General features: G+C 43.8%; 1 protein-coding gene and 1 pseudogene across 2 annotated transcripts; one reads left to right on the top strand and one right to left on the bottom strand.

Annotated features, from left to right (window-relative positions):
• Positions 1-32,098: 32,098 nt before the first annotated feature.
• LOC311131007 (spindle assembly abnormal protein 6 homolog) lies at positions 32,099-47,319 on the top strand (annotated as a pseudogene). Its single transcript has 17 exons — positions 32,099-32,163; positions 32,484-32,544; positions 33,039-33,118; positions 33,208-33,312; positions 33,404-33,577; positions 34,942-35,019; positions 35,124-35,238; positions 36,584-36,775; positions 36,998-37,199; positions 37,311-37,390; positions 37,643-37,814; positions 38,031-38,112; positions 38,276-38,437; positions 41,309-41,436; positions 41,782-41,876; positions 42,134-42,228; positions 47,252-47,319. The product of its transcript is annotated as a spindle assembly abnormal protein 6 homolog (transcript).
• Positions 47,320-49,769: 2,450 nt separating this feature from the next.
• Positions 49,770-60,697, bottom strand: LOC311130580 (hippocampus abundant transcript 1 protein). Its single transcript, XM_084163350.1, has 12 exons — positions 60,435-60,697; positions 59,633-59,728; positions 59,444-59,506; positions 59,221-59,348; positions 59,001-59,115; positions 58,518-58,736; positions 54,802-54,915; positions 54,369-54,440; positions 52,160-52,272; positions 51,960-52,057; positions 51,513-51,679; positions 49,770-51,165 (listed from the first exon to the last, which is right to left on the bottom strand). The coding sequence occupies exons 1-12, from the start codon at positions 60,513-60,515 to the stop codon at positions 50,959-50,961; spliced, it is 1,473 nt and encodes a 490-aa protein (XP_084019476.1). The 5' UTR covers positions 60,516-60,697; the 3' UTR covers positions 49,770-50,958.
• Positions 60,698-60,948: the final 251 nt, after the last annotated feature.

Consider the following 60,948-nt stretch of genomic DNA (forward strand, 5'->3'; position numbering starts at 1 on the left):
GGAATTTTCAACTCAATTTCAACATATACATAGTTCTGATGATTATGTTGAAATTAGATTGATGTAACAACCTGTTAGTCAGGTTAAGTTAATGTGTTTAGGTTTTACCCTAATTTCAATGTTTACAAAGCTGGTTGAAATTAGATGAGAACAGTCCGGGTTGATGATTTTTTTTTTCAAATATATTTCCACAATATGTTGACAAATTACGTTGAAACAACGTTGATTCAACCAGTGTGTGCCCAGCGGGATGTTACCACTGGACATATGGAGCTGAACAGATAACCTTTTTGATTTGCAGTAGGGGGAATTGCATTGAATCAAATGATTAATGTACAATTATTTAACACCAGTAAGAGAGGGGTTCCCCTAGTGATGTTGATGATGTCAATTATGCCACCACATCAGATGTGGGGTATCACCTTTGGGGTCTGAATTCAGTGGAACAATATTCAATCAAAACGGCGAGATGAGAATTCTTTGATTAGAACTTAGATGTCAACATACAATTCAAATTCTCATCATATAGATGTCACAAAGGTTACATGATTTGGAATGTTTACCGTTACCATGCAAACCTGTTTGTTAGTTCCAATTTTACATTTTTTAATGTAAAATTCTCATTATCAAAATGAAGAAAGCAGGTAAAACATGGTTTCGAGCTTGGTGTTCTTTTTTCTTTGTATGCTGCTTTAGCACCACCGAGACCAGAACTAGAAATGGAAGAAAACAGCGAAAGATCAAAGAGACTGAATTTATCGAATTGACTGACCTTGGGAAAAACACTTCATTCAATGGATCATGCAACACAGCTGACCATTGGCCATACTTCCCTCCAAACCTCCGGCCCTCACCACCCCTGGAGCAAAACACAACCATGACAGAGGAGATCTTTGGTGATCTCGCCCTGCTCAAGCCTGGTCAGTCCATGGGAGATGCCTGGAACACTTCAGACATTAGGTAAACATCATTACAGCGAATACTGCATTATGGTACTTGTATGATCTTTTAATTTAATGACCCAATAGAATTCAATAGTTATGATTTCCCTTGAAGACTATGAAAAAGGTAGTCTGGTCCCATACTGTACGATGATAGTTGTCTACAGCACATCCAGTACAGTATGGAACCAGACCAGGAACAAGGTGTTACGTCAGGCTGTGTGTATCCCATAGAGCGGAAGAACCTTGTCGTCTTGAGGTTATGAAGAACCAGACAGGCCTGTGGGGCAGCAGTGTGCAACGCCAGCCTCAGCAGACTTCACCAGGCAATCACCTCAGCCACACCCTGGGCCAGTATCTGGACTCCACCACCATACCGATGACCTCTGACCTCCAGAAACTGGGCCTGACCTCTGATTTCATGAAGGTGCCTGAGGAGACGCTGTTTATAGAGGTGTGGGACCTCGGGGAGGGCGCAGGGGACCATCGCTATAAGGCCAAGTGGGCAATTACCGAGGAGCACGGCATTGTGCTAGACCAGGGCACCTGGCTGCAGAATGATGACAACTGGTGAAACCACACATGAAAGATGTTGGTGAACAATTATCTTCACCTCACGATTCATAAGTGTGAAAACATTAAAATACTTTATTCCGGCATTCCTTTTATTCTTTAATCCCTCCAACTTTGTATCCAGTACTAGAATACTCCTGCAGCTGCATTACTACATGGATGAGTGAAAACTGTAGTTCTGGTAAACAGATGAGATGGAGAAAGAGAAATTAGTGACAGGTGCAGGGATAGGATGAATATATCTGAGCTACACTCTAACTCTGTGCCGACATGCTGTTAGCGTATGAGATTAACCACATTTTCCATTGAGCCCAGAATAGGCCATTCCCCCCACAACATTAGCTTTAACCAGGAGCCTAGTTCTAGCACAGATAAGCAACATTTCACAATTGAAATCTCTAGTACTTCTCTCAATTTCTTCTATATATGCCTGTTGTGACATGGCAATTTTTTGAAGAGCGGTGAGGAGAGGTTAACAGTGTCTGTCGGAGGGGTGTGAAAATACTGCAGGGATTGAAGGCTGAAGGCTGAAGGCTGGGTTGGGGTGGGCATTGGGGGACTGCAGAGGGCTAACTAAATAGAACACAAATGTACATTCACAAAACAACCTTCTGTGGAAAACGTAAATGAATCAGGTACATATTTATTGAGGCAATCTTAAATAGAAAGTTCAAGTTGGAAATGAGAAATAATGCTCGAGGCATTTCATGTAAACACACACAAGAAAAACAATGCAGCATGAAAGAAACTTAAATATTTACAACATTAAAAACTGAGAAGTACAACAATTTGGCATGAATGTAGTCTGTTTCACCATGTAATCAGACTTTAAAAAATCCCAACATTGACTATAAATAGGTGCACATCAATTACCAGGAGATTGGTATAGTTGTTATCAATAAACGGCCAAACTGTAAATTAAATAGCTTTTACAACGGTTCAGACAATTGGCATCCATGGCATGTTGAAAATCAAAAGCATTTAAAATAAAAATAGATAAAAAGAACCTAGCTGCCACCATTGAAAAGAGCTACATCATGACACTACTACACCCTGCTCCAAGTGGTAGTAGTAGAAAGAGGAGAATCATTTTGCTCACAGACAAAAGAGCACTGTGGTGATTTGGTAACAGTCACTGTCAATCAGCGGTCACACACATGTATACATTACAATGAGCACCATGAAGATTAAAATAAAGAGGCATAATTGTTTTTATTGTAAAAAAAAATGTATGGAAGCATTTAAAAAGGTAGTCTGGTCGTGAAAAAAATCTCTGCATACGCAGCATTCCACATACATTCTCTTTGTACATCCCAATCAACGCGAAATTGAGCGCACATGCACGAGCACCACACCACACCCTGTCTCCTCCCTCAATTAAATCAATTTAAATATGGTAATTAGTCCAATTTGGCAAAAGAAACCTGCAAGAACATGGCTAAAGCAAGCAAGAAACGAAATTTCACTGAAAACGAATTAGAGGTGCTACTATCAGAGGTAGAAACAAGAAAAAATATTTTATTTGGAAATCTGTCCTCTGGAATTAATAACAAAAGAAAGAAAAAAGAGTGGGCGAGTTTGTCTGATGCCGTCAACGCGGTGGGATCTGAGAGTCGCACAGTAAATGAACTGAAGAAGAAATGGTCAGACATAAAGGTGGAAGTTAAGCGGAGAACTGCTGCGCACCGACAAAGTGTGGGCAGAACAGGCGGTGGTACAGGGACCGATGAACTTGCACCCTTTGATCAGAGAGTTGCCTCTATTGTAGGAGACACGTTAATCTCTGGAATCGTATCCGCTGATATAGGAGACTCGGATATACTACAGGACTGCCAGCAAGGTGACTCAGATTTATTTCCTTAACTTTGATATACATAGCCAGCCACCGTTTAATTTTAAAATGCATGCAATATAGCAAAAGGTACACCAGAGATTTCACGTATCCACTGCTTTTATTGCAAATGCGTGTACCCATTAATAAGGAACAGACTCAAATTACTGTTAAGATGTGCCTGTGTTTAATTGGACTTAGGAACCGCAGGAACGTCCACTGGCACGCACTCAGAGTCCGCACCACCTGAGCAGCCAGAGCCCATTCAGTCCAGCGTCTCCCGTGTCTCTAATGTTCCCCCCAGTGCTGAAGCCCGTCCATCTGGCCGTGTCTTGACGCATGCTGTTCTGGAGTCACAACAACAAATTGTTAGGGCCATTGAAGAAATGAACAGTCACCTTAAAAATGTCACTGACGCACTCACAGAAATAAGCCATTCATTAAAAGAATTGGTAAAAAAATGAACTTTGTGTCTGAGTACCATTTATATTGTCGCAATTACACGTTGACGGGCCTGAATGGCTTGTTGATTGTGCTTCACATATACTGGTCCTGGGTCAGGGTCATCTGGCGGTGCCCCCACCTCACCAAGGGGTATGCCATGCCTGTGCGCTACATTGTGCAGCACTCCACAGGCCAGTATGATGCGGCAAACCTTGTCAGGGCGGTATAACAGCATCCCCCCGGTACTGTCAAGGCAGCGCCACCGACATTTCAGCTGCCCAATCGCCCGCTCCACAACTGACCGAGTGCGGGAATGGGCATCATTGTATCTGCGCTCTCGGTCAGTTTGTGGGTTGGTGAGAGGGGTTAACAGCCACGTCTTTAGTGGATAACCACTGTCTCCTGATGGGCAGTAATAATAATTACAGACACCATACATTTAAATGCATAACTTACCAAGTAGCCACCCATCGCGCACCCTGCCAGCTTGGAGTCTCATCCCAACCATGCTGTTTGTAAGGATATATGAATCATGGGTTGACCCAGGCCACCTTGCCACAATATTTGTTAGGCGCATTTGTGCATCACATATAATCTGCACATTTATTGAATGGAAATGTTTCCGATTCACATATGCAAATTCGTCTTCAGATGGCGCCTTTATAGCAATATGTGTGCAGTCGATCGCTCCGATTACATTAGGAAAACCGGCTATCGCTGCAAATTGCGCTTTAATGTTTGGCTGGTCACCTGCATCGTATGGGAACGTTATATACCTGGTAGACAAGCGGATGATGCCGTCCCATACAGGTGGCATTGCACGGCTCAAACACGACTGGCTTATTCCTGAGCGGTCTGCCAGTTCTCTTTGGAAAGAACCGGTTGCTAGGAAACCAAGTGTAGTAAGCACCTGTAAAGGAACGGGTAATGCGTGGCTCCTCACTGTCTCTCTTTCCAAATTCGGACCCAACTCAGCGCAGAGCTCCAAGAGTATAGCCCTTGGAAATCTGAAACGGCTGATGAGCCAGTCATAGTCGTGGGCCAGAAAATCACCGTGGTCCCTAAAAACTCGTTCTCTCCGGATTTGTCCATTGAAAATGTATTCTAATAAAGCCAAAGCTGCCATTGCTAGACGGGTTGTATCAATTTTCACATCCTTTATATATGTTCTTACTTAATTGCATAATTAATAGAATATTCTAATAAGACTCGTGTGACAATAATATGGCAAATCATTTATCAATTACAAATTATAAGCAATATCTGGCAGGTGCGATAGAACAGTTCGTAGTGTAATGTTTGCCACTTCACTTTATTGCCTCTATGAGTCGCCAACGGACAAACATCACAAAAATGTACGTACGCCAGGCCTGAAGTTTACGTGGAAGAACGCACATTCTTACGTTAATTTCACTGTTAGTACATCTGACCGTGAACGTGAAAGCTGGCATACGCCGTGTTTTCGTGCGTACACAAGATTGATACATGAGGCCCCTGATGTGTACCAAATTCACTAAAAGTGGCAGTAATAAAGCCTCTCTAGAAAAAGCCAAACCTTGACCCGGAAAATGTAAAATGTAAAAAACTAAAATCGGTCTATATCAAATCTCCCATTCCCCTCAAACATTTTTGAAAAAGCTGTTGGCAGCAACTCACTGCCTTCCTGAAGACAAATAATGTATACAAAACGCTTCAGTCTGGTTTTAGACCCCATCATTGTACTGAGACTGTACTCGTGAAGGTGGTCAATTACCTTTTAATGGCGTCAGAGACCAAGGCTCTGCATCTGTCCTCGTGCTCCTAGACCTTAGTGCCACTTTTGACACCATCGATCACCACATTCTTTTGGAAAGATTGGAAACCCTAATTGGTCTACACTGACAAGTTTTTGCCTGGTTTAGATCTTATCTGTCGGAAAGATATCAGTTCGTCTCTGTGGACGATTTGTCCTCTGACAAATCAATTGTAAGTTTCAGTGTTCCTCAAGGTTCCGTTTTAGGACCACTATTGTTTTCACTATATATTCTACCTCTTGGTATTCTACACAATGTCAACTTTCACTGCTATGCAGATGACACAGCTGTGTATTTCGATGAAACATGGTGAATCCCCAAAATGGCCTACCTGGAAGCCTGTGTTTCAGACATAAGGAAGTGGATGGCGGCAAATGTTTTACTTTTAAACTCAGACAAAACAGAGATGCTAGTTCTAGGTCCCAAGAAACAAAGAGATCTGCTGTTTGATCGGACAATTAATTTTAATGGTTGTACAGTCATCTCAAATAATATTGTGAAGGACCTCGATGTTACTCTGAACCCTGATCTCTCTTTTGACGAACATATCAAGAATATTTAAAAGGGCAGCTTTTTTCCATCTTCGTAACATTGCAAAAATCAGAAACTCTTTGTAAAAAAAAATATGCAGAAAGCTAATCCATGCTTTTGTCACTTCTAGATTAGACTACTGCAATGCTCTACTCTCCGGGTACCCGGATAAAGCACTAAATAAACTTCAGTTAGTGCTAAATACGGCTGCTAGAATCTTGACTAGAATCAGAAAATGTGATCATATAACTCCAGTGCTAGCCTCTACACTGGCTTCCCGTTTAGGGCTGATTTCAAGGTTTTTCTGCTAACCTACATATTAGTCATTTAGCAGACGCTCTTATCCAGAGCGACTTACAGTTAGTGCATACATTATTTTAAAATGTTTCATACTGGCCCCCCGTGGGAATCGAACCCACAACCCTGGCGTTGCAAACACCATGCTCTACCAACTGAACTACATCCCTGCCGGCCATTCCCTCCCCTACCCTTGACGACGCTGGGCCAATTGTGCGCCGCCCCATGGGTCTCCTGGTCGCGGCAGGCTACGACAGAGCTTGGATTCGAACCAGGATCTCTAGTGGCACAGCTAGCACTGCGATGCAGTGCCTTAGACCACTGCGCCACTCGGGAGACAAGGTAGGACTTGCTCCTACCTATCTTTACAATTTGGTCCTGCCATACATACCTACACGTAAACTACAGTCACAAGAGGCAGGCCTCCTTGTTATCCCTAGAATTTCGAAGCAAACAGCTGGAGGCAGGGCTTTCTCCTATAGAGCCCCATTTATATGGAATGGTCTGCCTATCCATGTGAGAGACGCATACTCGGTCTTGACCTTTAAGTCTTTATTGAAGACTCATCTCTTCAGTAGGTCCCATGATTGAGGGTAGTCTGGCCCAGGGGTGCGAAGGTGAACAGTAAGGCACTGGAATGACGAACCGCCCTTGCTGTCGCTGCCTGGCCAGCTCCCCTCTCTCCACTGGGATTCTCTGCCTCTGACCCTATTACGGGGGCTGAGTCACTGGCTTACTAGTGCTCTTCCATGCCATCCCTAGGAGGGGTGCTTCACGTTGTGCCAGGCATTTTTGCACTATACTCAACTTGAGTGGGTTGAGTAACTGACGTGATCTTCCTGTCTGGTCTTGCGCCTCCCTCGGGCAGTGGAGGAGATCTTCGTGGGCTATACTCAGCCTTGTCTCAGGGTAGTAAGTTGGTAGTCTGTTGATATCCCTCTAGTGGTGTGGGGGCTGTGCTTTGGCAAAATGGGTGGGGTTATATCCTGCCTGGTTGGCCCTGTCTGTGGGTATCGTTGGACGGGGCCACAGTGTCCCCCTACCCCCGTCTCAGCCTCCAGTTCTATGCTGCAATAGTCTATATGCTGGGGGGCTATGGTCAGTCTGTTTTATCTGGTGTAATTCTCCTGTCTTATCTGGTGTCCTGTGTGAATTTAAGTATGCTCCCTCTAATTCTCTCTCTCTCCCTCCCCTCCCAGAAGACCTGAGCCCTAGGATCATGCCTCAGGACTACCTGGCTTGATGACTCCTGGCTGTCCCCAGTCCACCTGGTCATGCTGCTGCTCCAGTTTCAACTGTTCTGCCTGTGGCTATGGAACCCTGACGTGCTACCTTGTCCTGGACCTGCTGTTTTCAACTCTCTCTCTCTCTCTGCATGCTGGGAGTGTTTGGTGCGTGCTGGGAATTGTTTGAGTGAGTGCTAAGTGCGAGTGTTGTGTAGAGTTAGATATCCTGGGTTTTCCTTTTCTTGGTGATATCCTTTTTTCTTCTATGCATGATTAAGGTTATTATTTCTATTTTTTTGTTGTGGTAGAATTAAGTATATTGTTTTTCGTGTCGAAATTACCCTGATTTTGGTGGGGATGGCGGCCCGAATCGGGACGCCGTCCCTGTCACTTCGGCACGGCTTTAGGTGTGTTACTGAAGCTACTGTCACGGTGGAAGAGGTTCTGGTCGCCGTAGGAGAGAAGGTAGGATATGAGAATGTTGCTTATGCGTCACGGATGAATAAAGCGGTGGTGCTATTTCTTAAAGAAGAGCGCCTTGTTGATCGTATGGTTGAGCATGGCATACTTCTTAAAGGAATGTTTATTCAAGTTACGCCGCTTTTTTCTCCGTCAACAAGGGTAACGATTTCAAATGTACCGCCGTTCATTCCAAATGAGCTATTTGCTAAGTTTGCAAGTTCAATTAAGGTTGTCCCATTGGGTTGCAAACACCCGGCGTTGAAACAGGTAATGTCGTTTCGGCGACAGGTGTTTATGTTTTTGGACTCACCGGAGCAGACTTTGGAGTTATCGTTTAAAGTCAAGTATGACAATAGACTGTATATGGCTTATGCTAGTACGGGTAGTCAACGGTGTTTTGAGTGTGGGGATGTTGGTCATAAGCGACATGCTTGCCCGAAAAGGGAGAAGGCAGAGGGAGGGGCGCAGGTGGTCCTCGTAATGCCTGGGCCCACTGATGTAGGAAGAGGTGGGCTGACAGTGGTAGAGCAGCCACACGCATCTGTTGCTGAGGAACAAGTTGTCCGTGTTGAGGGCACAGAGGTGCAACTTGTACCAGAGGGAAATGTTATGCAGCAGGAAAACATTGTTGTAGAAGGTAAGGATGGATCTGAAGGGCCATTTCCTCAGACTGGTGAGGAGGTGCCCAGTACGAGTGCTGTGGTACAGGAGGGGGTACATGTGGAGCTAATCTCCCAGGTAGTGGAGGAGATGCCCACTACAAATAATGGGTTACAGGAGAGGGTTCATGTGGAGCTCATCTCCCAGGTAGTGGAGGAGATGCCCACTATGAGTGCTGGGGTACAGGGGGGGCTAGTCTCCCAGGTAGTGGAGGAGATGCCCACTACGAGTAATGGGGTTCAGGTGGGGCTAGTCTCCCAGGTAGTGGAGGAGATGCCCACTACGAGTAATGGGGTTCAGGTGGGGCTAGTCTCCCAGGTAGTGGAGGAGATGCCCACTACGAGTAATGGGGTTCAGGTGGGGCTAGTCTCCCAGGTAGTGGAGGAGATGCCTGGTACGAGTGATGGGGTGCAAGTGGGGAGTGTTGAAAGGGATGTGGTAGAGGGGAGTCAGTGGTCTGTGGCCTCAGTTGAGGAGGATCAGGAGAAGGATATGGATATCTCTCTTGATACGATATCAGCTGGTGAGGACTCAATTTACGATCTAGAGGAGGTAAATGGGTTTCTGGATCAGACTTTTGGGAAATCTGTCAAATTGGCAGATTATTTTGATGTTGATAAGTTTGTGAGGTCAGCTGTGATGTTACAGAAGACGGTGGGGTTAGACCAGTTGAGTGAGAAGAAGCGGTTTCGCTTGAGGAAATGTGTTACTGCTGTTGCAGCAGCAAAAGGTGGGGGGAAACGTGGTCAGGTTAAGAGAACATTTAAATAATGATGATTATGCCTCATAGGGTGTTCTATTCTCTTTGTCTGGTTTCTCTGTGGTATCTTCTGCTTTTCCTTTTTCTTTTCTATATGGAGGTACTAAGGGTAGGTTCTCTCAATATTAATGGAGGGAGGGACAGGAATAAGAGGGCTTGGGTATTAGAAGTAATAAAACAGAAAAGGCTTAATGTAGTTTTCCTACAGGAGACACATAGTGATGAGGAAAATGAGGCTGACTGGGGTATGTGGTGGGAGGGGCAGCATATACTCAGTCATGGTACTAATTTCAGTGCTGGGGTGGCAATCTTGTTTTCTTCAGGCTTAGGGGTGACTGTGGTATCTACAACAGAGATTGTCAAGGGTCGGGTTTTATTGGTCAAGGTGAATGTTATGGGGTTTTTGTTAGTTTTTTTGAATGTTTATGCTCCTAATGAGGGTACAGAGCGTATTGTTGGTTTTGATAAAATAAAGGAAACCTTAAGACAGTGTGACCAAGAGGGGTGTATGGTTTTAGGGGAGGACTGGAACTGTACAGTGGATTTTACTGTTGATCGCACCGCTGAAGAACCTCACCTGCGGTCAGCAATTTGTCTGTCTGGTCTATTAACTGAGTTTGAGCTTTCTGATGTGTGGAGAGTAAGGAATGCAAAAGTTAGGCAGTACACATGGCTAAAAGTTAATGAAGGTCGTGTCAGTGCAGCAAGGTTAGACAGGTTGTATGTATCTGAGCAATACTGTAGTAGGGTTGGAAGGTGTGACATTACTCCTGTGGGTTTCTCTGATCACCATATTGTCACTGTTGATATTCACTTGTCCTGTCCACGAAGGTCATCATCTTATTGGTATTTTAATGTTAAATTGTTACATGATGTCATGTTTTGTGAAAGGTTTTTGTTTCCAAAAGGGAATTTTGAGTCCTTGAGACAATGGTGGGAGGTTGGGAAGGCCCAAATACGATTATTTTGTCAACAGTATACTGCTCTGTCTCGAATTGAAGTTAAAGAGACTATCAGGGCCCTTGAACAGAACATTAAATCTATTGAATTGAAGTTGCTCACTCAGAATGACCCCGGACTAGTCATGAACTTACAGGACAAGAAACATGAATTGAGGTCGTTTCTGCATGAAAGAGTGAAGGGTGCCTTGATTAGGTCTCGTTTCGCTTCCCTCAAGGATATGGATGCTCCTAGTGCTTTTTTTTTTTTTTACCTAGGACAGTCGACATTGCAACGTAAACAGATGGTCTGCCTTCGTCTCCCTGATGGGAAGGTGACCACGGATGACAGTGAAATGCGTCAACATGCCGTGGATTTCTATTCTGCCCTCTATAAGGCGGAGGATTGTGGCTCTCTGTGTACTGAACAGTTGTTACACGGTCTTCCTCAATTGGGACCTGAGCAAAGAGTCGCATTGGACTCTGACATTACACTGCAAGAGCTGTCCACAGCAGTTATGCAGCTCTCAACAGGCCGAGCCCCTGGCATTGGTGGTTTACCATCTGAGTTTTATAAGCACTTTTGGGGGTCTATTGGGGAGGATTTTTATGAAGTGGTGTGTGAATCTTTTCATGAGGGCTCTCTTCCTGTATCTTGTCAACGTGCGGTACTTTCACTGTTGCCAAAAAAGGGGGATTTGGCTCTCATAAAAAATTGGAGACCTGTTGCTTTGCTGTGTGCAGAATATAAAATTGTTTCTAAATGTCTCTCAAACAGGTTGAAAGAGTATCTGGGATTGTTGGTCCACAAGGACCAGTCCTACTGTGTACCTGATCGCTCTATTGTTGACAACTTGTTTCTAATAAGAGATGTTTTGGACATTTGTAAACTGTCTGATGTAAATGTGGGTTTACTTTCTTTGGATCAGGAGAAGGCTTTTGATCGTGTGGACCACCAGTACTTGTTTAAAACAATGAAAGCCTTTGGGTTTGGGGATGTTTTTTTGTCTTGGATGAATTTATTGTATGCTGGGGCCTCGTGTATGGTGAAGGTGGGGGGTGGTTTGAGTTGTCCCATCCCTGTCCAAAGGGGCATCAGGCAGGGATGCCCAATTTCAGGGCAGTTATACAGTCTGGCGATTGAACCAATGCTTTGTTTTTTAAGAGCGAAGCTTACTGGTTTCTCTGTGCCAGGTGTAATGAAGGGTCCCACGATAGCACTGTCTGCGTATGCAGATGACGTGACAGTTTTTATTACAGGGGGTGAGGATGTTAAGGTTCTCTCAGACGCTTTAAAGGTGTATGAGGGGGCCTCCTCAGCTAGAGTCAATTGGGGAAAGAGTGAAGCGCTGTGGGCAGGCCAGCTTCAGATGGGGTCCGCTCCACGGTTACCAGGGGGGCTTCAGTGGGGCAGAGATGGGATGAAGACTTTGGGGTTTTTTCTAGGCTCCGATGTCTTTCAGAAAAAGAACTGGGAGGGTGTAGTGGAGAAAGTGTGTGCCAGACTGTCAAGATGGAAATGGGTGCTGCCCCAGCTGTCTTATAGGGGAAGGGTACTGGTAGCTAATAATCTTGCTGCCTCTACCCTTTGGCACAGACTAATGATTTTACAGCCACCAAAGGGTCTGATACAAGAGCTTCAGAGGACCCTTGTCAACTTCTTCTGGTCTGGACAACATTGGATTAAAGCTTCAGCCCTGTACCTGCCACTGCACGAGGGTGGGCAAGGCCTGGTGGACATATCTTCCAGGATCATGGCTTTCCGGCTTCAAGCAGCCCAGAGACTGTTGTACAGTGACGGTTCTAGCTGGGTTGACACAGCCTACGCATTGATGAGGAGAGCGGGCTGTTTGGGCTTAGACAAGCACCTTTTCCTCTTAAAGCTGGAGGGGGGTGAGTTGCCTGGCCTGACTCCATTTTATGAGTCTGTTATGCAGGCTTGGAGAGTTCTGGTCAAGTCCCGTAAGGCCTGCACGCCACCAGGGATGTGGCTTTTTGAAGAGCCTCTTTTTCACAACACTGCCATCCAGTCCCGTGTTCTGGGTTCAGCTAGCCTACATTCATGCCTGTTAGGCGTGGGGTGTACTAAGCTGGGTCATCTGATGTGGAACAGGAATAGGTCGTTGGAGGAGCTGGGAGAAAGAGCGGGGATCCGATCGTCTCGCCTACTGAGGAAGGTCGTCGCTGAGGTCTGTGATTCCTTGCCAGTACTTCATCTGCAGTATGTGACTGACACTTCCAATTCTGATCGGTGGAAGGAGGGTCTGGATTATGTGTTCCCTGCACTGATTGTTAGTGCTGCGGCGGGGGCATTCGAGGAGGACGTGGGGATGCTGCTTTCCTTCGATACCCCGGAGCTGGGGGAGTTCAAGGAGGTGGGAAAGAAGGCCATGTACAGAATATGTGTAAAGGTGTCCCATGCCTCTTCCCTGGAAGGGGTAAAATCGACGAGGTGGGCGGGTGTGCTTGGTCCAGGTGCCTCCCCAAAATGCTGTTGGCGAACATTATACAAACTGCCTATTGATAAGAGGACAGCTGATCTCCAATGGAGGATAATACATGGAGCCATAGCCACCAACATGTATCTGGTACACCTGGATCCTACTGTTGGGGAGGGGTGTCCATTCTGTGCTCAGTCTGAAACTCTGGCACATCTGTTTTTACAGTGTCCCAGGTTGGTCGGGATGATTGACCTGATCACTAATTGGTTCTCAGCTCTGGGAGAGGTTTTCTCTTCCCAACTGTATATATTTGGGCCAAAGTACAGGTTTAGTCAGAAAGGTGTAGTTGTGTTGCTTAATTTTGTGTTAGTGGCAGCAAAATTAGCCATATGGAAGACCCGAAAGAACAGTATTCGGGGGCAGGGGTCTGTGGATGTGGTGGGAATGCTGGAGGGAATGTTGGCAGCAAGACTAAGGGTTGAGTTTGCCTATTATAAACTTGTCAACAATATTGATCTGTTTATGAGTATATGGGGTATTCAGAGGCTGTTGTGTTCAGTTACTGTGGAGGAGGAATTGGAGTTGTGTTTTTAATTGATGTGTAAATACGGTTTTGTATGAATATTTGTGTGGTGGGCTCCCAGACCCAATAAAGATTCTCTCTCTCTCTCTCTCTCTCACTCTCACTCACTCACTCACTCACTCACTCACTCACTCACTCACTCATATGAAAGGCCAACTGAGATTTACTCCTGAAGTGCTGACCTGTTGCACCCTCTACAACCACTGTGATTATTATTTGACCCTGTTGGTCATCTATGAACGTTTGAACATCTTGAAGAACAATCTGGCCTTAATGGCCATGTACTCTTATAATCTCCACCCGGCACAGCCAGAAGAGGACTGGCCTCCCCTCAGATCCTGGTTCCTCTCTAGGTTTCTTCCTAGGTTCCTGCCTTTCTAGGGAGTTTTTCCTAGCCACCGTGCTTCTACATTGCTTGCTGTTTGGGGTTTTAGGCTGGGTTTATGTATAAGCACTTTGTGACATCTGCTGATGTAAAAAGGCCTTTATAAATACATTTGATTGATTATTTTCAAAAGGAGGAACCACACGGACGCGGATGAGGTATTTCATCCAAGTCTGTGTGGTTACATACATAGATAGAGACAGGTGGGTTACGTGTGTATGCAGGTCACACAGACACACACACACACACACGTTATCCCCAAAGCAATACCATTCTAACAGCCATGGTGCATTGTCAGACTGTGAAGAGTTGCGTGCATCAGTCCCTGTCATGGTGCCCTTCGAATTTGTTATCCTCAATCCCCTGCATGTCAACACCTTGCATGGTATCTTTTAGAGAGTAACAGCTAGGCCAGCAGCCTATATGTCAAAGCGAAAGGTTACCTTACAAATGTGTGCGTAATGGCATGGTGTTTTATTATCTTGTGAATGTAAATCAAAGATTGCTGACCCCAGACCTCTGCCATGGACCTTGCATAGCCACAGGGAAGGGGTTTGGGTAAAGCCCAGTCTGAGACAGTCATTTTATGTTCCATTATTATAACCTAACAGGTCTAGCCACTAGCCTCTATAAAGTGAACAAGTGGTAGTCTAAGTTAGCGGTATAGCTGAGACAAATAGCCTATGATGGAGACGATGCCCCTTTTTGGGGATAACCTATGCATCCTTCATTCCTCCCATCCTTGAAGACATCACTGATAGATGGATAGTGAAAGGAGATATTACGCTAGGCTACCAACCAAGTCATGTCAGATCAGTGATTATTTCTTTATAGCCTATCTTCATTTATCTAATAGGCCTATATTTAGATAAATGATTATTTCAAGAAAGGGAGAATCCATCTTTGAATATATTCAAAGAGCACCTCAGATTAGCTGTTTTGATAATACAGGAGTGGTCCTTGAGTTGCCTCTCCTCCCACAGACACGTTTGCGTAAAACCCCTGATTCATTGTTTATTCCTCCCGCAGCCGTTGGATAGGCCTATAATTTCAACAGTGGTGCGCACAGCAATGGGGAGCCAGGGAGACATGCATTTAACCAAATCCCCTACATTAATCTTGAAATATAACTGCAACTTTATTCTATAATTGACTTTATTCTCAAAATTACATTTTAAGTTCATTCTCAAAATATTGCCCCTTTACTCTCTAAATTTAATTTTGACCTTATTCTAGAACTATTGCCACTTTTTAAAAAGTACTATCATGCAAAAAATCGTCGCTGTTTATTCTTTTTTCCTCTTCATTTGGCCCTAGTATTCTTCCTAAAAATGTGATGAAACCAATTGAACTTTAGATTTTTATTCGGTATATGAAAACTTAAGCAAAAAAGTACATGTTGTGTGCAATACAGTGCCTTGCAAAAGTATTCATCCCCCTTGGCATTTTCCCTATTTTGTTGCATTACAACCTGTAATTTAAATGGATTTTATTTGGATTTCATGTAATGGACATACACAAAATAGTCCAAATTGGTGAAGTGAAATGAAACAAATAACTTGTTTCAAAAAATTCTAAAAAATAAATAATGGAAAAGTGGTACGTGCATATGTACAGTATTCACCCCCCTTTGCTATGAAGCCCCTAAATAAGATCTGGTGCAACCAATTACCTTCCACCTGTGTGCAATCTAAGTGTCACATGATCTGTCACATGATCTCAGTATATATACACCTGTTCTGAAAGGCCCCAGAGTCTGCAACACCACTAAGCAAGGGGCACCACCAAGCAAGCGGCACCGTGAAGACCAAGGAGCTCTCCAAACAGGTCAGGGACAAAGTTGTGGAGAAGTTCAGATCAGGGTTGGGTTATAAAAAAATATCTGAAACTTTGAACATCCCACGGCGCACCATTAAATCCATCCAAAAAATTGAAAGAATACAACAAATCTGCCAAGAGAGGGCTGCCCACCAAAACTCACGGACCAGGCAAGGAGGGCATTAATCAGAGAGGCAACAAAGAGACCAAAGATAACCCTGAAGGAGCTGCAAAGCTCCACAGCGGAGATTGGAGTATCTGTCCATAGGACCACTTTAAGCCGTACACTCCACAGAGCTGGGCTTTATGGAAGAGTGGCCAGAAAAAAAGCCACTACTTAAAGAAAAAAATAAGCAAACACGTTTGGTGTTCGCCAAAAGGCATGTGGGAGACTCCCCAAACATATGGAAGAAGGTACTCTGGTCAGATGAGACTAAAATTAAGCTTTTTGGCAATCAAGGAAAACGCTATGTCTGGCGCAAACCCAACACCTCTCATCACCCCGAGAACACCATCCCCACATTGAAGCATGGTGGTGGCCGCATCATGCTGTGGGGATGTTTTTCATTGGCAGGGACTGGGAAACTGGTCAGAATTGAAGGAATGATGGATGGTGCTAAATACAGGGAAATTCATTCGGGTGGACTACTCTTCTTTGACAGACTTTACTTCGAGCCTTGGTTCACTTTCCTCAACTCATGGAGTACATAGCAGCTTCACAGGGTTGGACTACATACAATCCCAGTCTTTGTTTCCAGCTTTAGGAATCTGCTTGTTCTTGGCCTGTCCCTAAATGCCATCAGAGATCCCAAAGGATATTGGTCAGCAAACCAGTTACTTGTAACATCCAAAATTAATTTATTACAGGCACTGATAAGAGTCCTCTGTAGCTCAATTGGTAGAGCATGGCGCTTGTAACGCCGGGGTAGTGGGATTGATCCCCGGGACCACCCATACGTAAAAATGTATGCGCACATGACTGTAAGTCGCTTTGGATAAAAGTGTCTGCTAAATGGCATATTATTTATATTACTGATGACTGTTCTTCATGCAAGAACACATGGCCTACTGTGTATCTCTCTCTCTTCTAGGTAAACTGACCAGGCTAAGGGAGCTGCTGGTGAGCTACAATAGTGCTACGTGTTCCAGAGGAGCTGGGCTGCAAATAAACAGGGACCTTGACGAACTGCCTGTGGAGGCACCCAACATGGCATGAGCATTGGCTTAATGTTGGAACCTTTCCAGGTACATGATGATTTGAGCGTGTCCCTAACTATGCTAACTACCGGTTCTGTTGTCCTCAGATTAGCAACCTGAAGAAGCTTTGCCACTTGGATCTCTCCATGAACCAGTTCACCAAGATCCCAGAGAGTGTAGTGAGTCTGACATCCATGGAGTGGTTGGATATGGTGCAGAGTTTACCACATGACATTCACAGGTAGGCCTACACACACATGCCATAACCATATAGGCCTATCCATCCACAGCCTTGGAGGCAGACAAACAATGTAGGCAAACAAGCAAATGTTACCACTCACAGTTCCAGAGGTAGAGAGAGAGAAGTCCTCAACTCATTGTCACGTCTACTCCCGCTCCCCCGCACGACATCGCCGGTTGACTAACCACCGGTCCTGGCAACCCATCATTACGCACACCTAGCAACCCTCATTACGCACACCTGTGCCCCTTCATTAGGCACACCAGGACTTCATCACTACCCTGATTACTTCCCCTTTATCTAGCACTCCCTAGCGTTACTCTTCAGGCGGTATTGGTTCTGTGTTCATGTCCAGACGCTGCTCTTGTTTTGCATCACTCTTTGTTCTTTATTATTAAACTCATGAACTGCACCTGCTTCCTGACTCCCAGCATCATTGTTACACTCATCCAGCTAACGTTATGTTCTGTGTCAAAGCTAACTGTGCTAGTGTTGTATGACTTGCTAGCTAGCTTCCAAGACACATCCTCATTTGCTGACAACTATGAATATTTTGGGGGTGAATTACATATTTTTCCTGAAACAAAACCTGCCAAATGTTTTTTTGCATTTTTTAAGAATAGAAAATTGCCACTGGAGTTGTTGTTGAATGACACTGTCCTTTTGAAATATTTGTTTCAGCGCCTGAGTCAAACTACACCTCACAACTAAATGTGACCCTTGAAGCTGTGGCAGAGTCTGCACCGTCACTGTGACCTCCTGTAGCAGTCGTCTGTCGGTTCCTGTCCTCTGACTGTTGTTGACAGTGTCTCGTCCTCTGTGTGGTGGTGGCCTGGTCTTGTCAAGCATGTCCCTCAAGCATTTCTTTCCTTTTTTATTAACTGTATCTTGTCCAACATTGGGGTCAATTCCATTTAATTCCCAGGAAATGTAGGAAATAGTTTACTAAATTTACTTTAAATGAAATTGACTCCAACCATAGTCTTGTCTGCTATGTCCTGTGTTTATAGTCTTTGTTTTCTCCTGTTGCCAGTGTAACTACAACTGCAAACAGATGTCTTGCTTTCTTGGCTAACAAAAGGAAAAGTTTCAAGATAAATAGCACTGCCTGCTCAAAATAAGAGTTGTGCCGTACGTCCACTTCTCAGGTTGCACTGTCATTAAAATTTATTTTCACAGAGAGGCGGGAAGTGCAGGTAGCAAGACATTTTCTAGAGAAACGCCTGTACTGGTGTAGTAATGTAGGCTGGAGTCAAATCCCTTCTGCTGCAGGAAGTGAACCCTTCCCTGGTCAATCAGCAGATTGCACAGACGTCCTATGTGTTCACGGTCCTCAGCATTCAACACTAATAGTAGAGAAAAAGAGATGAAGCTATTAAGGTTTATGTTGGACACAATAATGTGACAACAGATCTTCAAAGTCTATGTTACACTAAGCAACATGGATGCATTTATGCACCTGGGTTGCAACTATAAGTCTCTACAGCTCAACCCCAATACTCACCCTTTCAAGCTGTCTAGTTCCGCCTCCTCTGTCGCCTCGTGCTCCTCTTCCTCAAACGCTTGGTCAGTTTGACCTTGTGGTGAAGAGGTCCGTCTGGCTTGTCTCAAACCACAGGTCGTCCCAACTTGACATGCGCAGGAAGGCAGTGAACTCAGAGGCACCTAGTCCTCTAACCTTGAAGAACTCCTTGCCTACATAATGCCTCCAGTCACAGTGGTGTTGGCAGCACAAGGCGATGGCCACCCCACCCACCCTCAGCTCCTGCCCGGTACCAGTCTCCAAGGAGTGAAACAAAGATGCATTAATCAGTAACTAAACAAGTATTCTATTTGGAACCAGTTCTATGTTGCCTTTCAAAATACAAGATTCAAGTACAAGATCTTTCCTCCCTAGTACTCAGACAGGTAATGCCTGGTCTTACCTGTTGCTGCTCTACACAAGTGCCTGCCCACTCCAACTTTACCTAAAAGGCAAATAAGAGGAAAATGGTTCAGAAAGCATACTAACTCATTGAGCTGCTAATGTTTTGTTAAATTCTGAATAAACCCTTAATTTGGCTGTAAAAATCTTTCAAATCTTCATAATAAGTAAGTGTGCTTCCCAGGCTATTTGTCATTGCCCACTTATGTTTGAAGGGTGGTCCCATCTCATAGATTTTTAGGGGGCGTGGCATGTCTTTCACAGTGTTGAAAAGTACAATCCACTTCACCTCCAGCCAACACTTACAGGGTGCCTGTATTTGATGATGTCTTGTATGACAAATGATTGACTGATTATATGAACAAATATTATTTAAATGAAAAGTGGCTCTTCATTTAGTTACTTATGCAAATCAAGGTGATGAATATCCACTTGTAGTCTTTCAAATTTGGTATCAGCATTTTGGTGTTTTCCATCTACCTGAATAACAGAACGAATTTGGGAGGAAAAAAATACAATTATGTAACAGTGAAGATGTTACACACAGCAAAATAAAACACTATGTATTAATGGTTTGAAACATAGCCAAACAGGTTGTGTCAGACTTTAAAACGAGTGCTTGATCTTTCCACAAGCAGGAAATGGATGTTGTCATAGGATTCCAGAGCAACATGGATCCAGTGGCAAAGCTTGCCTTTCCCTGCACCAAACTCAACAAAACACCTGTTGGGTCTAAGCAGGTGCAAGTCAAATCAGATCAAATTAAATCAAATTTTATTTGAAACATGCGCCTAATACAACAGGTGTAGACCTTACAGTGAAATGCTTACTTACAAGCCCTTAACCAACAATGCAGTTTTTAAGAAAATAAAAAATAATAATTGTTAAGTAAAAAATAGATAAATAAAAAATAAAAAATATTTAAACAGCAGCAGTAAAATAAAATAGTCTGGGTAGCCATGATTAGCTGTTCAGGAGTCTTATGGCTTGGGGGTAGAAGCTGTTAAGAAGCCTTTTGGACCTAGACTTGGTGCTCCGGTACCGCTTGCCGTGCGGTAGCAGAGAGAACAGTCTATAACTAGGGTGGCTGGACTCTTTGACAATTTATAGGGCCTTCCTCTGACACCGCCTGGTATAGAGGTCCTGGATGGCAGGAAGCTTGGCCCCAGTGATGTACTGGGTCGTACGCACTACCCTCTGTAGTGCCTTGCGGTTGGAGGCCGGGCAGTTGCCATACCAGGCGGTGATGCAACCAGTCAGGATGCTCTCGATGGTGCAGCTGTAGAACTTTTTGAGGATCTGAGGACCCATGCCAAATCTTTTCAGTCTCCTGAGGGGGAATAGGCTTTGTCGTGCCCTCTTCACGACTGTCTTGGTATGTTTGGACCATGTATAGTTTGTTGGTGATGTGGACACCAAGGAACTTGAAGCTCTCAACCTGTTCCACTACAGCCCCGTCAATGAGAATGGGGGCATGCTCAGTCCTCTTTTTTTTCCTGTAGTCCACAATCATCTCCTTTGTCTTGATCACGTTGAGGGAGAGGTTGTGGTGAAGAGGTCCGTCTGGAGAGGTTGTGGTGAAGAGGTCCTCCATGTTTCCTAAAAGGGATACCTTTAAACACAATGCAAACCATAAATTAATAAAAAAGTATATATAAATATACATTTCTGTAAATGTTAACCATGTGACATCATATGAAAGTACCTGTTGCTTCAGGTGTTTGAATGCAGAGTCCCCATTCTTTGGATCATTCAAAGCTTCATGGAGAGCAGGGTGACATTGTATGCTTTCTTCATGTTTGCATTTGAACCCTGCAGAAGCATTGGGGGCTCTTACATGAAAAACACCCTGTTTGTTTTAATCATGTCAATGGCCCCGTGTAGATCAGTTGGTAAAGCATGGCGTTTGCAACGCCAGGGTTGTGGGTTCGATTCCCACGGGGGGCCAGTATGAAAAATGTATGCATTCAGTAACTGTAAGTCGCTCTGGATAAGAGCGTCTGCTAAATGTAATGAATGATGTTAGGTATTGCTTACCTTTAACGGCAGTGTTCCGTTTTTTAATGAGCAGTTCCATCTCAGCTTTGCTGCGATCTGTTAAGGGTACCTAAATAAAGTTAAAAATATAGTTATGGCCTTAATCATTGTGTGTCTCTATTGTAGGTAATGTCAGCATCTTTCTAAGCTTCTGCTCATAAGATATACGCCCAGAAAACACTAGTTTGTCAAGTTAAAGAATTGCAAAAGCAGTTTCTAATAAATCATGTTGTAGAGGGTCTCCACAATCAGCTCAGCTTCCAACACTGTAGCAAAATGTTGAGTATTCACTTTCATCAATATTACCTTATCTTTGGGGGTGTCCTCATCATCGGCTGGTCCAGCATTAATATCATGCGCATAGAACACATACATTTGTATAGGGGGAAGATTCCTCAATTTACAGTGCTTTCAGAAAGTATTCATACCCCTTGACTTATTCCACATTTTGTTGTGTTACAACCTGAATTCAAATTTGTATTTTAAAGATCTCACCCTTCTACACACAATACCCCATAATGACAAAGTGAAAATATGTTTTTAGAAATGTTTGCAAATTAATTAAAAATGAACAGCTGAAATGTCTTGAGTCAATAAGTATTCAACCCGTTTGTCATGGCAAAAATGTGTTTAACAAGTCACATAAGAAGTTGCATGGACTCAATGTGTGCAATAATTGTTAACATGATTTTGGAATGACTACCTCATCTCTGTACCACACACATACAAAGAAGGCCACCTATTGGTAGATGGATAAAAATAATTTTAAAAGCAGACATTGAATATCTTTGAGCATGGTGAAGTTATTAATTGCATAGTGTATCAATACACCCAGTCCCTACGAAAATACAGGCGTCCTTCCTAACTCAGTTGCCGGAGAGGAAGGAAACCGCTCAGGGATTTCACCATCAGGCCAATGGTGACTTTAAGTTACAGTTACAGAGTTTAATGGCTGTGATAGCAGAACACTGAGGCTGGATCACCACAATACTAACCTAATTGACAGAGTGAAAAGAAGGAAGCCTGTACAGAATAAAAATATTCCAAAACATGTAACAAGGCACTTAATACTGTACTTCTTACCCCTTTTTTGTGATATCCAATTGGTAGTTACAATCTTGTCCCATCGCTGCAACTCCCGTACAGACTCGGGAGAGGTGAAAGTCGAGAGCCATGCGCCTCCGAAACACGATCCCCGCACTGCTTCTTGACACAAGCCGCACCGATGTGTTGGAGGAAACACTGTACAGCTGGCGACCAAAGTCAGCGTGCATGCACCCGGCCGTCACAAGGAGACGCTAGAGCACGATTGGACAAGGACATCCCAGCCGGCCAAACCCTCCCCTAACCCGCGACCGGGAGACCTCATGGGTCTCCCAGTCGCGGCCGGCTGCAACACAGCCCGGGATCGAACCCGGATCTGTAGTGTCCTCTCTAGCACTGCGATGCAGTGCCTTAGACCGCTGCGCCACTCGGGAGGCTAGCAATTCACTTTTTGTACTGAATACAAAGTGTTATGTTTGGGGTAAATCCAATACATCACATTATGGAGTACCACTCTCCATATTTTCAAGTATAGTGATGGCTGCATCATGTTATGGGTATGCTTGTAATCATTAAGGGAGTTTTTTATGATAAAAATAAATGGAATAGAGCTAATCACAGGCAAAATCCTAGAGGAAACCTGGTTCAGTCTGCTTTCCAACAGACACAAAAATGCACCTTTCAGCAGGACAATAACCTTAAATACAAAGCCAAATATACACTGGAGTTGCTTACCAAGACAACATTAAATGTTCTTGAGTGGCCTAGTTACAGTTGACTGAAATCGGCTTGAAAATCTATGACAAGACTTGAAAATGGCTGTTTAGTAATGATCAACAAACAACTTGACAGAGCTTGAAGATGTTTTAAAAGAATAATGTGCAGATATTGTACAATCCAGGTGTGCAAAGCTCTTAGAGACCTACCCAGAAAGTTTGACAAATGTTATAATTTTTCTTACACTTCAACATTAAGAGTATTTTATGTAGATCGTTGACAAAAAATTACAATTCAATCAATTTGTATCCCAAAATGTGGAAAAAGTCAAGGGGTGTGAATACTTTCTGAAGGCACTTTGGGCTGATAATAGCAGGGACATATAGGCCTATGTAATCTAAGATTCTGTTAGGCTATGGTTCAACCCAGCACTCAGAGAAACAAACACGACAAAGGGAGTGGAAGAAACAAAATATTTAATAAAAGTAAAAATTGTCTTAGTCCAAAAACCACTGAAGTAAAGGAACAGAGTGGGCTAGTCGGCTCCGGAGGAAGGAGAGGCTGAGGCAGGCAGGCAGGCAGGCAGGCAGGCAGGCAGGCAGACCGACAGGCAGGAAGGCAGGCAGGTTGGGAGGTATGTCCGAAACGCTCTGGTAAGAACAACGATCTGGCGCCGGTGGAGAGCCATGCCCCGGAATTAGTAGTGCAGGATGATTAGAGAATAGGATGCAGCTGCGTAGGCAGGAATCACTGGAAACAACCCGCAGCTGCACAGGAGAGGCAGATCCTGAGCCCGCCCCCTGATCCACTCCAGACACACCCACATAAAGGGGACAAACACACATACAGATACAACAGACACAGAGGGGACAAAACAAGGAGGAAGGGAAACAGAAAAGGGAGAGACAAGCTGCCCACATAACAGTACCCCCCCCTCAATGGTCGCCACCTGGCGACCCACCAGGTCTGTCAGGGTTGTCGTGATGGAAGTCCTTGATCAACTGAGGATCCAACACAAAACGCTTAGGGACCCAAGACCTCTCCTCTGGTCCATAACCTTCCCAATCGACTAGGTATTGGAGACCCCTACCCCGCCTCCGAGAGTCCAGTAGCCTACTGACGGTGTAGGCCGGATGGTCGTCAATGAGACGAACAGGTGGAGGTGGAACAGCCGGCGGACTCAAAAGGCTGGAGGACACAGGTTTCAGTTGGGAGACGTGGAAAGTAGGGTGTATCTTCATGGCTGAAGGCAACTTCAAACGAACCGCAGCGGGGTTAATGATGGACTCCACCACAAACGGACCCAGGTACCGAGGAGACAGCTTGCGTGATTTGGTACGAAGAGGTACGTTCTTAGACGACAGCCAAACCTCTTGACCAGGATGAAACACAGGTGCGGGAGTCCTGCTCCTATCCGCTGTCCTCTTGTTCCTGTCGGTGGTCCGAAGCAACGCTTCCCGAGCATCGCGCCACACTCTCTGGCAGCGGCGGAGGTTCTCCTGAACCGAAGGAACAGCCAATTCCTTCTCCTGAGCAGGAAACAGAGGGGGTTGATAACCCATGGTAACTTCGAAGGGTGAAAGACCAGTGGCAGAGGTGGTGAGGGAGTTGTGGGCGTACTCTATCCAAGGCAGATGTTTGGCCCAGGATGATGGATGTTGAGCAGCCACACAACGAAGGGTTGCTTCGAGGTCTTGATTGGCTCTTTCTGTTTGACCGTTGGTCTGGGGATGAAACCCTGAGGACAGACTAACGGAAGCACCCAAAGCAGAACAGAAAACCTTCCAAACACGGGAAGTAAACTGTGGGCCTCTATCAGATACGATGTCCACAGGTATTCCATGGGGACGGAATACATGTTGGACTAGGAGGTCCGCTGTCTCACTGGCAGACGGTAATTTTGGTAATGCTATATAGTGAACAGATTTAGAGAATCTGTCCACAATGGTAAGTATAGTATCATTACCTTCAGACTTGGGTAGGCCGGTGACAAAATCCATGGCTATGTGGGACCAGGGACGGCTGGGAACTGGGAGGGGTAGCAGCAGCCCCGAAGGGGACTGATGGGAGGCTTTGCCCCGAGCACAGGTTGAACAGGCTGCCACAAAAGCCCGAACGTCAGTTTCCATTGAAGGCCACCAAAAATGTCTCCTAAGCAGCGTCAACGTGCGTCTCATCCCAGGGTGACCAGCAAAACGGGAGGTGTGAATCCACTGCAACACCTGAGACCGGACCGTCTCGGGAACAAAGAGTAGGTTGGGAGGTCCATCACCCGGTCCCGGGTCCGTGGCAAGTGCAGTCTTCACAAGAGACTCGATCTCCCACTGAACAGCCGCCACGACGCATGAGGAAGGCAGGACTGCCTCAGGCTCGCTGGTCTCCGAAGGGTCAGCAAACTGGCGGGACAAAGCATCTGGTTTAACATTTCTTGACCCCGGTCTGTATGTAAGAATAAAGTTAAACCTACTAAAAAACAGGGCCCATCTGGCTTGGCGTGAGTTGAGTCTCTTAGTGGCTTGGATGTAAGCCAAGTTCTTGTGGTCTGTCCAGACCACAAACGGCAGTTCAGCTCCATCCAGCCAGTGCCGCCATTCTTCCAGTGCTAGCTTGACCGCCAGCAGTTCTCGGTTTCCAACGTCGTAATTCCGTTCTGTGGGTGACAATTTTTTGGAGAAAAAAGCACAGGGGTGAAGCTTTTGGTCAGTGGGGGAGCGCTGGGAGAGGACGGCTCCCACACCTGAGCCCGACGCGTCCACCTCCACAACAAACTGCAGAGAGGTATTGGGGTGTATCAACACAGGGGAGGTGGAAAACAGTTCCTTCAAAATCCCTACCGCCTGCTCCGCCTCAGGGGACCACAGAAAAGGGACCTTTGGGGATGTGAGTCTAGTAAGGGGTGCCACCACTTTACTAAAACCCTTAATGAACCTACGGTAGAAGTTAGCAAAGCCCAAAAATCGTTGAAGTTGCTTACGGGTGGTGGGTATGGGCCATTCCGTCACTGCCCGGATCTTCTCGGGGTCCGCCTTCACCTGCCCGCTCTCAATGATGAAACCAAGGAACGATGTAGACTGTTTGTGGAACTCACACTTCTCTGCTTTGACGTAGAGCTTGTTTTCCAAGAGCCGTTGAAGGACTTGACGGACGTGTGACTCATGCTCCTCGGGTGACTTGGAAAAAACCAGAATATCATCCAGGTATACAAAGACAAAACAGTTCAAAAAATCCCTAAGAACATCGTTCACCATAGCTTGGAAAACAGCAGGGGCGTTTGAGAGCCCAAAGGGCATGACCAAATACTCAAAATGTCCCAGTGGAGTGTTGAAAGCGGTCTTCCACTCGTCCCCGGGTTTGATCCGCACAAGATGGTATGCGTTCCGCAGGTCAAGCTTGGAGAAAACTGTGGCGCCATGCAGAGGTTCAAAAGCAGAGTTGATGAGTGGAAGGGGATACTTGTTTTTAACAGTTATGTTGTTTAAACCCCTGAAATCGATACAGGGGCGTAACGACTTGTCCTTCTTTTCCACGAAAAAGAAACCTGCACCCAAAGGAGACGACGAGGGACGGATTATGCCCGAGACCAGAGAATCACCAATGTACTGCTCCATTGCCTCTCTTTCCGGTCGGGACAGATTGTATAAGCGACTAGAGGGCAAGGGAGCACCAGGAAGCAGTTCAATAGGGCAATCATAAGGCCTATGTGGTGGTAGAGACAGAGCCTTGTCCTTACTGAAAACCTCCGCTAAGTCATGGTATTCTTTGGGGACAGATGACAGATCAAGAGGAGCTGAGGGATGAGTTGGGTTACACTTAGTGGGGGGAACCGCTGACCTAAGGCACTCAGAATGGCAGTTAGTGCTCCAACTGAGAATGGTGTGACGTGTCCAATCAATTTGTGGGTTGTGAAGAGCCAACCAGGGGAAGCCAAGGATTAGGGAGGTAGCTGAGCCAGACATAACTCTTAGCTGAATGCTTTCACAATGATTGCCAGAAATCACTAGGGAAACGGGGGTGGTTTGATGAGTAATCTCCGCGAGGAGGCGCCCATCAAGGGCTGTAACCCGAATGGGGGTAGGTAGTGGCTCCAAGGGGATACGAGCTTGTGTAACGAACTGGTGGCTAATAAAGTTGTCTTCTGCACCTGAGTCTATGAGCGCTGAGAGTGGCAGGGAATGACTCTGGAAACGTAAGGTTACAGGTACTTGTAATCGGGGAATGATGGGTTCAGGATCTAACTCTGGGCTCGCAAGTAGACCCACCGTTACGAGCGAGCCTTGTCTTTTGGCCGCTTAGGGCATGTAGCCAGAATGTGTGTGGCGTCTCCACAGTACAGGCACTCACCCGCCTGGAGGCGCCGTTGCCGCTCTGCTGGAGGTAGTCGAGCTCGACCCACTTGCATAGGTTCCTCCTCTGTGCTCGGGATGGAATCAGGAACAAGAAGCTGCCGGCTCCGGGGAGGCGAGACTCGAGTGGTTGAAGGCTGGGGAACTCGTCCTCCTAGATGCGGCCGACCGCCTCTCTCCCGACGCCTTTCCCGCAACCGGTTGTCTAGCTTAATGGACAGGGAAACGAGAGAATGTAAATCATGTGGCTCGTCACGAGCAGCCAGTTCATCCTTAATGGCTTCATTCAAACCGTTTAAAAATGCTCCTTGAAGTGCCACATTGTTCCACTTGGAGTCCGCTGCCAAAGTCCAGAACTCAATAGAGTACTCAGCCACACTGTTAGAACCCTGCCTCAAATTAAAAAGTATCTTGGAGGAATTACCCACATGGTCAGGATGGTCAAAAACAGTCTTCAATTTAGCAGAAAAATCAGCGAAAGTCAATCCAGTCAAAGTTTGATTTGAGCACACAGCCTCAGCCCAAACCAGAGCTCTCCCTCTTAACAACCCCAGAACATAATGTACCTTAGAGGAATCAGTAGAAAATGACAGTGGTCTCTGCCGAAAAATCAAGTCACACTGAAGCAAAAATCCCCGGCACTTGTCCAATTCTCCATGGAACGGTTCAGGCGACGTGACAGGGGGTTCCCGATGGAACGAAGCCTGCATCATGTCCGAGGAACCAACTTGGGGTGCATCAAACTGGGGGTCAGAGAGAGATGGAGAACTGATAACAGACAAATTAGAGACTTGTGTAGTTAACTGAGTCACCTGGTTCAGCAGTTGATGATTATTTTCCAAAAGAGTCCGAATCAGTTGGTCATGCTGTCCTAGCAACGTTCCTTGAGCCTGGATAGCTTGTTGGAAGCTGTCTTCGTTTGCCCCGTGCTGTCTCTCTGTTGGGTCCATGGTCCAGATCGTTCTGTTAGGCTATGGTTCAACCCAGCACTCAGAGAAACAAACACGACAAAGGGAGTGGAAGAAACAAAATATTTAATAAAAGTAAAAATTGTCTTAGTCCAAAAACCACTGAAGTAAAGGAACAGAGTGGGCTAGTCGGCTCCGGAGGAAGGAGAGGCTCAGGCAGGCAGGCAGGCAGGCAGGCAGGCAGGCAGGCAGGCAGGCAGGCAGGCAGGCAGGCAGGCAGGCAGGCAGGCAGGCAGGCAGGCAGACCGACAGGCAGGAAGGCAGGCAGGTTGGGAGGTATGTCCGAAACGCTCTGGTAAGAACAACGATCTGGCGCCGGTGGAGAGCCATGCCCCGGAATTAGTAGTGCAGGATGATTAGAGAATAGGATGCAGCTGCGTAGGCAGGAATCACTGGAAACAACCCGCAGCTGCACAGGAGAGGCAGATCCTGAGCCCGCCCCCTGATCCACTCCAGACACACCCACATAAAGGGGACAAACACACATACAGATACAACAGACACAGAGGGGACAAAACAAGGAGGAAGGGAAACAGAAAAGGGAGAGACAAGCTGCCCACATAACAGATTCAGTATGTGGGTATGTATTCTCAGAATTATATTCAATTTACAGGTTTGGGTTTCTCTCTGGAGTTGCACTTCTTCAGATGTTTGCTAAAAGGTCTTTGAATATAGTGCTACAGAGACCAAATAAATCATTGATTTGGAGGATCTCCTCAAATTGTACAATTCATGTGTTTGAAATTCTGGATTTTTTCTCTGCCAAGTGCCAACTCACTGTTTTGGGTCCAAAGGACATGGTATTCTTATTTTCTCAAACTCTTTTTCCTAAACACAGCACACAAGAAGAAGGTGCATTATAAACTGTGTAGTTCGAGCCCTGAATGCTGATTGGCTGACAGCCGTGGTATATCAGACTGTATACCATGGGTATGACAAAACATGTATTTTTACTGCTCTAATTACATTGGTAACCAGTTTATAATAGCAATGAGGCGCCTTGGGGGTTTGTGATATATGGCCAGTATACCACGGCTAAGGGCTGTGTCCAGTCCGCGTTAGGTCATGCATAAGAACAGCCCTTAGCCATGGTATATTGGACATATATCTCAAACCCACGAGGCGCCTCATTGCTTAAATATAAAACGTATATCCCGCTCACTGTTCCCATCTCATGAGTTAGCTAGCAGATTCACATGTCCTTGGAAACATCAACCTCCACAATTGCCATAACAGTATCCTACACCAACCTAGTTGGATTAATCAGGCTTTAATACACAGTTAATTGGTATATACAGCCTGAAACTAATGCCTAGAAAATCATGTAAATGTTCCTTACAAGCCAGAATGTTTAATAAAATTACATTTAAACTTACTATACTGGTTGTTTGTGTGGTTTGTCCTTCAGCTGCTCGAAATTTGAGACAAAATATTGACAGGAGAGTATTGTTTACCTGACTTTTTAAAGAGCCGGTATCCAAATCACAAAATATTTTAAATGGTCCAAACACACGCGCACAGTCGTGAAGAAGGCGCGACAGTGCCTCTTCCCCCTCAGGAGGTTGAAAAAGTTTGGCACAGGCCCTCAAATCCTCTAAATGTTCTACAGCTGTACCATTGAGAGCATCTTGACTGGCTGCATCACTGCCTGGTATGGCAATAGCACCGCCCACGATCGCATGGCGCTACAGAGGGTGGTGTGGACAACCCAGTACATCCCTGGAGCCGAGCTCCCTGCCACCCAGAACATCTATATCAGGTGGTGTGGAAGGAAGGCACGCAAATTGTTAAGGACTCCAACCACCCACGACATAGACTGTTCTCTCTGCTTCCGCACCACAAGTGGTACTGGTGCATCAAGTCTGACACCAACAGGCTCTTGAACAGCTTCTATCCCCAAGCAATAAGACTGATAAATAGCTAACAAAATAGCTACATAGACTGAGTTAACCTTGTATCTTTATTGACCTTTTAGTTTTGCACTGTCTCTATGCACACTCAAAGGGCCCTACACACTCACACTCACTCCATTATCTGCTCACTCACACATAATATGCACATACATTTATACTGACTCTTCACACACCCACTCACATACAAGCTGCTGCTACTCTGTTTATCTGATTTCCTGGTGTTTTTACAGTCTTTTATGTTCAACAATGAAAATAACAAATAATAAAACATGTTGTTTTTTTGGCTCACAAAACTTGTGGGGCCAAATGAGACCACCCACGGGCCGCCAGTTGGGGAACCCTGCTGTATATAGTATGCTTACTTACTTATTGTGCTCTTGATATGTCTTCTTATTTCTCATGTTTTTTTCTAGTATTACGTTGTTATCGATTATTGCATTGTTGGGTTTTGAGTTTGGAAGAAATGCATTTCACTGTACTTGTGCATGTGACATTAACTTGAAACTTGGTATATTCTGAATCAGGGGAGGATGGAGAACAATCCACACTTTTTTTTGCATTCATTTTTCATACTTTGTTTCTTTATTCGGATTTCAATCTGATTAAAGAAAGGTGTGATTTGTTCTCCATCCTCCCCTGATTCTGATGTGAGAAGTGTGCAGGAGGGCATGAGACAATGGAATGTGTAGTATTGGTGGGGAAAGTTAGTTGTGCGTGTTAACTTTTGGGTTACCCATGGTGCTGGAGATCAGAAGTGTCCAGTGAGAGAAAGGCAGGTTGAGGTTGCCAGGATGAGAGTAGTACAGAAGGTGTCCTATGCTGAGGCAGTGATGAGAGTAGTAGAGGAAGATGGGTACAGGGTGAGGGGTCCTTAGAGTAGGCCGAGGCCAATACAGAGTGAATAATATGTGCTTCAGTAAGGTTGGTTTCTTAGCGTTCATGGCGATGGTTATCAACTATACCGCAGAAATGGAACGTAAGTCACAGAAAATAGATTTGTTGCGGTGGCTGCTGCAGATAAGTACTTGGGATTACAAGATTTTACTGCAGTAGAGTTACAGGGGGTGTTGAATGGTAGTGCCCCGTCCTCTCACGCCATCGGTCTGGTGTAGGATTAGATAGGGTTAAAATAGTGGAATGGGGTTGGCAGGGTATTTTTCTTTTTTTTGTATCACCAAGTATTATGGATTGTACAGTAGGTGGCGGCATGCACCTCTAACGTTTGTTTGGGGACCATCATAATACTATGGAAGAAGAAGAACGGTAATAGCTAGCCCTTACTGGAAATACTTTTGCAGTTGTGTCGAACTGTGTGGTTGTGTCCTGCTCTACTTGCTGCGTTAGCATGTTCCCCAAAATATGCTTTTCCATGCCGTCTGCCGTGGGAACCTCCATCTTTCCTACCGTTACAACGTCATCAAACTACAGTACCGTAGAATTGGGACGCGTTCCAGGTCACTTAGATTTCACGAGGCTGCATCAGTCTTCAGGTTAACCAGGCGAATGCTGTTTTACTAATTTATAGCCAGTACTAGTAGTAGAGCTCCATGGCGTGTAGGTAATTTGGTGTTGTAGTAGTTTGACTGTAAAACTGTTCAAATGTATGCTCCACCACTCGTCTGCAGTCTAGACGATCTGGAACGCGCACATACTTTTTCGACATTACTTCCTACGCCTCTTTCTCAAGCCGATGCTTCTGGGGCTTTCAAGACAACTGGGGAAAAAACGAGGCCAAATCATTAAGTCAGTGATCATCAGGGCAGAAAGTCGGAACTCTAGAAAGATGCTCGAGTTGCCGACTTGTAATTCCGAGTTGGGTGACCGTTCAAAACGATTTTTCCCAGTCGGAGTTCCCACTTGTCTTAAACGTACTGGAGTCGGACGTCGGAGATTTCCGAGTTCCAAGATGTTCTGAACGCGGCATTCCTCAACTGGCATTCGCGGGGGAGAAGCGCCAAACTCGAAATTAAAGAGCCTATTTTTAACAAAAGTTATACGTTTTGGACACATCTTTTGGAGTATGAAACAATCATGACAGAAACACTTTTCAACAAGCGATTGCAAGTGCATGTGAAATGCAAAAATTGCGAAGAAAGGTAACGTTTAGTTCGCTTGCTAGCCTTCTTGCCTGGCTGGATAGTTAGTTTGATATCAAGCGATGTCGACAAATGTTTTACGGCCTAGATAGCTCATACATTTTACATAGTCGTGTTTTGACATTAGTGATTAGTTACATACGACAGACAACCGTCCTAGGTAACGTTAATATAGCTAACATGTTCAGTAACGTGAATTTCTATGGTCGTGAATGACATCTTCGCCACTCCGAGAGTGGCACTTGATGAGAAATGTCTTCATTTTGTTGTATAATACGACAAAAATACATTGAAAGCCTCTTTTTAACTTTACATTACAGGAGAGCAAATATCAGAGTCAGCATTGAGCTTCAGTTGACGACAAATCCAGTCCACAAAAGGGTAAGTGCTCGTAACCTTTTGCATTTTGAAAGATTAGATTCTATTCCTACAGTATTTGCACCCGTATTTTCGCTCCTCTTTCTCGTGTGAATAAGCAATGTTTCAGAAACCAGTACATTGATCTCTAAATACATTGCTTGCTACTGTGGGCATGCATGAGATCCAACTTCAAAATAGACTGATACGCATCAATATAACATTATCATATAGCGGGTCGACTTCCTGTGTACAGATATCAACAACAACAAAAGTCACTCACTTCATGGTACAACACTATGGAGAAGCACAAGCATTACAGCCACATCCTGGTTGTATAACGCTAACCTGCAAACATAATGTAGCAACTTTATTCACCTTCATGATTGACATGAGTTGTCGATGCACTTCCTGTGTTCAAAATGATTCCCTATCACTTCTGCTTTTCCAAAATGTCTCATTTCCTCAAGGTAGTAGTAACTTAGCCACTGTAGCTTACACAACTTTGGGCATTATAGGATCTGCTGGTGAGACTGACTGATGACACCGATTCTTATTTTCTGTACAACCTTGCCATATCAGAGCAGGATTTTCAAAGGTATCTTCTAATTTAAACAAAGTAATTGTGCCCACTACAATGTAACATTTGGTGTGCATACACTAATCCTACGTCTTCTCTGTCATCAGTTTGAAAGTTCAACAGGGCCTGTTGGTAGACTTTGCGTCCTTTCCTCAGAAGTTTATAGACCTGCTTAACCAGTGTATCTCGGATCAAGACGAAGAGTATTCAAGGTGAGGAGATCATTTTCTCTCAGCTCGTTAATTGTCTTCACTGGCCTTGAGATCATGGATATGTGACATGTCTGTGCTTTCCTTTCCCTAGGTTTCTGCTCCAGTTGTTATCTCCATCATCCCGGTATTAGACCACAGCCCCGCCCACCTCAATGTTGTGGAGACCAATGCGTTCAAGCACCTCACGCACCTCTCTCTGAAGCTCCTACATGGCACCGACATCGAGATCAAGAAGTACCTGGCGATTTGTCTGTCCTGTGTAAAGGTCAGTGAATCTCCTGTAACTCCCTCAGGCTAGCTGTCAATAGCAGACTTATGAAGAACCTCTGAGAATCCGTCTGGCCAGACAGACGACAGAATAATACAGTTTGAGTAACTTCTTCCACGTATATTAACTTATCCAGGGCTTGACACTAACTTTTTTTGCCAGTAGGACAGATTTCTTTACTTGTCCAAAAGCTCTACAATTACAACCAAATACTTTTTTTGTCTTTATAAAATCATTCCCTCCAGGGCTAGAAATTAATGGTGTCCCGTCGTCCCTGGGACGATACAAAACAGTCTGTGGGCAGTGCACATACATATAATTTTTTTTAAAGCAATGAAGCTGATGCAACAGATCAGACCGTTTAGCTTAATGTTGATAGTTTTATTTATTTATTTATATTATAAGCTCATCAATGCTCACATGGCTGTAGGCTATGCGCGAATGTTCCAAAATGCAATTAGCTGGAAAACACCATTCTCAAAAGCGCACCGCACACGAGAGTGCTTTCATGTGACCGAGATGAAAATATCAGTTAGAAATTAAGAGGGGAGATCTAAAGATGCATCAACTAGCATGGGTTACTAATATGACTAGGATTGTGTCTTTGGCTGTTGGACGATAAAATAAAATTGATTTGAAAACCAATATAACATAAGAAATGCTGGTTTCAATGGCAAATTAGCCTGTGTTAATAAAATAATTCCCTCAACATTTCTATGGTTGTATTTTGGCTAGGCTACTTTGAAACAAGGTAAGACATGCTTCATAAAATGACACAACTTTCAGGTTTTAAACAATTAAGTTTATGGTTAAATAGTTTCAAAATGCTGACCGCCTCCGCTCAGATTCAAGGTGGGTGATGTGCAGTGCGCAACAGGCACTGTCCTTCACTCTCCGCTCTTGTGACCATTTGATCTGAACGAACCATGCCTCGAGTATGTCACAGAATCAAGCCTTTAGACATTCATGTTAATTATCCTTCATTATATTTGTCAAACATGACTGTCGTTAAGCCTATATTTATGTAATTAAAAGTCTTGTTTATAGTATAGCTACATTTTCTGGCGCCTCCCTCATGTCAGCATCAATTTGGACATGAGGCTGTAGACAATATGCATATCACCTACACTTTGACATGTAGGCTTTTTAATTTATGCACATGAAAAATCGATTTCAATATTATTCCAATGCTGGCGTAATTGTTTGATAGTGATTAAAAATATATATATATTACTTGTCCATTCAGACAACTTAAATCTATATTCTTCTTGTCAGATTTACAAAAACAATATTATTATTTTTGACTTGTCCCTGACATTTAATCATGTTGAACCCTGTTATCCCCCCATTTGATCTGTCAGGAGGAGAACAGGCAGTTGGAACAGAGGCTGAAGAAGACTGAAGATGATCTCTCCAGGAAGCTTGGCGACGCACAACTGGTAAAGCAATATGAAATATGAAAATCCAGGCAGGTTTGGATAACCCCTTGATGTAACATCTTGTTTCTGATCAAAATCACATCTTATGCACGTGTGTCTTACAGACTCTGTCAGAGAAGAGCAGAGAACTGGACAAGCTGCGGTCAGAGTGGACCAGCCAAACAACCTGTCTGTCTACACTCTCAGGACCTCACTGGGGAGCGGGAGAAGGCTCTGGAGGTATCATGTCATATCTCATACTATAAACTGCCTTTTAAGTCTATTCCACATCAGGAGGAATAAGAGCTTACATGTTTTTTCTCTATTTGATATATGATATGCTACATGACCAAAAGTATGTGGATATTGCTCGTCTAACATCTCATTCCAAAATCATGGGCATTCATATGGAGTTGGTCCCCCCCCTTTTGCTGCTATAACAGCCTCCACTCTTCTGGGAAAGCTTTCCACTAGATGTTGGAACATTGCTGCAGGGACTTGCTTCCATTCAGCCACAAGCATTAGTGAGGTCGGGCACTGATGTTGGGCGATTAGGCCTGGCTCGCAATTCATCCCAAAGGTGTTCGATGGGGTTGAGGTCAGGGCTCTGTGCAGGCCAGTCAAGTTCTTCCACACCGATCTCAACAAACCATTTTTGTATGGACCTCGCTTTGTGCACCGGGGGCATTGTCATGCTGAAACAGGAAAGGACCTTCCCCAAACTGTTGCCACAAAGTTGGAAGCACAGAATCGTCTAGAATGTAATTGTATGCTGTAGCGTTAAGATTTCCCTTCACTGGAACTAAGGGGCCTAGCCCGAACCATTATTTCTCTTCCACCAAAGTTTACAGTTGGCACTATGCATTGGGGCAGGTAGCGTTCTCCTGGCATCCGCCAAACCCAGATTAGTTCGTCAACTGCTAGCTGGTGAAGCGTAATTCATCACTCCATAGAACGCGTTTCCACTGCTCCAGAGTCCAATGGCGGCGAGCTTTACACCACTCCAGCTGACGCTTGGCATTGCACATGGTGATCTTAGGCTTGTGTGCGGCTGCTCTGCCATGGAAACCCATTTCATGAAGCTACCGACGAACCGTTCTTGTGCTGACGTTGCTTCCAGAGGCAGTTTGGAACTCGGTAGTGAGTGTTGCAATCGAGTACAAGTTTTATGTGCTTCAGCACTCGGCGGTCCCGTTCTGTGAGCTTGTGTGGCCTACCACTTTGCAGCTGAGCCGTTGTTGCTCTTAGACGTTTCCACTTCACAATAACAGCACTTACAGTTGACCGGGCAGCTCTAGCAGGGCAGAAATTTGACGAACTGACTTGTTGGAAAGGTGGCATCCTATGACAGCGCCACATTGAAAGTCACGGAGCTCTTCAGTAAGGCCATTTTACTGCCAATGTTTGTCTATAGAGATTGCATGGTTGTGTGCTTGATTTTATACACCTGTCAGCAACGGGTGTGGCTGAAATAGCCAAATCCACTAATTTGAAGGGGTGTCCACATACTTTTGTGTGTGTAAATATAGTGTCTCTCTAAAATAAGTGATTTATCTCTTTGATATGCTCTCATCGCCCTGTGCAGACGCAAACCAAGTTGCAGCAGCAGAATGAGCAGCTGCGCCGGGAGCTGGAGGGAGCCCACATGAAGAGCACCCAGCAGCTGCAGAGCAGGCTGGCTGAGCTGGAGGCCTCCAACATGGACCTGACTGAGAAGAGATACAAGACTGAGTCCACCATCCGTGACCTCAAAGCCAAACTTGTGGGCCTGGAAGAGGTGAGAGATGAGCTAGAGTATGGGGAAAATGTCACAAAATCGGCCATTTTTGTGAAGACTGTATTAACTTCATTTAAGTCTGAAACACTCATAGGATAAATATCATTACAAAAAAAAAGAAAAATGTTACATCCATATTCAATTCCTGATTTGATTGAGAAATTGGAATGTTGCCCTCCAATTTTGTCGAGAACCTGCTGACAAGTGTTTGTGTGAGAACAGGGGTTCCAGCGAGTGAAGCAGCAGGCCCTGTCTCTTCTGAGGGAGAACGGTGCACTGGACACGGAATGCAACGACAGGGAGCGTCAGGTGAACCAGCTGCAGACGCGTGTGGCCGTCCTGGAGCAGGAGATCAAAGACAAGGACCAGCTCGTGCTCCGCACCAAGGAAGTGCTGGAAGCCACTCAGCAACAGAAGGTATGCAGTGAGTCCTGCAGGCAAATGGAGAACATTTCCCCCCTCAATACTGTCCAAAACCAGGATTTTGTTAAAACTAATATTGATGAATCATAAGTGAGAAACTGTGTTTGTGTAGAAGGGAACGCTGAAAGCAAACAACTCCAAATAGGAAAACTGGAAGCCACAGTAAAATCCCTGTCTGAGGAACTCCTAAAGGTTGGTTACTTGAATTTCCAATCATGGCTTTTTATTATGCATGTCAAGTAATGGTCTGAAAATACATGGTCACAGTCTCAACCCAGTCAAGTTCAAATCCACTAAGTCCTTGTCCACTCATGCACTTATTCGAGACCAAATATTTAAACCAATTTTGTCTTGGTGCTGATCACATCCCCTTTGAGAAGGAACATGTATTTTGAGAGTGGGGATAAAGTACTGTCTTGACACAACCTTGTGTTGTCTTCCCAGGCCAATGGCATCATCAAGAAGTTACAGGGAGATCTGAGGGGCCTGGTGGGGAATATCAAGGTGAAGGACGGTGTCTCAGGAGAAGGTGCTCCAGGAGACCCAGGAGAGGCTGCACAAGGGACAGAGAGACCTGCAAGACACTCCGCAGCAGCTCAAGCATAGAGACGAGGAGGTGTATGTGTCTGTCCTTTACGGTGGGATTCCTCTGCCTTAAATGCTAATCGGAGGACTTGAAAAATGGGCAGAAATAGCTGCTGAAAGACCCAATGCATATGTGTGTTTGCATTTACGTGTGCAAGCGAAGTTTTAAAGAGTCGTGGGCATTGACCTATTTATTTGCATCAAGTTGGGATTGATCTGTTTTGTTGTAACTTTCCATCCTCTGTAGGTGTCAAAATTTAAGGAGCAGTTGGAGGCGACGGTTAAGAAACTAGACGAAAGCAGGGAGGTGCTGAAAACAAACGAGAATGGTATGGAAGGTCTTTTTAAAGCAAATGTACATGATTTTGCACTTTGGCTGTTGTCTTTACCAAGACGGTTTTTATACATTTTAATGCCTGTTTTGTTGTCGTGTTTATCATAGAAATTTGCCTTTTTTATAATGTCAAAACATGGCTTCATTTTATCCCCCAGTTATAATTTGTCTGAACAAACAGCTGAACGAGAACCAGCTATCCAGTAAGCCAGAGACTCTTGGAACGTTGACGACTCCTCCAGCTCTCTCAGCCTCAGCTGGACAGAGGACAGGCGGTGCCTCTCACAACATGTTAAGCACTAAGCATGTCATGGTACATGGTAAAATATCGGCTTGATACCATTTGGTCGCAGTCTCTAGCCTTGCTATAATCAAGAGAAGTGTGTTTGTTTTTAATTGCAGTTGTTTCCAGGTTAATCCAACTTTAGATCAGTGTTTATAACTTTAAACTTTGACTAATGATTTTTTTTTTTTTTTTTATGAACACTTATCTCAAAGGGACAATCTGCAGTTTAAACAACAACAAAGCAGTCACACTGCCACAGATTTGGTTAACAGCTGAGGGATAGAGCTGGTGAAATGTAACCAATCTCAAATATAGACTGAGCTATGGATAAAAATGATAGTTTTAACCATGTTTCGAGGCTAACAGTGTGTTTACAATTACAAAGAATGGAGTAAAACAAGCTTATATTTTGGGTTACGACAGTTGAACTAAACTCATGAGGCATTTATAAGTTACATTCTTCAAGAATCAATGGGTATATCGTTAATTTAAATGTCCAAAAATGGATATACTGTACCAATCGCAGATTGCCCCTTTTAAAGATAAACACAGCAATATGATAAAATGCATAGCGGTGACGACTTCCTTCTTACAGACATCCCGCTGTTAAAGATGAAGTCATATTGCTGAGTAGGCTTGGACTGTATATCATGTATACCGGGGTATTTGGAAAAAGCCACGGGATGGATTTTCATACTGTCAATGCCGTCAACTATTTATTTGACGTTTTTTAAATAAACGTTTATATTTGAGCTACTTTTTAAGTTAATACCTGCAGTCAACTTGTGCAATAGGTTAAGGAGATATAGCAGATTGCGTTCTTTATTTCACCTGTCACATTATTTTACATTATGAAGCTTACTGTAGTTCCCCGGGAACAGTCACGTGTTTGTTTGTAAATGGAACAACGGGAGAAAGTGGGAGCCGGTGATTCTCATAGCGTTCTGTATCTATCGGCGAGTCTCTGTTGTGCGGCTCACATGAAGTGATGAAGTTACACTTGTATGCAATTCACTACTAAATGTTTGCCATCAGATATCATATAAAGGCATTCTGCCAGAAGTCAAGTTTTAATGTCACATGCACAAGTAAAGTGAAATGCCTTTCTTGCTTGCTCTAAACCCAACAATGCAGTAATTAATAACAATGTAATACAAAAAATAACATAAGGTAGTACAAAAATAAGAACACGATAAAGTAAGTAAGCATACTATATACAGGGTCAGTCAGTTCAGGACTCTGGAGCAGTGGAAACGCGTTCTCTGGAGTGATGAATCACGCTTCACCAGCTGGCAGTTCGACGGACAAATCTGGGTTTGGCGGATGCCAGGAGAACGCTACCTGCCCCAACGCATGGTGCCAACTGTAAAGTTTGGTGGAGGAGGAGTAATGGTCTGGGACTGTATTTCATGAGTCAGGCTAGGCCCCTTTAGTTCCAGTGAAGGGAAATCTTAACGCTACAGCATACAATGACATTGTAGACGATTCTGTGCTTCCAACTTTGTGGCAACAGTTTGGGGAAGGGCCTTTCCTGTTTCAGCATGACATTGCCCTGGTGCACAAAGCAAGGTCCATACAGAAATGGTTTGTCGAGATCGGTGTGGAAGAACTTGACTGGCCTGCAAAGAGCCCTGACCTCAACCCCATCAATCAGGTTTGGGATGAATTGGAACACGGACTGCGAGCCCAGACTAATTGCCCTACCTGACTAATGCTCTTGTGGCTAAATGGAAGCAAGTCCCCGCAGCAATGTTCCAACATCTAGTGCAAAGCCTTCCCAGAAGAGTGGAGGCCATTATAGCAGCAAAGGGAGGACCAACTCCACATTAATGCCCATGATTTTGGAATGAGATGTTCGACGGGCAGGTGTCCACATACTTTTGGTCATGTAGTGTATGTATAGGGGTAAGGTGACTAGTTATCAGGATATATGATAAACAGAGTAGCAGCAGCTTATATGATGATTGTATGCGAGTGGGTTTGTGTGTAAAGTCAGTATAAATGTATGTGCATATTATGTTTGTGTGTCTGTGCGCAAATGATGGAGTGAATGTTTGTGTGTGTTGGAGTGCCAGTATGTAGGGCAATGTGAGTGCATAGAGAGAGTGCAAAATAAAAATAGTCTGTGTAGCCATTTTGTTAGCTATTTAGCAGTCTTATGGCTTGGGGATAATAATAATAATAATATAATATGCCATTTAGCAGACCCTTTTATCCAAAGCGACTTACAGTCATGCGTGCATACATTATTATTTATTTTGTGTATGGGTGGTCCCGGGGATCGAATCCACTACCTTGGCGTTACAAGCGCCGTGCTCTACCAGCTGAGCTACAGAGGACCACTGTTCAGAAACCTGTTGAAGCGGGATAGAAGCTGTTCAGGAACCTGTTGGTGTCTGACTTGATGCACCCGATACGGCTTGCCATGCTGAAGCCGAGAGAGCAGTCTATGGCTTGGGTGGTTGGAGTCTTTAACGATTTTTTTGTGCCTTCCTTTCACACCGCCTGATATAGTGGTCCTGGATGGCAGGGAGCTCGGCCCCAGTGATGTACTGGGCTCTCCGCACCACCCTCTGTAGCGCCATGCGATCGAGAGCGATACTATTGCCATACCAAGCAGTGGTGCAGCCAGTCAAGATGCTCTCAGTGGTATAGCTGTAGAACTGGGGTTGAAAGCTGAGCTGTAGTCAATGAACAGTATTCTCACATAGGTGTTCCTCTTATCTAGGTGGGTGAGGGCAGTGTGGAGTGCAACTGAGATTGCGTCATCTATGGATCCGTTGGTGCGGTATGCAGATTGGAGTGGGTCTAGGGTGTCTGGGATGAGGGAGTTGATGTGTGCCATAACCAGCCTCTCAAAGCACTTCATAATTACTGTTGTGTGCTTGACTTTTCAGCTCGACAGCCAAGCGTTTCCCCCCCTCAGCTGGACAGGGCTATCCCATCACGTCCATGCTAAATTCCAAACTTTCCTGCCTCCCTCTGTACAGCCGCTCCGTCTGCTCACTACACAACCAGGGACCTGGACTCAAGGCAGGCGCTCATCTTTCCTCTGTTACTCTGAAATTCAAATTAAACTTTTGTTTATATTTAGAAATGTATTGAAATCGGTGCGGTTTTGCGAAGACACAGGACTTTACTTTGGGCCACAACATGAATAGCAATTTGGATAATTTCCCTAACCTCTAATAATTAGCAACTAACTTCCTTACATTGACTGTAATTTAATCCTGGAAGAACCAATATAAATCTAAGAGGTGTGGTATGAGGGAGCAAGCTAGAACTCAGAATCATATGTTGAGGTCCCTAACTCTCGGCCAGTGTTGCAACTGTATTGTTTGAATTCTGACTTTGTGTTGACCTGGGGCTGAATTGCAGGTCCAGTTTAACCCCATGAGTGCCAAGCCCAGCGTGTCTCCTGTGGACAGTAGCCCCACTGCACAGCATCCCCCTCAGCCCTCCAACAAAGAGAAGTGAGTCCAGCTTTCTGTCTGGGGCTTCCATGTGTGGTTCTAGTTGAGTTTATATGCTATCAGAATTAACTTAGAAGTGTTCAGGAACATCTTCTCTGCTCACTTTTACATACAAATATCTAATTGGATGGTGCATCACCATCAGCAAGATCTCTGTGGCTTTAATTCAGACCCATGTTGCCTTTGGTCCGCACCTACTGCCTTATTTTCTACCTTCACAACAGTTCTGTTCTTCCTTCTCTTTTTTGAACCTGTAGCGGGGTGCCTGCTGGATTGGAGTCCAAGTACTTTGAGAAGCGAGACGACAGCATTCCCCTCCATGGTCTGTTGTCTGGCATGCACCTCAACAGAGGTAAGACCACATCAGTGTTAGTTTAGTCAACAGAAATATTCGTCAAATGCCTATTTTTCAGTGGCAATTGACGAGACTATAACTGACTAAATAGACTCAGAAAAATGACAGCTATACGAAAATTAATTTTCATTGAAGTTGACTAAGATGAGACAAAATTATCTCTGTGACTAAATATATCGGACTAATTAGACTGGACAAGAGTTTTTGGAGAGATTGAGAGCTTTTCGGTGATAAGCACAATTACTATTAGCAGCACAGTTCTGTTCAGCAATGGGAAGGAAGCGTCACACCTGGCAAACACAGCTTACATCAGCTGGTCAGCTGCGGAGGAGCAAGCGATGAGTGTGGACAGATAGGCTCCGCTCCGCCTCTGATTAGACACATCGCACAGACGACTCTTTTGCTTCACCTCAGCTAACCAGCCTTTTAGTAGCTACCCTTTTCCTGGTTAAGAAACACAAACTGCCTTTAGAAATTAAAAACAGCATTGAGTTTAATACTAAAACAATAGTCTAGCTATGTTTTTCTCTCCCTTGAGTAGGCTGTAGAAAAGTAGGCTGTTTGAATTTGTAGTCTCGCTCAACCCTCCCACTTTTCCCACTGCATTTCATATACAGGTTCTGTAGCCAAGTTTCCCTCTTTTCAAAAGATATGACCCATCATACCGGCGCTACATTTTTTCTTTCTATCGTGCATTGGCGGGCCGCATTCTACATTCATAAAGCATATTTAACTCCTGAGTGGCGCAGTGGTCTAAGGCACTGCATCGCAGTGCTAACTGTGCCACTAGAGATCCTGGTTCGAATCCAGGCTCTGTCGCAGCCGGCCGCGACCGGGAGACTCATGGGCGGCGCACAATTGGCCCAGCGTCGTCCAGGGTAGGGGAGGGAATGGCCGGCAGGGATGTAGCTCAGTTGATAGAGCATGGCGTTTGCAACACCAGGGTTGTGGGTTCGATTCCCACGGGGGGCCAGTATAAAAAAAAAAGATGTATTCACTAACTGTAAGTCGCTCTGGATAAGAGCGTCTGCTAAATGACTAAAATGTAAATGCATATCTCGGGCCGTTCTAAAACTAGGCTACTTGCGGACCGGACCGTTTACCATTTGTTTAGGCTACACCTTGTTCAGTCATGTTACCTCATTAGCTAGCTATAGCTAACAACCTCGGTGTGCGTTCAGGAGGATATGATATAGGATATGATATCAAATAGTCTATGTAGAACAAACATGCCTCTCTTGACATGTTGAATAAGGAATAATGTTGGCTCTATTCATGGGTTTTCTATCTGCAACGTTTGAGAGTTTTTCAACTGAACGTGGCCCTGGTAACATTACCAGTAGCCTATATGCAAACATTTGGTGGCACAGAAAGAATGGAAAAGGGATAGCAAACTATTTATGACTACATTTCCTCTTGCCACTATACTATATCTGACTGGGAAAATAAATACATTTCATAATGTGGACCCAGTGACTCAGACTTGAGCACTTGGACCAGGACTAGAGCATTGGAACTCCACAGGGACTTGTGACTCGACCATTGATGACTCTGACTTGGACTTGAGCAAAGGGGACTCGATTCGCTCTAGGTTTCATGACTCGACTACATCACTGGGCCAAACAGTCATTAGCTCCTGTTCTACTTTTGGACATCAATGTGGCTGCGGCGTCTGGAACGTTAATAACAATGACGTAACTGAGGTCTGCAACCCATACTACTTTGCCAATAGGCTACTTGGCGGCACCATCTTGTGATTGTGGTACTCTCTCTCCATTCAATGGACTTTATTGACATGGGAAACATGTTTACATTGCCAAAGTAAGTGAAATGGATAATAAACACAAGTGAAACAATCCGAAATGAACAGTAAACATTACTCACAAAAGTTTCAAAATAATAAACATTTCAAATGTACAGTGCATTCGGAACGTATTCAGACCCCTTGACTTTTTCCACATTTTGTTACGTTACAGCCTTTATTCTAAAATTTATTAAATAGTTTTTTCCCCTACACACAATACCCCATAATGACAAAGCGTAAACGGGTTTTAATAAATACCTTTTATTTACATAAGTATTCAGACCCTTTGCTATAAGACTTTCGAAATTGAGCTCCGGTGCATCCTGTTTCCATTGATCATCCTTGAGATGTTTCTACAACTTGACTGGAGTCCACCTGTAGTAAATTTAATTGATTGGACATTATTTGGAAAGGCACACACCTGTCGATAAGGTCCCAGAGTTGACAGTGCATGTCAGAGCAAAAACCAAGCCTTGAGGTCAAAAATAATTGTCCATAGAGCTCCGAGACAGGATTGTGTTAAGGCACAGATCTGGGGAAGGGTACCAAAACATGTCTGTAGCATTGAAGGTCCCCTAGAACACAGTGGCCTCCATCATTCTTAAATGGAAGAAGTTTGGAACCACCAAGACTCTTCCTAGAGCTGGCCGCCCAGCCAAACTGAGCAATCGGTGGAGAAGGGCCTTGGTCAGGGAGGTGACCAAGAACCCAATGATCACTGTGAAAGAGCTCCAGAGTTCCTCTGTGATGGGAGAACCTTCCAGAAGGACTACCATCTCTACAGCACTCCATCAATCAGGCCTTTATGATAGAGTGGCCAGACTGAAGCCAGTCCTCAGTAAAAGGCACATGACAGCCCGCTTGGAGTTTGCCAAAAAGCACCTAAAGGACTCTGACCATGAGAAACAAGATTCTCTGGTCTGATGAAACCAAGATTGAACTCTTTGGCCTGAATGCCAAGCGTCATGTCTGGAGGAAATCTGGCACCATCCCTATGGTGAAGCATGGTGGTGGCAGCATCATGCTGTGGGGATGTTTTTCAACGGCAGGGACTGGGAGACTAGTCAGGATCGAGAGAAAGATGAACGGAGCAAGGTACAGTGAGAACCTTGAAGTCCTGAGCACTCTGGAGCAGGTTCTCAGACTGGGGCCAATGTTCACCTTCCAACAGGACAACGACCCTAAGCACACAGTCAAGACAACGCAGGAGTGGCATTGGGACAAGTCTCTGAATGTCCATGAGTGGCCCGGACTTGAACCCGATCGAACATCTCTGGAGAGAGCTGAAAATAGCTGTGCAGCGACGCTCCCCATCCAACCTAACAGAGCTTGAGAGGATCTGCAGAGAAGAATGGGAGAAACTCCCTAAATACAGGTGTGCCAAGCTTGTAGCGTTATACCCAAGAAGAATCAAGGCTGTAATCGCTGCCAAAGGTACTTCAACAAAGTACTGAGTAAAGGGTCTGAATACTTATGTAAATGTGATATTTCAGTTTTTCATTTTTAATAACATTTCTAAAAACCCTGTTTTTCCTTTGTCATTATGGGAAAGGGAAAGGGTATTGTGTGTAGCTGGATGAGGGGTAAAAAAAACAATTTATTATATTTTAGAATAAGGCTTTAACGTAACAAAATGTGAAAAAAGTCAAGGGGTCTGAATACTTTCCGAATGCACTGTAATATATCTACTTAGTGTGGTAACAATGTGCAAATAGTTTAAGTACAAAAGGGAAAATCTATTAACATAAATATGGGTTGTATTCACAACGGTGTTTGTGCTTCACTGGTTGCCCTAGTGGCGAGCGGTCACAAATCTTGCTGCTGTGATGGTACACTGGTATTTCACCTAATAGATATGGGAGTTTACCAAAATTGGAGTTGTTTGTGAATTCTTTGTGGGTCTGTATAATCTGAGGGAAATATGTATTTTAATATGGTCATACATTTGGCAGGTTAGGAAGTGTTAACATCTCTCTCTCTCTCCCTCTCTCTCCTCTCTCTTCTCTCTCTCATCTCTCTCTCTTCTCTCCTCTCACTCTCTCTCTATCTCTCTCTTTCTCTCTCTCTCTCTTCTCTCCTCTCACTCTCTCTCTATCTCTCTCTTTCTCTCTCTCTCATTCATATATATGGTGCCATTTGGGACATAGTCTATTTATTTTTTCTCAAGATGTTTTGCACATTGACCTCCTCTTATAGAAACCTATACATTGCCTATACATACTCCTGAGTGGCGCAGTGGTCTAAGGCACTGCATCGCAGTGCTAACTGTGCCACTAGAGATCCTGGTTCGAATCCAGGCTCTGTCGCAGCCGGGCGGCGCACAATCATGGGCGGCGCACAATTGGCCCAGCGTCGTCCAGGGTAGGGGAGGGAATGGCCGGCAGGGATGTAACTCAGTTGATAGAGCATTGTGGGTTTGATTCCCACGGGGGGCCAGTATAAAAATATATATATGTATTCACTAAACTGTAAGTCGCTCTGGATAAGAGCGTCTGCTAAATGACTAAAATGTAAATGTAAGTGTGGCTCAGTTTCCACCTCATTTCCTTAGGTCTGCTGACGGCAGCCTCTCTCAATAGCAAGGCTAGATCTCTCTCTGCACTTGGCTGTTTTGTATGTAATGTGCAATATCTATGAATTAGGAATTTACCTGGCCAGATAATTCTTATATAATATTAATCTTATGTTTGTCATATTTCTGCTGTTGGGAAGAGGAATAGGATGTTATGCAGACAAATATATTGGTAGGACAACGCTATGCATGTTTGTGCACATGGAAGTCAGTGATTTATGTTTACTATAGGTTAATGAGGCAACACAAATGTGATGTGGCAAATGAAAGGGCATTTAGTTGACTAAAATGGCCCACACTTTTCTTCATTTTGACAATCATTTATTCAAATGACAAATGTGACTAAGACGTAATTATATATCAAAATAACTGACTAGACTAAATCTAAAAAGAGTACCAAAATTAACACTGGACCATATCCATACCTGCTTTGTGGACACTGGGGGTTATTTGTTTTTGTGATTAATGCCAGCAGGAAGTTTACATTTACTTAACATGCCTGTTTAAGTTTTTTATTTTTTATTGCTTTTGTCGATTTTAAAATCATGCACAGTCTTGTACATTGTCAGTGACCATGTTGAACAAAAATTCTGATTTTATGTCCGACATACAACTTAATTTTTTTCTTTTCCTTTTGTCTCTAGATGTTCCAAGGCCACCACAAGCCAAGCCTGGCCTGCACTCCCTATCATAGGCTTACTTCCCTGTCTGAAAAGGAATGGAGCCAAGAACTACTGTAATGTCCACTCCACTGAATACAACTGTCTGAGGTTGAACTGTAGAAATCTCTAAGACCAATAACATATTTTAATGTTTTAATCTGTGATGTTTTTCCAAGTATTTATTAATAGGGATCGTAATTAAGCCACTTGATTGGTTTGCTAAAAATGTAGTCCTGGTCGAATGACACTTGAGCCAGTGTGAAAAACATTCTTCCGAGTGTTTCCCAAGAAAAGCTTCCACTTGTTTACATTGTGCAACAATTTGATAAATTACCTTTTCAATGGTTAACATGTGCTAATCACCAGCTCATAGATGAACAGAGTTTACACCTTTATGGTAATTTGTCAGGATTTGATTGCTACTGAAGTGTTTTGCTGTGTAAAAACTGTACATACAGTGGGGAGAACAAGTATTTGATACACTGCCGATTTTGCAGGTTTTCCTACTTACAAAGCATGTAGAGGTCTGTAATTTTTATCATAGGTACACTTCAACTGTGAGAGACGGAATCTAAAACAAAAATCCAGAAAATCACATTGTATGATTTTTAAGTAATTAATTTGCATTTCATTGCATGACATAAGTATTTGATCACCTACCAACCAGTAGGAATTCCGGTTCTCACAGACCTGTTAGTTTTTCTTTGAGAAGCCCTCCTGTTCTCCACTCATTACCTGTATTAACTGCACCTGTTTGAACTCGTTACCTATATAAAAGACACCTGTCCACACACTCAATCAAACAGACTCCAACCTCTCCACAATGGCCAAGACCAGAGAGCTGTGTAAGGACATCAGGGATAAAATTGTAGACCTGCACAAGGCTGGGATGGGCTACAGGACAATAGGCAAGCAGCTTGGTGAGAAGGCAACAACTGTTGGCACAATTATTAGAAAATGGAAGAAGTTCAAGATGACGGTCAATCACCCTCTGTCTGGGGCTCCATGCAAGATCTCACCTCGTGGGGCATCAATGATCATGAGAAAGGTGAGGAATCAGCCCAGAACTACATGGCAGGACCTGGTCAATGACCTGAAGAGAGCTGGGACCACAGTCTCAAAGAAAACCATTAGTAACACACTACGCCGTCATGGATTAAAATCCTGCAGTGCATGCAAGGTCCCCCTGCTCAAGCCAGTTTATGTCCAGGCCCGTCTGAAGTTTGCCAATGACCATCTGGATGATCCAGAGGAGGAATGGGAGAAGGTCATGTGGTCCGATGAGACAAAAATATAGGTTTTTGGTCTAAACTCAACTCGCCGTGTTTGGAGGAAGAAGAAGGATGAGTACAACCCCAAGAACACCATCCCAACTGTGAAGCATGGTTGTGGAAACATCATTCTTTGGGGATGCTTTTCTGTAAAGGGGACAGGACGACTGCACCGTATTGAGGGGAGGATGGATAGGGCCATGTATCGTGAGATCTTGGCCAACAACCTCCTTCCCTCAGTAAGAGCATTGAAGATGGGTCGTGGCTGGGTCTTCCAGCATGACAACGACCCGAAACACACGGCCAGGGCAACTAAGGAGTGGCTCCGTAAGAAGCATCTCAAGGTCCTGGAGTGGCCTAGCCAGTCTCCAGACCTGAACCCAATAGAAAATCTTTGGAGGGAGCTGAAAGTCCGTATTGCCCAGCGACAGCCCCGAAACCTGAAGGATCTGGAGAAGGTCTGTATGGAGGAGTGGGCCAAAATCCCTGCTGCCGTGTGTGCAAACCTGGTCAAGACCTACAGGAAACGTATGATCTCTGTAATTGCAAACAAAGGTTTCTGTACCAAATATTAAGTTCTGCTTTTCTGATGTATCAAATACTTATGTCATGCAATAAAATGCAAATTAATTACTTAAAAATCATACAATGTGATTTTCGTTTTAGATTCCGTCTCTCACAGTTGAAGTGTACCTATGATAAAAATTACAGACCTCTACATGCTTTGTAAGTAGGAAAACCTGCAAAATCGGCAGTGTATCAAATACTTGTTCTCCCCACTGTATGGGTGTATGAAATGAATCAATGTATGTAAATGTATAATATATATATTCTCTGTATATTCGTTTTGTTTTCAGAAAATGTCAGTGGTCAGGTCTCTGATCAACTAATTAAATCTGTTGGTTTGTCGTCTTAACAGAAGTTGCATCTTGTGTATCTCCTCAAATGGTTGCATTGCCAAATCAAGCTTACAGAACCATTTTAAGAAACTACAAATAGCTTGACTTTGAACTTTTTCATGGTGAAATAACTGCCTGCGATGTCGCTCACCTGTTGTCAATTACAGCCTGCTGCCCAACACAGTAAAACATACAATTATTAATAAGTGTACCCTAGCAATGCATTTTAGGGTTATTGTACACTACAACATTCATCGTACTGGCATCATGTTTGGATTTAGCTCAATGTTCCCTTCACCTAAAACAGCACAGGTTTCCCAGGCATAAATCCACCGTACATCAAAATATTCTACTTTATTGAAATGCATGGTTGTATATTTACAAGGTCAGTCAACAAATGTAATATTGAAAATAAAAGGCAGCAAAACAATGACAATACATGGAAAAGAAAACTGCATACAGTATTAAGAAATTGCTGTTTTACAGAACTCATAAATAGCTAGAGCACACTTTCACGATTCAATATGTACTTTTGGTATTTGGTCAATAAGCAACTTAAAACGAAAACATATTTTATACAAGTGAAAAGGTTTTTAGAAGGCCACGAGATGGAACTATGGATTCCGTAACTATGCAACGTGTTGGCTGACATCGGACGTCCTTCGTGTGAATTAGATATTTTTAAAGGCAAACCCTTATAAGATCATTTTCTGTAACTGTACGATCCATACATGTCAGGGACTTGGCCGTGTACATGAACAAATGAGAATAAAATACAAAATATCAAGCCAAACAGTCACATTCTGTGATGTCAAAGAGTAAGCAGGGGGTGATACAATATCTCCTTGTGGTCCCGCCAAAAAGTATCACACCCCAATTGAGGCACCAGTCAGTCTGAAGAAGTGGTAGTAGGAATTCATATAGGCAGCAGTTTGATATAAGCGTCAAAACAAAGGTGCTTTAAAAATTCAGCTGTACCATTCCAAGTCCATTGCATCTTCACATTCCGTGGTTAGTTTGTGGATTAAGGCTTTTTATGCAGAGATCTGGGGAAATTTCAACTGGATTTCCGATTCAGCACCGCAGTGTCATTTTCTCACACACAGTTCCGTAAAGCTGAAGGCCCAATTCTAGAGGACTAACCAAGTGTCTGATGCTCCTTTTTCTTTCTAGGTTGTTTTATTGTTTAGAGACTCCCTCTTCTGATTGTGGAACACACTGTGTTCAGAAACAGCCGAACAGGTATGTCCCTGAGTGAGCTATGCCCCTGTCCAATATCATCAAAACAACGGTTGAAGAAAAACAGAAAGTAAACGTTCAAGGAAAAACAAAAATTAATAAATATAAGCCATTGCAAATAGTGCCTTTGGATAGAACTTTCTTTAAAAAACATATTCCTATGTATACATATATAGTGGTAACTCTTAATATAGCTTTTCGATTGTTTACTATACCTATACATGAGCTCTCTGTGTGGTTTTGAAGAGGGGGGAGTCAGGTCCGAGTAGCCAGGTCTGTGTTACACGTTTGTGTCCTGCAGTAGGGGCTCTTTGGCCTCCCTGGGCGGCTGCGGGCTGTGGGGGTGCCCGTGGGGCGAGCTGTGCTTCTTCCAGCTGCCGGGCCGGGGGCCCAGGTGGGGGTGCTCTGGTATGAAGAGGGCCACCAAGAGTGCTAGCAGCACTGAGCATGCTCCGAAGAGAAAGGGTGGGCCAGGAATGATGGACGTCTTAGGAGAGGAGGCGGGAATAAAAAGGTACAAGAACATTTTACTAAATTAGGAAAATGTTTAACAATTTAGGGTTACACTTGTACAAAGCATATTCAAAAACAGTCATGTAAATACTTGGTAACTAGTTAACATTAAATAGTGGCCACAAACCTCTTAAGTTTGCATAGTGCCTAAATAATGATAGCAACTTTTAAGACATAGGGATAGAACCTTGTTGAACTGCTTGGTCACTTTTGAGGAGGTATAATGGCTGTTGAACTCCACCCAAATTCAAGCCCTGTCGGGTTCAGGCTGAATATCAAAACTGTAAGGCGGAGAAGAAAAGGTTGGTGTTGGGGGCTAACCTGTGGGATGTGCTGAAGGTGGGGTTGAGTGTGGACCGGAGTGTCCTGGCTGCCGTCTGGGGGCGCATCCAGCTCCACGTGGAAAATGTAGAAGATGAAGCCGTAGAGCGCTGGCCCCAGGCCATTACACAGACCCCGGATCCCTGTCACCATCCCCTGGCCCACCCCTGTGGGATGACCGCAGAAATGTATTTCGTATTAATTGGATTTTATTCAACCTTTAATTCACAAGTTCAGTTAAAGGGATAGTTCAGCAAAAGCACATATTTATTTCCTTACCTTGAAAGCAGTCTATGGCTAAGCATTAACTGGTTTCAAGATAAGGAAAAAAGATATGTCATTTTGATTAACTACCCCTTTAAACGAACAATTTCTCATTTGCATTTATGACCCGGCCAAAAGACGAATCAAAGAACGTGCAAAATAAAGTTATAACTAAGTACAAACCTTGTTGGTCTGGCTCAGCGGTGCGGGAAACCAACGCACTAATTGCTGGGAAAGTGATGCTTGACATGGCTGCTACAGCACCTGCTGCCCACATCATCCTGTAGAGAGATGAGAGAAAACAGAGTCACTTTAAAGAGTATCTATCACGGAACTGAATCATCAGATGTGTTCATGATTTGCGTCGCCTTGAAAAAGCTTACCATGGCTCGGAGCCAAACCCATACCAGGCAAGCTGCAGTATCTGGAACCCAAGGCCGAGCAAGATAGTGTTCTTATTCCCGATGGAACGCATTAGTAAACTCAATACTACAGTCTGACAAAAGGAACAAAAAATGTATATAATTAGAAACACTTTATTGGAATGTTCATAATGAATGTTGTTATTATATGCCCAAACCAAAGGTTGTCATAACATGGCAGAGAATTGAATAACTATATACAGTATACTGTGTGTGTATAGATATACACTACATGACCAAATGTATGTGGACACCTGCTCGTCTAACATCTCATTCCAAAATCATGGTCATTAATATGCTATAACAGCCTCCTCTCTTCTGGGAAGGCTTTCCACTAGATGTTGAAACGTTGCTGTGGGGACTTGCTTCCATTCAGCCACAAGGGGTCGGGCACTGATGTTGGGCAATTAGGCCTGGCTCGCAGTCCGTGTTACAATTCATCCCAAAGGTGTTCGATGGGGTTGAGGTCAGGGCACTGTGCAGGCCAGTCAAGTTCTTCCACACCGATCTCGACAAACCATTTCTGTATGGACCTCGCTTTGTGCATGGGGGCATTGTCATGCTGAAACAGGAAAGGGCCTTCCACAAACTGTTGCCACAAAGTTGGAAGCACAGAATCGTCTAGAATGTCATTGTATGCTGTAGCGTTAAGATTTCCCTTCACTGGAACTAAGGGGCCAAGCCTGAACCATGAAAAACAGCCCCAGACCATTATTCCTCCTCCACCAAAGTTTACAGTTGTCACTATGCATTGGGGCAGGTAGCGTTCTCCTGACATCCGCCAAACCCAGATTCGTCTGTCGGACTGCCAGATGGTGAAGCGTGATTCATCACTCCAGATAACGCGTTTCCACTGCATTTCATGAAGCTCCCGAAGAACAGTTATTGTGCTGACGTTGCTTCCAGAGGCAGTTTGGAACTCTGTAGTGAGTGTTGCAATCGGGGAAAGACGATGTTTACACGCTACGTGCTTCAGCACTCAGTGGTCCTGTTCTGTGAGCTTGTATGGCCTACCACTTCACGGCTGAGCCGTTGTTGCTCCAAGACATTTCCACTTCACAATAACAGCACAGTTGACTGGGCAGTTCTAGCATGGCAGAATTTTGACGAACTGACTTGTTGAAAAGGTGGCATCCTATGACGGTGCCACTTTGAAAGTCACTGAGCTCTTCAGTAAGGCCCTTCTACTGCCAATGTTCGTCTATGGAGATTGCATGGCTGTGTGCTCGATTCTATACACCTGTCAGCAACGGGTGTGGCTGAAATAGCCGAATCCACTAATTTGAAGGGGTGTCCACATACTTTTGTGTATATTATATACAGTACCAGTCAACAGTTTGGACACACCAACTAATTCAAGGGTTTTTCTTTATTTTTACTATGTTCTACATTGTAGAATAATAGTGAAGACATCAAAACTATGAAATAACACATATGGAATCATGTAGTAACCTAGGCAGAGTTGCAAAGAAAAACCCATATCTCAGACTGGCCAATAAAAAGAAAAGATTAAGATGGGCAAAAGAACACAGACACTGGACTTTTTCTTTGCAACTCTGCCTAGGTCAGCATCCCGGAGTCGCCTCTTCACTGTTGACGTTGAGACTGGTGTTTTGCGGGTACTATTTAATGAAGCTGCCAGTTGAGGACTTGTGAGGCGTCTGTTTCTCCAACTAGACACTCTACTTTCTATTCTGGTTAGAGCCAGTTTGCGCTGTTCTGTGAAGGGAGTAGTACACAGCGTTGTAAGAGATCTTCAGTTTCTTGGCAATTTCTCGCATGGAATAGCCTTTATTTCTCAGAACAAGAATAGACTGATGAGTTTCAGAATAAAGTTATTTGTTTCTTAAAATTGCTTTTCTTTCGAAAACAAGGACATTTCTAAATGACCCCAAACCTTTGAACGGTAGTGTATACTTTGATTTGTTTAACACTTTTTTGGTTACTACATGATTCCATATGTGTTATTTCATAGTTTTGATGTGTTCACTATTATTCTACAATGTAGAAAATGGTAAAAATAAAGAAAAACCCTTGAATGAGTAGGTGTGTCAAGGGTTTTTCTTTATTTTTACTATTTTCTACATTGTAGAATAATAGTGAACACATCAAAACTATGGAAAAAAATATATTTGTATATATATATAATATTAATGTAATGACAACTAACCTGTGCAACGATTGAAAGCAGTCCTAGAACAGCTATGAAAGCTGCAACACTTTCAGGCGAAAATCCCATAATCTGAAAAAAGGGAGAGCGAAAATGTGATTGTACTGCCAGCGAGACCAAAGTAAGTATGCCTATCATCAAGGAAAGGCAATGATTTAGCTATATACAGGCCTAGTTATGAGCAGCAAAGAGCCGGGGTCCAAGCAAAATGTGATAACTTGGTTGTATACTTTGAATGATCTACATAGTCAAACCCCCCTCGACAAGTCTACCAAATTATATTCTGACTATGAAGGGGACTTGACCTCAGTAATAATGATAATGGCAATAACAACCAAAAGGGTAGGGGGATGGGGGGCTGAGATCTGACACGCATCGCACACGCGTCTGTTTATTTGGACCATATATTTGACAGTATACATAGCAGACAGACCTGTCGTAAGTAGAGGAAGAAGCTGGAGTACTGGCCAGCCTCGGGGAGATAGGACAGGAACACTGTTATACAGATGAGCAGCACAGTGGAATCCTGGCCCACTTTCCTTAGAGACTGGAGACAGAAAGAAAGGGGTTAGGACGGTAGGTGATAACAATATGTTGTGCTAGAACACCCAGCTACTCCTCATGGCAGAAAGGAGGCCTATTATGAGAACAGGGTCACAACCCAAGAGAGCGAAACTAGAGAAGTAGAGCTACAAACAGCTGTTGTCTGCTTAGGAGAGTCAGGAGACCTAAAATTACACCAACACATAACTACCTACAACAGGGGTTCCCAACCTAGGGGGCACACCCCCATATGGGGCACCAACGTTTCGTGGGGGTGCACGGGACCTACCTTGATATGGGGGGGAAATATATTTGTACAATCCGCCATTGTTTATACCGATCTAAAACGACACATACATTTGTGATACTTTAGGATAGAAACAAGCAGTAAAATGACATTCATAAGCTGAGCTACGACCTTCTAAGGAGCTTTGGAAGGAATCTTATACAATGTGACTGTCGCTATCAACTGATCTAATCACTTTCCGAAAAAAAATAAGAATACGTATAACTAAATTGAGGGTTCATATAAATTATCATAATAAAATAATATTTTCCTTATCCATTATTATCATCATAATTAAATAGCCTACCTCATGAGTCTTGTTAAACTATGTAGAATTGCAGGAAATTAGCTTCATAACAAAAAAATTCCTAGGTCTCTCAAATTAAACAATGGGAACCCCTGACCTACAAACACCCCATACTGTATTGTTATGCTACAATATCAGTGACTAGGGCCTTCAGCGTTGTACAGTGTCACTCGTGATGATTGTGTTAAGAGCAAAAAAGATAGAGATTTCACTCTGACTCAATAAATATTCCTTTAGCCTAATTTTTGTAGGTCAATCATGTGTGAAGATGCTGGCCATGTGCTACCATGCTTATTTCCCTGGATCGATCATCATAACACACTTACATTTATTAACACAATCTTGATATTATCTTCGCATTTGTCTCTATGACATTCAGAAAGTATTCATACCCTTTGACTTATTCCACATTTTGTTGTGTTACAGACTGAATTCAAAATGGATTAAATTGATGCAATACCCCACAATGACAAAGTAAAAACATTTTCGAATTTGTAGCAAATGTATTGAAAATGAAATACAGAAATATCTTATTTACATAAGTATTTACACCCCTGAGTCAATACTTTGTTGAAGTACCTTTGGCAGCGATTACAGCTGAGTCTTTCTGGGTAAGTCTCGAAGAGCTTTCCACACCTGGATTGTGCAACATTTGCCCATTATTATTTTCAAAATTCATCAGACTCTGTCAAATTGGTTGTTAATCATTGCTAGACAACCATTTTAAGGTCTTGCCATAGATTTTCAAGCAGATTTAAGTCAAAACTGTAACTCGGCCACTCAGGGACATTCACTGTCTTCTTGGTAAGCAACTCCAGTGTAGATTTGGCCTTGTGTTTTAGGTTATTGTGCTTCTGAAAGGTGAATTCATCTCCCAGTGTCTGGTGGAAAGCAGACTGAACCAGGTTTTCCTCTAGGATTTTGCCTGTGCTTAGCTCCATTCCATTTATTTTTTATCCTGAAAAACTCCCCAGTCCTTAACGTTTACAAGCATACCTAGAACATGATGCAGCCACCACTATGCTTGCAAATATGGAGAGTAGTACTCAGTAATGTGTTGTATTTTCCCCCAAACATAACACTTTCTATTCAGGACAAAAAGTAAATTGCTTTGCCACATTTTTTCCAGTATTACTTCAGTGCATTGTTGCAAACAGGATGCATGTTTTGGAATATTTTTTATTCTGTACAGGCTTTTCACTGTCAATTACCTTAGTATTGTCTAGGAACTACAATGTTGTTGATCCATCCTCAGTTCTCCTATTACAGCCATTAAACTCTGTAACTGTTGTAAAGTCACCATTGGTCTCATGGTGAAATCGCTGAGCGGTTTCGTTCCTCTCCAGCAACTGAGTTAGAAGGACGCCTGTATCTTTGAAGTGACTGTGTGTATTGATACACCATCCAAAGTTTAACTAATAACTTCACCATGCTCAAAGGGATATTCAATGTCTGCTTTTTTATTTTTACCCATCTACCAATAGGTGCCCTTCTTTGCGAGGCATTTGAAACACCCCCTGGTCTTTGTGGTTGAATCTGTATTTGAAATTCACTGCTCGACTGAGGGACCTTACAGATAATTGTATACTCTGCCATCATCATTGCTATATCATGTATTTCAGCGACACGTCAGCCTTCCCCCTCAACATTGCCTGAGGAAGACCTGTTTCGTTGTGCGATGAGTAGCTGCTGTACATTGTGTCATGTAGCTTTAACTGTTCAGTTGCACAGCCCTTAAGCATTTTAGAGGATTATGAAATGTTAATAGTTCCCCTGTTTGGCCTCTGTGTAATGCCCTGTTGAACTCCCTCCCCCTTTTACAAAAACCACCATGGCCCCTTCAAACAACCCACCTTAGGGGAAGTTCCGATTTGCCTGACGAAAACCACAACCTGCTCTAAATGCTTCATGAATGTTTGTTCCTTATGCTGGGTAAATCCCATAGTATTTTTCTAATATTATTTTTGTGTACTATTCTTGCACTGTTAACCTGTTTTGGGCACTGTTTACATTTACATTTTAGTCATTTAGCAGACGCTCTTATCCAGAGCGACTTACAGGAGCAACTGTTGGTTTCAATGCGCAATTAGAGCCACCACCACTCGCTGAAAGCCTACTATAGAGGAATTATGAAAACATTGCTCATAAATTAAAGCCGAGGTACACTAACATGGCCTGTACCAAACAAGTTGGTCCAAATACATGAATCGTTACATTTACAACTAACCACATTAGAACTTGTCAGTTTCTCTTCCAAAATGAATACGACATCTCAGTTGGTCTTGTTCTTTTATGAAATCTAATGAAAACAGTAGCCTAAGTGATAGAGCTATTGTAGGGAAATGGTAAGACTGAAGAGGACCATTTGTAACATGAGTAGCTAGTTGAAAGTGTCAACACACAGATGCTATAATGCTTCCCAAAGGGAAACCATGGGCGTCAGTCAGGGGGGCGAGGTCTTGCAGCACAGCCATTCTCACCACATTCTATTGCTAAGCCCTCTTTTTAACATAAACAATACCTGCCTCCACCCCTGCCACCAATTACGTTGATATCATTGTCCCTTCCAGCATTTGAAAACACACACACACACATTACCCCCATATCCTTTTTGATTTCCAAATGATCCCCATCAGGAGGACTATGATGCAACAGAAATTAAATGTACATATTCCGCCTCGGTCTCTTTGAGACCCACCAAACCATCACAATTCTAGCTGCTACCACTGATCATAGTGCCAAATTGAAGCACACATTTTCAAGAGGTTTGAGAATGTTTCCCTAACAAGGCAATATATTTGTATATTGGTAGACTAACCCTTCACTTCTTGAATTCTAATGTCATTTGCATAAAGCTTAGCCTACACTAAGCTAACCCTACACTCTCAAGAGAAGGTAACTGCATCTCATCTGCCTTATCCATATAATTTAGAGGTCTGAAAGCACACTAATAAATTGGTACACAAAATAATAACACAAACTGACAGCCTTTAGATGTGGACCTGGTACTCACAGCAAAGGGATCGGCTTGTTCCCAGGAGATGGGAGCCCCCCAGGACGCTGGCCTCATCTTCTCAGGCAGAGACTCGGGCACGGCCACCAGGATGAAGCAGATGTCCAGCATAGCGATGGCCGAGGCCAGCACCACCACCAGGCCGTCCCCATACACACGGCCCAAGTAGGCTCCAATGGCCGGGCTCGTCACCAGGCTAGCAGCAAAGGTGGCCGACACCTAACGGACAAGAGTAGAGGAGGTTTGCTACGGCCAAGCTTTGCTACTACCACTCTTTGAATTAAATTGTAGTTTCACTTTTTGTTTTTTTGCGCATAATTTTATGTATTTATTATATATTTATCCTTTGTTAAGTGGGACAAATCTGCAAATAGGTTTTGAATTATGTACTATTTTAGCACTGAACCACAAATAACTGAATAAAAAATGGTGCTGTGGTAAACAAGATTAGAAGAAACTGTGTAGGTAATGTTTAATACACACCAGTCCATAGGCCATGCTGCGCTCATGCTCCTGCGTGATGTCAGCCACATAGGCAAAGACCACGGAGAATGTAACAGCGAACACACCGGACACTGAGATAACTGCAAAGTACCACCTGAAACCGAGGCAGGATATGGCACTCAGTTAATAATACACTTGATTCAGCTTTGAATGGTGATCTCAGTAACTATGAACTATCTCAGGTTGGGAGCCATCGTACCAGGGGCTTATCTTCATCAGTGGAATGGGAGCGCAGGTGAAGAAAACGGTGAGCAGGAGAAAAGACTTCCGACCCCACACATCAGAAAGGGCACCAATCAGCGGAGCACTCAGAAAAGACAGCAGGCCCTGTAATACAATAGGACACACCCAAAAATGGTAACAGAATTGAAAGGTAACTAGGTGTGCTGTTCAAAATAATAGCACATGTTCAAACACCATACCTTTACCCCCTGGATCAAGCCATTCATTAGAAACGTATGCTTCGGGAACGTCTCATGTAGGACCTGGATAGGAAGGGGACAGATAGTGGTTAATTGGACTGTTAATTGGAGAAGGTCTTCAACATAGTTTCATCAGCAGCCAACAAATCATACTGTATGAAAAAATAGGTAATAAACAAGACAACCTACCACCAAAGTGGGTGCTGTAAGCAGGCCCCAGGCAAAAAATTCTAAAAATATGACAATTACAGCATGGTACACGCTGGGAGCTCCGAAACCTTGTGCCTGGTGAACAGAGTAGAATAACTATGCAAGTATGTCAACAAGAAACAAGTAATACTCAACTGTCTTACTTTCAAATAAGATATATTAAAGGTAAATTCAGCAATAGGACACCATAATACACAGTGGGGCATCTTCCTGCTTACACATAATTCATATCTGACACTATTGACTCTACTACATGTCCACACTGGAAGAGCCAGTAGTGGTGTTGCAGTCTTCGAAAATTTGACTTTAGTTGTTGTTGATTTCTGTAAGTAGGAACATAGCTAGTTACCATATTGCTGAGTAAGTGTAACGTTACCCAACTAAACAAACGACTAGCTAGAAAGCTTGCCTATAGTTATGGAACTCTATTAGCCTAGCCACCTTTTTAACAATAATATTTAAAGTTACTTCACTAGCTAGCTAATACTTGTCCATCTCAGATGGCATCTAGCTAAATTACTGTCAAAGATACTGATATGTTAGCCAACTTAGCTAGCTAGTGCCACACATATGGTGATAGCCAGCTAGCTAGCGTTAGCTAGCTATGTTGTTTTTGAGAGGAATGTGAAGAGGCATCGGAACTTCCCCAGGACGCTAGCAAGCAGAACGAGCTAGCTAGCTAGCTCACTAAATGTGACATATTGTAGACAGACATACCACATGCTGCTAGTTAATCTCAAGAAATACGATGGCAAATACTGTCATTTTGGTGGAAACTCACCGTTCCTCCATCCTTGATTATAATTTTTTTCGCCAGCAGGAGACTGCGATTCGCCCGTTTCTTCTTTTTGCTCTGTGTCATATTACCATTCTAGTTCTTCGTTTAATAAGAATCTATTTGTTAAGGAATTTAAGAAAAAAAACTATTCAAATCAGATTGTTGGAAAATAAACTGAAATACCTTAGAATAAATCTAATTTTCAAACTAAAAGGGCTGTTTCGTCCAATTCACTCAACCACCGCCATCTTTGCAAAAACATGGTTAAAACGTAATGACATCACATCATACGACTTCTTTCTTTTTTCTGATATCCGTGTACCTGCTAGGACGCGTACTGGTATGGCTTCTGCTTTTAACAGTTACTACATCTCTGTATACATTTCATTAGAGAATAGTAGAAAAATCTGCAGACCATGTCTGCATTACATTTCTACTTTACTCTCATGTATTATGCGCTACAATATTCCCCCTCACTCTAGAACCGTCCACGCACCAAGGCCCCATAGGTGTCACA

Source organism: Coregonus lavaretus (genome assembly GCF_964263955.1).
Source record: "Coregonus lavaretus genome assembly, chromosome: 6".
In the NCBI taxonomy this organism is placed as follows: domain Eukaryota; kingdom Metazoa; phylum Chordata; class Actinopteri; order Salmoniformes; family Salmonidae; genus Coregonus; species Coregonus lavaretus.

Excerpts from the sequence above, each read along its gene's own strand:
- LOC311130580 (XM_084163350.1), bottom strand. The coding sequence starts at position 60,515 with ATGACACAGAGCAAAAAGAAGAAACGGGCGAATCGCAGTCTCCTGCTG. Across the intron at positions 59,729-60,434 it reads TAATCAAGGATGGAGGAACG|GCACAAGGTTTCGGAGCTCC; the intron begins GTGAGTTTCCAC and ends TCTGTTCACCAG. Across the intron at positions 52,058-52,159 it reads GGGTTTGGCTCCGAGCCATG|GATGATGTGGGCAGCAGGTG; the intron begins GTAAGCTTTTTC and ends ATCTCTCTACAG.